Source organism: Phasianus colchicus, chromosome 17, assembly GCF_987193195.1.
Source record: "Phasianus colchicus chromosome 17, bPhaCol1.hap1.1, whole genome shotgun sequence".
NCBI lineage: Eukaryota > Metazoa > Chordata > Aves > Galliformes > Phasianidae > Phasianus > Phasianus colchicus.
In genome coordinates, this window is record NC_143452.1 from 12,803,720 (window position 1) to 12,875,249 (window position 71,530).

The following is a 71,530-nucleotide window of genomic DNA, read 5'->3' on the forward strand; positions in this document are numbered from 1 at the left end:
CCCCTGCTGTTAAGGGTAGAAATGGATGGAGGAGAGCTGTGAATGGCTCAGCCTGTTGTCCCTGGGTGCCCACCAGGGCGAGGTGTGACGCTGCCAGCAGCGATGTCACCACATTCACACCCTATTGCTCCTGGGGTGGGGTGGCAGGGACGGGTCCTCCCCTTGGTCTGGCACACTGTGGCTGTTTTTCCTGTGTGGTGTCCCATTCCCTCCCATTGCTTTTGGCAACTCCGTGTCTTATCGATGCCTGGAATCTGTCCTGAGTGGAGGGATGTGGTTGGGTCTGACTGAGAGGAGTTAGCACGTGTATCCCAGCGCATATGGAACAGGGAGAGGTTGCTATATACAATATATATAGCAATATATTGGCACCTCTGAATCCAATTTTCAGAAGAACTACAAGAATTTAGAAGCACACGCTGCTGTTGCTGTCAAGGGATTTGTGCTAGTAGGTGAGATGTTCAAGAAACTGAAGCAACTTATTATTAGCCAATTGATAAGTATTTTCTTTTTGTTTGTTTAAACGGGGTTATCACACTGCTGAAAGACAGCAGTAATCTTAAAAGTCTTGCTAATGAGTTAGGAAATGCACAGACACCACACCCTGTGCTGGATTTATTTCAATCATACAATAGATCTGCATGTGATGAAGAATGCAGATGGTGTCACATTACAAACCCTTTGTGGCCCTAGCCTGCCCTATGTACATCCAAATGTGAACTTCACCTTCACAAAACACAAACAAAAGGTTTAGTTTGCCATCCCAAAGTCTTCAAAGTACTGTCTCAGCATTTGTATATGCCCTTGGCACGTATGCATCTATATGTGCAGAGCTGGGTATACAGCGTATATCCCATACAGAGCTGCATGTATAGCACCTATCCCATATAGCACGAAACCATTCTCTGGTGTCCTCTGCTGCTGGGCTTCCAAGGTGCCAGCCACAATACTCTGCGTGAGTTTCAGTACTGGTGCAGATTCATTACACCTACATTAATGAATTTCACTATATGCAGTAAAATAGATAAAACCTCACTGGATTTATATGACTGACTGTCATAAACGGATGCAGTCAGTGTGCCAGCAGTGCTTCCCCTGCTCGCTGTCAGGACCCCAGCAGCTGCTGTCCCTTTCTCTATTGACTCTCACCCACTGCTTACACAGTTTTGCTTTCATTGTTCGTTTTTTCTTCTTGCTTCTCAGCAGCAGCATACACACGTGGACATTCTACGCCTTTACCATCGTGTGGGTTTAACTATAGCAGTGCTGGTTGCAGCGGACAGGAGCTGGCCCTGGGACAAGCTCCATCCCCAGCAGGGTGCAGGCTGGCATTTAGAGGCACTGTGTATCCTCACTGCTTATTATCGTGCCGTTTAACTGTGCCTTTTATCTAATGAGCCCAAGCAGTTTATCGGCAGTGAATTATGCTCTCGCAACATCGCTGTGAATCTTGTAAATAACGGAGATAAGATAGTGCAAGAAAATGAGAGGAGCTTTACACGAGCTCTATGTTTTTTAACAAGCTGTGGTAAATTGTTTATCACAGGGTGAAAAAAATACACTGCACAAATGCTGCTGCTTTGCCAGTGTTAAATTTTGTTCATATGATTTTCATTTCAGCTCACTTATTTCTGAAGTCTATTAGACCAATTGTCTTAATCTCACTTACTCTGCAGTGTATTTGCTCTCTGTAATAACAGTATTAATAAAAATCCCTCTATAAACACACACCAGCTGGAGTGAGCACCACGAGAACAGAGAAGGGCGACCCACGTGTACAGCATTACCCATATTCTTTTTATTACAGATAAACACGCTGCCTGGTCCTCCCCAGGAACGCCTTCTCGTGATGCCCAGCTCCCCCACCTCCTGCCCCACAGGCCCAGCAGCTGCAGCAAAGCAGGCAGTTTTCATCATGCTCCCCACCCAGTGGGGAAGTGGAAATTTCTCTTCCCCTCCCCTTTTTTCTCTGTTCAGCCAGAGGTGATAATCCCCTTGGAATGCAGCATTTAGCACTTGTCAGGTATATGGTAATTGCTACATTCCCAGGGGATTAAATCCATGGAATCTAATTACAGTGGACTGAAACATCCCTATAAGTGAGGAGCAGAAATCTACTCCTGGGCACCACGGAGCTGCGGGGTGATGGGCCATACCTTCACCTCCCCATTGAACAGGAGCAATCTGCTGGCTGTTCTGCCCGTCACCTCCCAGCTTCCCATGGAAGGGTGCTGCAGGTGGGCCTGCTGGCTGGAAGCTGCTTTACTTCTCCTCTACACCTACCATGGTCAGACTTACCTCCACACGTTCTCACAGCTACCCTGGATGGTGTTTAACTAAGCTCAAGCTTGATTGTATTCATTTTGTACACGCTCAGCCTTGTATTTACGTTGGGCAGTAGCTCTTAGGCTTGGCCTTGCCAGAGAGCCCTGTTGTTCCTGGAATAATACGGATGCAATGCAAACCTCACTGAAGTCAATAGGAGTTTTACAACTGACTCGTAAGAGCTGATCAAGTGCTGTTTTATTAAATCAGTTTCCTCAAACAAGCACACAACGCATGTGTACATAAGCACATACAGTAGTATTATGGGTAATCTAAAACCTGGTTGCTACTAATGTGCTACCTAGATGAGTTTGTCTCAATTTGAAGCCAACAGAGCATAATGCAGAGGAGGAAAAGAATATTCAAAGGCAGTTAATAGAAATATGCTGGTCTATAAATGATACTAGAGATAATGAAGGAGACAGGAAGAGGTTTTTTATGGAGGAAAATCTCACTCCGTACACCATGATGAGATGGGCTGTGTCAAAACACCAACTCAGAGTCTTGCTCTGTTTTATTCAGACAAAAAAAAAGGAGCAGCTGTGGTGCAAAGTTGTCTGTATAAGCTGTGTTGTTACATTCAGATTTCCAGTGGAAAATAATTACAAAAATTTGGAGAGGGAAAACATACATATAACATTTCTGTATCTTCAACCAAAGCAGTTTTCCACTGTGTGTAAGTCTTCTTCTGAGGGAAGGACCCTGCTTTCATTATCCAGCTGAAGGTTCTGACAGCACGGGTTTCAAGCAGGCACAGTTTTTCTCCTCTTACAACCTACACCTGCTGACTGTAACGGACAAAACACAAGTGGAAACATTGAGCATGCTCCTGCCTAGCTGCCAAGCAGCAGCGTTACACACAGAATCACAGGGCTGACTGCAAGCCTTTGCTTTTAAAGCCGGGGGTCCAGTTTATTTCTGATTTCTGAGACGTTTGGTATTCTCAGTTCATATTTTCAAGCTCTTGTTTTAATTCAGAGAGGGTAAAAGAGAGAGAGAAAAAAAAAAAAAAAAGGAAAGAAAGAAAGAAAGAAAGAAAGAGAGAAAGAGAGAAGAAAGAATAAATGAACTTACGGTTCTCATGGAAACAAAAGAGAACATTTCTGTCCCCCAGAACTGAAATGTAACAAAAAAATCCCACAAAACCAACAGAACAGTATTCCTAGAGCTAGTGACATTGCTGGAGGTGACACAAAGCATCGCTTCTGTTGTCTTTGAATTATTATTTATACAGTAAAGATATGGAATGAAAATATTCAAAAATTTGGGTACAACATAATTGAAATTCTGTGCTGGAAAATTTGCTGTGAGCATCAGGAGACCTGACTGCTCTTATTGACTCAGCGCCCATTCGGAATGACTCAGTCGCATCAGTTCTTCACATCTTCAGTTTCTGCAAATATGAAATTCAATTACAATGCTTAATAAGTGAATCCTTGAAAATGTGCAGTGAAATTCTTGGATAGAGGTCATGTAAGTGTGCTTAATGTTAGTCTGTGTTAGTGGTGCTCTGAGTGAGAAGCACGCAGTTATCCTCTGGGGACACTGCAGGGCAGGAGGTGTGTAGCCTCCTACAGGCATTTCCCCACCAAGGAAGTGGTTCTGAGCCATGCCACTGATTCATGTTCTCATTTGGCTGAATTATAACTGATAATAGATAGAGACAACTAAGTCCTCCTATCCTTTCTGAAATTTATTTATTTTTCTTATTTGGGAAACGTTGAGTGTTTAAGTCCTAGTAGTCAGAGTTAAATACTAGTAACAATAAAATATTCACATGAGAAGTGGACTGATAACATTATTCTTTGCTTTCTTATTCATAAATAACAATAAAACTATTGGCCCTGCCACGCTTATCCGATAAGCAGTGTAAATAATTGTACGTGTATTTACTCCATCCTCTTTTTGCAGTTTTGTTCTCTCTGTCCATTCTGCCTTGCATGCATGTGGAACACTTTGATACCCAGCAGCGGCCATTTGTGGTTTCCTCTTCTATATTTTCTTTTTCGCATTTTCCTGTGGTCTCCCTCCCCATTCATCACAGCACACAGCAGTGCGAGCCGTAGGGCTGTGCCCGGTGCAGGATGCTCGCTCAGCACAGGCAGGGAAGCAGGATCACAGTGCATCCCACTCCCCATTAGTACATAACTGACAAGCTGCACTGTGCTCACCTCACATTTCCTCTGCGCTTGTACGGAGTTTTTGCATGTTATTTATGGGCTGCCTTCTTTGACTCCCGCGGTGGCTGCACTTCCCTCAATGAAAATTTCACGTCTTTGAAAAACTCTTTAGGTTTTGCTCACATTTATCTTATCATGGCTGATTTTGGGTGTAAAAAGCAAGTGAGTGGCAGAGTTAGTCCGGTACCTGCAGAGTGTTGCTTTGCCTTGAAATATGCCTATGTAAAGATGCTGAGAGCTCTCTGGGGCCGTGCCTGACAAGTCACAAAAAGCCACTTGTCCCTGAGAGCTGGCGGGGGCACAGAGAGCTGCTGGTGGCCCCAGGAAGGGCAACCTGGTAAACTCCAGAGGCCAGGGGTGCTGCTGTGTGCCAAGTCCCCACAGCAGGACTTGGGCACTGCCTGTGGCTGTGGAGAGGGTGCAGGGATGGGAATCCAAGGGCACAACCGGGGACATGCACCCAGGAACTGTTTTGTATCACTGCAGCTTTGGCAGCCATAGATTTCAGCTACTGATTTGGGGACCCTCAATATACGGTGAGTCCATCTAATGTTCTCAGTGAAACAGGCACAGAAAAGCACAACGTGGGTGCTGTGCCCTGTCCCAGCTGTCTCTGTGAGGTCAGCTCAGAGCACTGAGCCTTTCTGGTGTTTCCATCAATCTGCGTGGTTTTCACTACATGGGATTTATTGTGGGGAAGATTCATACTTAGTCATGCTTGTGAATTTGTGAATTTATGTATTTATCGAGTAGCTGCACGTGAGCTTTTGGCCAAGGTATCCTGTTTGCTTAGTTCCACTACCTACTATGCTGTAGGATGGCAAGTTTTGCTTTGTTTTTGCGTCTGAATCACAGTGTTTATGCAATAGTGTACATACCAGGCCTACCAGGGAAAAGCCGTAGCACAACTCAGATGGACACTGATTGCAAATGGCCCCTGGTCCTGCTAGCCCACTGCCTCCAGCTGTAGGCCCAAAAAGGCTGCAGTGCTGGGCAAGTAGCCTGCAGTGTGCTGCTTCATCACTGCCTCCGCCGCTGAGCTCAGGACAAAGCTGCTCGATCGGCTTAGCAGGCATTTCTTCCTTATTGTATATTTAAGGAGAAAGAACTCTGTTTCTTAGGGCTGTGATGTTTTAATAGGTGCCATATCGTTTTGTAGTTCTTATTTTTTTATTTTGTCAGAGCGTCAGAATTAACACAAGCAGTAATTTGGTGTCCGATTGCAATTAAGTGGAAAGTATAACCCAAAATCTTAAGCTTGACTGCCAAAGAAATCTGGAGAAACTCTACCTTAGGTGCACACAGTGTCTTTCTTGATGAAACACTGCGAACAGGAAGTGTTTTTCTGATTACTATTGGAAACATGCAGAGATGAAATTGCCAACTGTCTGCACGCACAAAATGAATTTGTTAAGTATGAAATTAGCAGTTTGCTGCTGAGCTCAGGGTTGTTGCAAATTCACGAGGCAAAATACACAGCAAACCTTGTTTTAGTCCTGAAATTCTCATTTACATTAAAAATATGCAGATGCGTGCCTATAGGGAAACACCTTCAGAAGTCGGCAGTTTGGGGCAAATTTGCAATGCAATATGTAATTTCTCTTAGCGAGGCTGTGGGAGTGCTGGTCATCGTAGGTTTAAATCCTGCAGCTGTGTATTGAGTGCCTCCTGCACTCCTCACGCCTGCCACTTTCCATACGTTTTAATGCGGAGATAAGGAAGGCATGTGAGAGAGGCGGTGGGAAGGCCTTGAAGTTGTGCCTGCCACAGCTGTGCGTGTGCAAATGACCATTTTCAGGTTTTTTAAACCCCGATCAGTTGTCAGGGCGATGGGTTTGTACACCGTTGTGTATAGGGCAGATTAAAAGGAATTTTTTCCCCCGATCGTCCCTCAGAGACACACTTGTGTAACTGATTAGAGCTCTGCCTGCACGCAGAACTACTGGGCTTGTAAAGTGAAAGGAAAATAAAATTGGATGAGCAAGTAGCGTACCTGTCCTTATTAGAGGTGCTTAATGAACTTTGCTCACGGTGAGAGCTGTAACGCAGATTCTTGCATGGTTATTTTTGGGAGCATCAAATCGATGTCGCTGTGACACTGCACTTATGGCTTCTTACGCTGCCCTCCCGAAGAGCCAACCAAATCCTTCGGCTCATCAAGGCAAAGCGTGGGGATCACGCGGAAAACGAGAACAAAGGATAAATCATACTCCCCTCCTGCTGATTGATTTCACACTCTTGCCACATTTTAGGGCTTCCTTTTCTATTTTCTCTTCTGAAAACCATATTTGTAAATATCATTTTAATTTAAATTGGAGGATAGGAGAAGAGGGGAAATGGAAGAAAGATTTTATTTGTTGAAACAACCAATACTGTCCATGTGGCAAAAAAAAAGCTCAGCAAATTGGTGGGCACTGGGTATAAAAGTCCATATTTTCTCACATTAAGTTGCAGTTATATAAAGACTAGAAAGCAAAAAAACAAAACAAAACAAAACAAAACACAATTTAATAGATTCTAATAGATTTTTTTCCCCTAAAAAAATGACACTGCCAGTCATTCTTCCACTGTTTCTAAGCACTGTACAGATGATTTGCTAGGAATACATTCCCTCCATTTGCAGACTGTAAACTCGTATTCCTGATGATAAATCTGCTGAGACATTGGCTTAGTTATGAGCAAAGTGCACGGGTAGCTGGATGAGATTTCATGTACTGCTTTATATCTAAATTCAGACAATATGACCCTCCTGTTCTTAATATTGCCAATTCGGAAAATGTTTCACAAATGTTACTGCAATACCTGAAGCTCCAAAGTTCCTGGAAAAAGTAGGGAAACCCTGAAGCTGAACGCGCTCTGATCATGAGATAAAAAGTGTCGTTAGGCGTGCATTGAAGCCCTGCTGCACTTACTCTGGTAGGAAACAATGTCTTCATGGAGTAAGAATTACAAGTCATGTGTTATTATCATTGAAAATATTTTTATTTTCTTAACTGCTCCACGCACTTCTCATGCATTTATTTCCTCCAGTGACAGTGGTGCGGAGCGGTCGGTATTCACAGCTGGAATTAGAGGAGATGAGGCGTCCTGTGCATTACTGAAATCTCGGAGCAGGTAGAGCAGTTAATTAGTCCCCCAGCGCCAAGTTTGCAATCAGGTGTTGAAGCAGTTTCGGTTGCAGTGTTGTGGTGAATCATTTCCTTCTGATGCGTGTGGTGATCAATCATGTGGGGCCCTCTTCTCGATTTCACACCGGCTTTAAGACAAAAGACATTCAGAAAGAAAAACACAATATTATCCATCTGCGTGCCCAGCATGGCGCTCGTGTCACTATTTTTACAAACTTTGTTTATTTTCTAACTACAAGGTTATTCAAACACTCTACCTTTTAAAACTGACTTTTTTACTCTGAAGCAAGCCTCTTCAGGAAACGTTTGCAAATAGTATCTGAATTTAAAACGCAAAACTATATATAGCTGAAATGCTGGCGGGTTTAATTTTGCTTGTTTGTTGTTTTTTAATTGCTGGCTTTCTTTCTGAGCAGCAAAAATATCCTGATTTTCCAGAGGGAGCTTTCAGGCTACATTGCACATCATTATTTTTTTTTCCGGAAAGAAGAGGCAGTACAGGTCTGCACTTGTAGGACCACGCATATTTCATGACATACGCACAAAGCATGTATGAAGAATTTTCACCTGCAGCTATTTTGATTGATTGATTTGGATTCAGGAATGCATCCCTATTTGAGACCACACTTAAGCATGTGGTTAACAACATGCACAAGGTAATACTTAAAGCTGGTCGTGCACTTAAATGTGGTCATGATGAGGGATGGACCTGAGCATGTGCGAAAGTGATTTCTTGGCTTGTGGCCTTTGTCACTGCGATGCAAACAGATGCGTGCGGAGCACCAGCCGCACACTGCAATTATGAAAGCCTAACCTCCTGTCCTCAGCCATGTTTTAATATATAAAATAATGGTGTGATGATGAAGATCTTCAGCTCTCACAGGCCTCGGTGGGAATTAAGGCTCACTGGAGGTGGTGAAACTAACAATATTTGCATAAAAATGCACATGGGAAAAAGAGAGCATCGACTGTATAATCATATTCCAGACCTATTTTCAATGTCCTCTCTATCTTTTCAGCAGACTACTACATTCCTGGTGGATTCTGCTAGAAATATGAATGAACATCCATTTCAAAAGATACATTATTTCTTTTTACAATCACAATAAATTATGAGAAACAATTTTTAACTTTTTCCCACTGTTTCCTCCATTTTGCAGAGCTGTACCCTGGGGTCTAGGAATATTATTAACTGTGGAGATTGCTTGCTTTCCATTGCTACTTATAATTATGAAACGGTTAAATGAATAAAGAATAAGGAACGTGACCTTGTCACCCCAACCCGTGAGTGACTGTCAAGTGAGGTATCCCAATAGGTCAAATACTGAAGTCTTCATTTTTTTTTCATTTTGCCGTGAACTAAAAATGGAAATGCTGATCTCACAACGACTTTTGCACATTCTTACTTCTAAGCATCAGAAACGTAAGGCTTGCGCCTTCAGTGGATGCGCTGCAGAAGTGAGACCTGAGGAAATCGGGAGTCAACCCCATTGACTTCAATAGGGGTTTCACATGAAGGATTGCAGGATCAGATTCCTGGGTAATACAAAGGAAGGTTTACAGAAAGTGCTGGGGGTGGGGAGCTGTTACTGAGGATATAATTAAAGTTGCGACAGCAGTTACTAATGATCACTTCTGATGAAAGAAACAAACTATACGCCAACTAAATTTGAAGGTCTCTTCTCGGTTTGATTTCTAACAATAAAGAGCCTTCCTGCAAGGAAGAGCCCAGTGGGTGCCTGGCTGGGGGATGGGGGTATTTGCATATTCATAAGGGATGGGGGTATCACAGGGGAGAGGAGTACAGAGGGATCATGTGGAGACACTGCCACTTGGATGCTATTGCCCCTGCTCCAGTATTTTTGATAGCTGGATCAATATAACATTGGCTGTCCTTGCAAAACACAACAGGTCAATAAATAAATTTGTCTGCATTTTTCCTAGCTTGCCACGCTGGGAAATAATACAGGTTACTAAAGAATTGTCAACTTTGATTTATAAAACTAATTAAATGTAGGTGCTTTGGTTTGTCTCAAATCATTTAGCAAATTAAAAGATACAGGGAAAGAAAATTCTACAAGTGAACCAGTGGAATGCAGTGCATCTGAGCACTTCTCCGTCTATGGACACAGCTGACCTTGATTAGTATGAGCGCGTTTAACACAGCACTTCAGTGTTGCTTCCTCCTTGTCTATTTACAAGATACAATATTTAAATCAGCATTTAAGATTCTAAGAATTCATTCCAACTTAAGTCTCGGGGCAGTAGATATTTTCCCTAGTGATTCCTGCTATTGCTGCGCAATTTTGCTTATTATTTTTTATTGCTTTGCATTATATTATGCTCATATTAGTTGACTTCATTCATTTAATTTTTTATACAAATGGGCTTTTCTCTTGGATTAAGAAATAATTCAGTTCTATTACGTCCTGCTTTAGTGTTATGAATGAGTGGCTCCTGCAAGCTAAAGGAGCAGTTTCGGGGATTTCTTTTTAATCATGGACTTTTCTTAATCGTCTTTGGCTTGTAAGCAATGAGAGCCCCAGATGAGCATCTCCAGTGTTCCATCTGATTAGGATTCTTCTTTTTCCTTTTTTTTTTTTTTTAATTTTAAATAAAAAACAAAAGCAAGAACAAAACCAAAAAGCTTGGATTGAGATCCTCTGCACCCGACAGCAGAGGCCCAAGCTGAGCTCCTGGTTGGATTTAAAGAGCATCGCAGGATGAAAGGCAGTTTGGATAAATTCTATCCTAAATTCACAGCAGCGAATCAGGGGAAATGAATCTGATTTGTTAAGATTTCTGAGATGGAAATTTCCCATATTGTCCCTTAGGATTTTGTATAACTGTTGTCTCCAAAGCTGAGTCAATATATTCCTCACAGCCAGCAAGTCTCTGACCCACTCAGTCCTTCCCTGACTCTGAAGAGCTAATCTGGGGCTGCTACACTTCTGTCTGGGATATTCTGGACAGGAATACACGCACATGGGCTGTATTTATATATTTGTATTTATATATGTGCATGTAGAATAAACCTGATGTATCCGGGATGCATCAAACTTACTGCACGTGTGTGAATCAACCTTGTATCACGTGCTCAATAAAGGCAACATTTCCAAGAAAAGCAGTACAAGATCTCCACATCCACCGTACAGATCCCTGGAATTGGGGATGTATGAAAACTCATCTGAGGCTACTGAACAGAAATTCCAACTGGGCTGCTCTTTTAGCCAGCAGTGCCAGATGAAGGGCAAAGCCACTCCTTGAATTTTTCAAGAGAAGAAAAAAGGACAAAAAACTATTTTCTTCATTTTTGTTGTGGTGACAAAAAGGTTATGTTTGGAAATACCTAAACACAAGCAGCCTCAGCTGATCTCACTGTATTGCAACTTCCAGTTCTGTTCCTCCTTTGGCTAATTGTTGGGAGTCCATGGTTCTGGTTCATTAAATGTTGTATGGGTATCATATGGTATTCTTTAAAGGATTTATGCACTCAATTCAGTAGCTGTGTCTCAGACTTGTAGTATTTTGGAGAATATAGTGGGCCTCTCCAAGGCCCAGTTTCTCCATTTATAAATGGGTATGGAGATGCCTATTGCTCTGTGTAAAGTACTTGCACCAGTATACATCAGTGCTGTTCTACTGGCCAGCTACAACATTTAATTAATTAATACATACATTTAATGTAGGAAAGATTTGTGCTACCTACGCACATGGGGTTGTGCCTTTGTAAGTCACTCACTCCCACACAAAGCAATTTTTAAAGACCCCGAAATGCTCACATTACTTTTGGCCTGTTCCTGTTTTTAAGTTGCATGACATGAAAGCCTAGGACATTCACATAGTGCACAGCTCTCCCTGCTATTTTCAAATAATATTTTTCCTCCTTTGAAAAATGAACAAGTAGAAACAAAGGCTGCTCAGATTACGAATGTTTCTTACTAAAAATAATTAGAATCAATGAAAATATTTATATAATTAAGTAATAGCTGCCTGGGGTAGTATAGTGAGTCTGTAGACTTTATGTAACTGGTCATTATTATACTAAATACAGGGCACGCTGTTACTACAAATCCATTATCATGCAGTACATGGCTTCTTGTTCAGAGCAGTTAATGCAGTTATGAACCTTTGAAATATCTGCATGAGAGAAAGGATTAGTGACTTCCCTACCTTAGAAAAGAAATTCTTTTCCTTTTATTTTACAAATTGTGATTTTATTTCCAAAGCTGAAACAAAGGAAAGGCTGTACTCTGGCAAGGAGAGGCACTGCTTAAGGCTGACAGCTGGAGTACTGTATATAGGATGGCAGTTCTTGATTTGTCAGCATGTTGCTAGGGGTAGGGAAATCAAGAGTATAGTAAAATGCCTATTGAGATATTTCTGTAACTCATGGCACACGTGCACACTTGCTCTTTCCCTTGTCTATCTATATTCATTGTAACTTCTAAAAAAATTATATATATCCTCTCGACAAAACCAGAAAGACACATCCTGTGTTTCCTTTCTTCTCTGTGCCTTTGTGCACAGGTTGAACAAGTAGCAGAAAAAGGAGCAGCACAGAAATCGAGTCTGAGAGAAGGCGGCACGGTGGGGCCAGAGGAAGGATGCTGCAGGGCTGCAGGAAGGGGCACGGGGCTGACATGGCTGGGCACCTGCAGCTGGGACCCTGTGCTTCAGAGGTGGTTCTGTCTGGGGATCCATTGCAGGGATGGAGCTGCAGGTCGTGCTGGTGTTGGAACATATAGGGAATGAAAAGAGCGTGGATTTGTGATGAGCTCTTCTGATTTCTCCCAGGTGTCTGCACACGTAAAAGGAAAGGCAAATTTTCCCAAGTAGCTGTTTCCATGTACAATTACTTGGTGTGCATACCTGAATTAAAATAATGACATGCCTCAAGCAGACATCCAGCTTCAGGTGCATTTGCAATACTCTGTTGAGTTGCAAATTTCTCTGGAAAAGCCGCCTTCAGTAACAAATGTCTGAAATCACACTGATGCCTAACAAAGCAGAATAGTTTTGCACTCTTCTCACACTTCTAAAATGACCTCATTTACGAATACCCTTCAATATCTGTGAAAAGTATTTATCTGGCTGTGCACACGCAGATTCAGCATTACCACTGGACACCTTTTTCTAAACTTCTGTGTGCTCCTTCAAAGGGTTTAATTCACCACAGATCCCGATAAGGATGCAGTGTCTGAAGCAAACTGGTCTGTGCTGTTCCTGCAGAAGAAGCAGGAAGTGTGCAGCAGGAAGCATTTTTTCACTCTCAGGGTTTATATTGTCTCTAGAAGGCCTTGGTAAAGCTACGGCTGCATCTGCTGGGCTGGGGTTTTGTCAGCACCAAAGCTGGAGTTAGGAGACCTGCAGGGCTCTGCTGCTCTGCAGTTCTGACAGCAGCAGAATTTCTTACTCGCAGAAACTGTATTCTCTCAAACTGTGTTTATGGAAAGTTTGTTACTCTAAGAAGTAAAATCCTTTATCTTCGGAAGAACACTTAGATTAAAAGAAGTCCACATAATTATTTTTCTCCTATGTAATTTGCAGCAATACCATCTCAAATGAATAAACTGGAAGGGATTTACAGCTCAGTTCTGTTTGCCCTTTCATTTCTGATGGTTTAATTTTTGCATTTGCTTCCACAGAACAATTCACCTTCATTCCTGTCTGACCTCAGTCATTGAAGTTTAAAATGTTCCCAGTTGTGCGCGCTGTGTGTGTTACTGTGTGGAGCGCAGGCTTTGTGAGAGGGAAGAAAAAGGCCAGTTATGTTAGTTTACTGAAAAAGAAACAAATAAACAAACAAACAAACATCAGAAGAACTTCATTATTTAGTAATAATCCTTTTGCAGCAGAAAAAATGTCATGCAGGAATTAGTGTAATATTGGCAAAATGGAGCCAAGTACACAGAATAGCATCCTGACACAAATCGCACAGAGCACTTCCAGAGCAGCAAAGCCCAGCGCCAAACTCTGCCCTTCCACACGTGAGCGGGCATCATCTAGCTGAAAGGAAGGCTCGCAGGCGGCAGCCGGCCCTCGGCACCAGAACAGTAACGGGCTGGGAAAGCAAAACCCCCGCCGAGCATCCTGGGGCTGAGCTCCCAGCTGGTGCGGTGACGCGGCTGAAGGCCCGGGCTGCGCTTCTCGGCAGCTTCCCTGGTGTCGCTGTCCGGGGGATGTCAGTGCAATCAGCGTGGTAGAAGTTGGGGAATCTGTGCACAGAGATAGCGCTCGGGGCTTGATTTTGAAAGTGGCTCGAAGGGTTCTTAGCTCTGGGAAGCGTGTTTCTTTTCTCCCTCCCCCTTCGGAGCAAAGCACGGGTGGCAAATGTTCATCACCTGTTCGTCGGCCGCTCCCACCCCGCGCACTGCAGAGGACGGGGAAGCAGAAAAATGAACATCAAACAAACAGCAAATGCGGGGAAAGGGCTGGGGCTACCGGGCAGCGGGGAGAGGGGAAAAAGCTAACGGGGCCTGAAGGAAGGCGATATCTTGCCGTGCTGTGTGAGCAATAATTCTCAAAATGGGGAAGCAGTTGAAGCAGTTTGCTGCCGGTGTTCGGAATATTTGGGGTAACTATCTCTTGCTCAGATCAAGGAATACTTGATCTCATTAACTAGCATTAGAACCCGGTGAGATCTGGCAGCATAGCATGCCTTTGTCAACTGTCATGCTAATACCTCGTTTTAAGCGGGTGCTCGTCCTTTTTTATATACCCTTTCAAATGCGCATTTTTGCCATACCAGCTCGATGGCATTTCTAAACGCTAAGAAGCCTCAGATTTTTTTCCCCTTCATTTCTGATACAAGGAGGAAGCGCGGATGAGGCTGCAAGCGTAGCAAGAAGCAAGTAATGATAACAAAGAGAACAAGCTCACGGAATTCTTTCTGTTATCGGATTAGGAAAAAAAACCGTTGCAGCCCTCCCAGAATGGTAATTCCACTTCAGGAGTGATCAATATTAGCTTTCTATTTATAGAGCACCTTTTATGGGGAGGCCATGCAGTGTTTATAAATTAATAAACACATGTGCAAGAATCCCATCATCCATTATTAACACATCGGCACTTTCAGACTATGAGAGACAATTATTATTTGTAACGCTGAAAGTTTATGACAGAATGACAAAACTACTTTCTGTTTCCCATTCTCTCTGCCATAGCATTCAGCTGTTTAAGTGCTGTAATAGCACTATAGCTGAATGAGAGGACACACTCCAAGGTAAATAGTTTTACAAAAGTCCATAGGTCGCACTGAAAGTAACGCCTCCCATTTATTTCAGCGGAGACTACAGTAGATACAAAGAGCACAATAACACCATTTGATAGAGTAAATTCTCAGCTACTGCTGTGTGTTTTCACCAGTGATGAAAGGAGCCTGCATACCACGCTCATAACAATCTGCACCAGTGACTGTCACTGTCACCACTGCTGAAACACACCACCATGGCCTCACCGTGCCGCTATCCACTGTTTGGTCTCCATAAACTTCAGTGAGTGTCAGTGAATGCCATTTTTTTCCACGTGGAAGAATACAGTTCCATACTTCTGCTCCCTACACACTCCCACATCAGACACCAATCTGCCAATCTCTCCCTGTGCTGCCAGCTGTCACACAGCAACAAAATGTAGTGGCAACATTGGCAGGAAGGTTCAACCCTTACTACCACACCACCAACATCTGCCTCTGACATTGTGGGCCAACATCATAAAATAGGAGGCATTACTTTTGGAGCAGCTCTCTTGTGTGTCCAGAAACTCATTTAACTGATCACAGTGATCTCACAGTGTCTGTGACAATCTGATACCAAACGACCATGAGGTGAATACTTCCTTAACTCTGAATCAATATGCATGAACATCCCCAGTCTCTCTCTGCTACCCACAGGCAGATAATTTTGTTTCCTTGTCTGTGGTTCAGTTCCTGCAGCTCAGCCTTCACATTCAGGTCCCAGCAGCACTGACCACTGCTCCTGAAGGCACTGTGTCTTTGAATGCCACAGTTCCCACAATGGGAGGAATTCACCTGGAGATAGCTCCTTCCTTTAAGGACATCTTGAGATGCTCAGACGGGCTATTTCCATTATTTTGGGAATACACAACGTAGGTTGAAACGCAGTGTAAATAACATTGTTAGCAGGTCTGAAATTTCAGTTCCATTTGTTTAAGAGCAAAACAGAGAAAGCTTTTAATGGAAAGCAAAACAGAAAACAATCCCAAAAGGAGAAGTGAAGAAAAAGGTGGCACTTGAATTCCTTTTACAGCATCATTCAGGTGACAGAATTGAAACACGGCGTCAAAGTCCTTCAGACCTGTGATCTCTGCAAGGTTTGGGATCTTGCTGTAAACCAACTTATTCTGTAGCAAGTGTGAACACGTGGAGGGAAGAATGCTGTGTTATTAAATGCTTAAGCATATAATCTTATCAAAACAATACATTTAGGCCCCAATCTTAGAGCCAGTTCAGTGTGTACCTACATCTCTGCACGTGAAGTCTGCTCAGGGCTGGGCTTTTAATGGGAAAAATTTCTCACTATTTGACAAATAGTGTCAATTGCTAAATAGTCATAGGGGTGGCTGCATTCTTACTTTTGCCATAGCCTAAGAAGTGGAAAGAAGTAGTTTATAAACTGAGAGTGAGAAGGCTGGAAGCCCGAACTAATCAAGGAAGAGAGTGGAATAACAGATCTCTAGATCTGACCCTTGATATTCAGAGTCAAGGCCAGGTGATAGCAGAGTGGACAATCTGGAAAGTTACAACAAAAATTGGAGGCCTCTGCTCCTGGTAGCAGAGCACATTTGGGGCAGAAAGTATGACTCCAGGATCTTCAGTTTATTCATTTTTTTTTTTCCCATAGCTTATATTTCACCCGTGTGTTTCTTTTCATTGCCTGCACAGTACAGTATGTGCATGCTTGGAGTTTGCTTCTGTTTTCAGTCCTGAGGGAAGAGCTGCTGTGCCACTAGCCCTCCTCTTTTCCAGCTGCATCACTCCAATGAAAGACATTACTTCTCCATGCAAATCTTTATTCTCCTTTAGTGACCACAGTAGTGCTCTGCTGCTCTCATTACTAATGTCATATATGCTATCAACCAACTCACGTGTACTTAAATAAAATGACAGTAAGATCCCGAAGACCTTTTACCCATTAGTTATAAGAAAAGAGAACATTCACATCACAGTATGCCCTCATTTTGAAAACGGAAATTCGCAGAACCAAGTACAGGAATAAAACGTTGAGCAAAACGAGCTGGGAGAAAGTGATGCATTTTTGCTGAGAAATCTACATGCTATTGAACAAGCTTCTGTTTACGTCTTCTCCTACACTACATGTGCTTGTGATAAATGAAAAGAAACGGCGTGTCATGCTTCAAGTCTGTTAAAGTTCATACTCAGTGAAAACAAAATCAAGGTCAAATAGAAAATCTTTAATAGCTGTACTGTCAGCGTGCCCCACAGGACTTGAATCTATGTGTTTATACAGACAGGATGTATAAAATACTGGAAGAAAAAAATCTGCAGCTTCTTTCTCATTATAAAAATAAACACTTCTATGTTAGATTTGCTGCTGGTAAAGTTAACTAGACCTACAAATTTTAGTTGTGTGAAAAAACCTTAGGAATACAAATGCATTTTTAAAGAACGCAGTACTTTGGCCTAAAATGCACAGGGGGGTGGGGGAGAACAAAACCACAACCCCCCAAGCTGCTGCTGCTGACAGAGGGAGGCTGGTAACTGAATCTGCACCGAGGAGATAGCTGCTAATGCAAGAGCAGGGCACATTCTTGGGGGGGAGGGAGCCTTGTGCATGGCTGCAGCACAGAGTCGCTCCATGGATTATCTGATGTTGCAAGAACCTGATTGCTTGCAGCTTTCTCATCACTGTCTCATCTGTGTCTTCATTTAGTAAACCTAATCATGTGAGCATGTTAGTCAAATCTGAGACCGTGCCTAACTACCAAACTGCCCCTGCAGCAGGCGTTTCCTGTAAACACACCACTGTGTGCGCTTCTGCAGAGGCAAAAACATGAGAATCATCTGACACGATTGGATTTTCTTTTAGTCGTTGCTGAAATAATGCTGAAAGACGTAATTTGTGTGAAGGGGAAATTCAAAAACAAGCCACAGAACACTGATAAAGCTTTCTCATCAGTCTGTCTCTTTTCTACTCTCAGCTGAATATCTCACAAACAATTTATGAACAGTTTTGTAAGCAAAGAAGTAAAATGATCCCGATTTTACAAATAGAAATTGTGGTGCATAAATGAATACTGTCGAATTTTGTATTCGAACTCACGGCACAAAATCATCTTACAAAACACTTCTGAAATTTGTTCTCTAGCTTTGAGCCATTAAGTTACTCTCTGAGTATGGTTTTGAGCTTATCTCCTTAAAAGCAAAAACACTGCATATTTACTTTATTTATCCATTCATGCCAGCATATGGAGAGTTTCATATAATGGCTTGATTGCTTGAGCAGGGCTTTTTTATTATTATTATTTATTTTATTTTATTTTATTTTATTTTATTTTATTTTATTTTATTTTATTTTATTTTATTTTATTTTAACCTGCCTGCTGTTGTGTGCCTTGTGAGACAACTTGCCCAAGATCACACAGAAAGTCTGTGGCCACATTGGGACAGAGCCCAGATCCCCAAAATCCCGTTTGTGCCCTAACCACACTGCAGTCCGTATTTAATAGCTGCTTACATGTGATTCTAAAATGAGAGAGCCTCTGTGCAAAAGAACGAAGCTTGGCTGATCTCCTGCTCCCAGGTATTGCCTGGATACTTTGCTGTTCAGATCAGTTATTTTAAACAAACACCCATGGTAACTCTCGAAAGACTTAATTTTAGGTAAAGGCTTCCTGTTGCTTGGTCAGCTCTGTTTTCATTCTCTCTGACAGCCAGTGTTTTCTCATGTGCAGTAGAGCAGGGCTTGAACCAGTTTACAAGACTTTTAGCACAATTTTTTTTTAAAGAATGTAAATTTACATAATGTAATTCAAAAGAACATAAATGCAAATTTAAGTACATTAGGAGTTTTGGGACTGAAACTAAACATTTCAACTTTCAGCAATGTTATTTTATTTTTTTCTACTGTTACGGAGGAGATTATCACAATTTTGGACTTGCTGCCTGGTTCCAAAGTCTAGTTTGGAGTCGGGTTTAATATTGCAGACTGTGTAGTAACATACAGTGCAATACAGTAAACACAGGTCTGTCAGCCTTTCCTGTGTGTCTGCTGTCAAATTTTTTACACCATACATAATATACCAAGTGCTGAAGATTCTCCAGAAAAGCAGCAAATGGTCCCCAGCACAAAACAAACTCAGGGATAAAATATAAGATTTATTTTTACAAGTTGGCCCTTGTCTCATATCAAACATCTCCAGTGCCATGAGCATAAATTATGGGGGTCATTGTGGCTAATCTGTAAAAATAAATTGGATGTTTTCAGTTCAGTCATGTGATGTGATGTTATACGATGCATTTTGAGGGGAAAAAAAAAAAAAAAAAGTTTAGAGATATGCTGAGCCTCTCATTTTTTTTTTCCTGAAACAATCCTTTTACCTTCTTATGTTTTCCATGGTGGTATCATATCTCAGTGGATAAAAACCACACGGCTTCTGCGTTCTCTGTTCAATCATGTTTACAGTCACCCAGAGTCCTGGCTCCAGTGGAACACCCCGTGGCTTTAAGGAGGTCAGCATACTTCACCTGGACCAGCAGACTATTTTAAAAAGGGGTGAAAAATGAAAGGGGGGGGGAAAGTAATGAGTGTTAGCATGTCATGAGAACAACAAATACTGTAAAATGTGACTCAGAGAGCTCTGCAGGAGACAGAGTTGGAGGTTAAAAGGAAAGGCAGAAGAGTTTGTTTGTTTGTTTGTTTGTTTGAAGGTTTTGGGCACTGAACTTGTTTCAAGTCTTCGATATAAGGACTTTTAAATGATAAAATCTGCACTTTTAGCAGTCATGACTTTTAGGGAGTCACATGACTCAGAACACCAAGTATAGCAAAACTAGTAACTCACACCCACCCTCACTGAAATTCAGCTTTGTTCTTTCTGCCTTGCTGCCAATGGAAAATAATCGATACTGAAACACACATGCAAGTCCCACTGAAGTTGCTGCTCTTGTGCTTCGCCCTGGGAGTGTTTGTGGAATCAGGTTTGGTTACATAGTACACATTAATGTGCAGCAACTTAGAAAGAAATGTGAAGCTCTTGCAATAAAGTGTAATATTTCGCATGTGTGCACAGACATCTTGTTCAGACCCATCGTTCTGCAAAAATCACACCTAAAAAGATCAATTAAAAATGCTCATTGTGCAACAGCCACTACAACAACTCCCTCCTGTATCAACCAGTGGGAGGGCCAAAACCTAATGCCTCAAACCTGTACAGAAGCAGACTAAGGCAAAGCCCCGGTCTCAGTTTGAACAGCAGATTCACAGAGGTATTTTTTAACCGTCAGGAAACTAGTATAAGGGCACATCATCTCCCTGTATGAGTAATTGAAGGTCACAGACAGAGAAATTCTAAAAGTTTGGCCTTATATGTTGTGGTCTTCTTTTCATTAAAAGAATTCCATTTCAAGTTGGTGTGATGCAAGATTCAAATGTACCAATAAAGATATTTCATCTTCCAGAATAGTGTGGTGAGTATATTGCCACATTCGGAAAGTTCTTTGATTAATCTTTGTATGACATACGAGTGACCTCAATTTCAACCAGAGTAGTGTTGTTCGTTTTAGGCTGGGAGAAGTTGGGGTGGGGGGGAAGATAAAAAAGTAAAACTCCACCTACTTTTAGTTGTATTTCTTTGAGAAGTGTCCTCCATCGGGGCGTGCTGGGTTTGATACCCGTGTGAGCTCACTAACATGAACCAAACCAACTTGAACAGGTCTCGGTGTGCCTCTGGGGGAAAGCAGACACATGGAAACCTCGCCTCCTGCATATCCCACCTTGGAGGAAGGTGCTAACCTCAGGTCTAGCAGGGATTAAGCACTTTGCCAAATAGCATCGTGGGCTGAAGTCATCAAAGCTCTTTGTTTCCAACTGGAATAGCAAAAATGTTGTTATTCTTCGCCAGGTTCACTTAGGCCCAGTTTAGCACCGCACCGTTATAGGAGTAGCAGCGCAGCAGAGCAGCGGAGCAGCGGAGCGCTCGCGTGGGTCAGAAGCAGCACAGAGCACACAGCAGCCCGGCTGTTTGTTCCGCTCAGGGCTCTTTTCCCAGCCGCCCCATCCAGCACAGCAGCGGCACGCCGCCATTTGCTCCTTGTCCCCTCACGACACGCAGCGTCCGCCGCGCGCTGCATACATGTACGTACGGCAGCGTCGTTTATGCCGTGGTATTTATTTGGTTTATTGCCGTGATATTTGGTTTATTGCCGTGATTTGTATTTATCACCACTGAGAGGCTCTTTGGGCCCCCTTGGCCCGCTTCACTTCTGGAGGTCCCACAGCGAGCACAGATGAGGCTCCCGCGGCCTACGGCCGGATTTACACGTGTAAAGCGGCGGCGGCGGCGGCGGCGGCTCCTCCCGGGCCCGCATTCCGCGCCGGTGCCGCCCGGCCTCGCGGCACGCCGCCATCTCCGCCATACAAAGGCCGCCGTGCCCGCGCCGCCCCGCACGCCCCCGGCCCAACGGCCCCGAGCCGCAGCCCGCCCCGCCGGCAGGGGGCGTTCCGGAGCGAGGCGCGGGGCGGGGCTGGCGGCGGCGGCGGCGGGGGGGGCGGGGCGTTCCGCGGGGGCTGCCCGAGCAACAGCTGCGGCGGGAGCGGTTTACAAACAGTGCCCCGAGCGCCAGCGTCGCCGAGTCCGGGCTCCGGCGGCACCGCGGGCGGCCGCCCTCGCTTCCCTCCTCCCTCCTGCCCCACCTCAGGATGCCGGCCGGGGAGGCGGCTCAGGCACAGGTGAGGGAGGTCTGAGGGTCGGCTTCCAGCGGGGCCCCGGCACCCCAACCCCCCCCACCCCCCCCATCCCCCCGCCCCGTTCCTCCTCTTTCCCCTCACGCGGCGGCACCTGAGAGCCGTGCGGCTGACGGGGCCCGCGCGTGTGAGGCTGCGGGCGCCCAGCGGCAGCGCTGTCCCGGCCCCGGGGGGCTGAGGAGGAGGAGGAGGAGGAGGAGGAAGGGCGGGGGGCAGGTGAGCGGCCTCGCCCCTCCCTTGGCGGAGCGGCAGCGGGTAACGAGCCGCTCACCCCGCACGCAGCCCCGCTCCTCCCGGCCCCCCGTGCAGGTGTTCCCCCGTAACCCCGCAGCGAGCCGGGGCTGCGGGGCGCGGGAGGAGCTGAGCTCCTTTGTGAGCCGAGATGTGCCTGGAAGGAGGCTGTGTAGTAAGTGGCTCGTGGGGCGGGGGGGGTGGGGGGGGGAGGGAGAGGGAAGGAAAAGTTTATCGATCCGTTCTGCCAGTTTTTTTGTGTTGTTTGCCTCCCTCCTCTGAAGGCTGAGCCACGTCTTGGCATCGCGCTCCCCCTCCGATTTACCGATCTTCGAGGGGAATCGTGAGTTTAGGGTAGAAATAAATAAGCTCCAACTGACTTCTGGAGCAACAAAAGACGTTGCCAAGCGAGGACAATAAAATTCTGGGATATCTGCGGGTTGGATTTCACTCTGTTCCGTGATACCCACCGGACTTTCTGTTCTGGGTGTGGGGTTTTTGTTTGTTCCCCACGCAGAAACCTGCAGCAGGGTGAGCCCTGGGCTCTAATGAGCCGCCCCCAAACGTGCTGTGACTCCTGTAAGTATCTGAATTGGAGCGTAATAGTTTTGAAGTGGTGGCGAACAAAAATCTGTATGCTGTGTTATTGATCTGCTGATGAAAGGCGTTTGGATTTGAAAAGGGTTTAGTCTGGGGGGTTTTGTGTGCTTCAAGGTTTTTTGTGTTTTTTTTTTTTCCTTCTTCGTCTTTTTTTTTTTTTTTTTTTTTTAAGGCAACAACATTTTTCTGTTGTTGTTTCTGGAATGACCTTGAGAGCTTTAAAACTACCCCAGTTTCCAGCGGTGGGTTTGAGGGGGAGGCAGCAGCAGAAGCACGCAGTGAAAATCGAAAATAGAAATAGGAACCGAAGGAGGTGCAGTGAGATGTTTTCTTATAGAAGTATGTGAAAAAGGAAGTTTTTGTAAGAATGCGTGAAAAAAGAGGAGAGGGAAATAACGCAGTTTCAGATGCGGTTAGAAAGAGAACATATCATTCTTCACATTTTATTAGGCCCTGAAATGCAGCAGTGATATGATCTGGAAGACACAGAACTCAAACGCCTGACTACAAGTTGAATAGCAGGCATTGACTTGCTGACCAGTGCTTCCATGCTCGTGCTGGGGGGGCTGGTTTTGTGTCTGCAAAGGTATCAGAGCTCGGTGCTATGACAATGGCTTGCAAATGCTTAAACGCCATGTTTTATTGCTCTTAAGAGCTCTTATTTACTGTAGGTTTGGGAATACGGCTAAGGCTTTAATTTGTGATGTCCACACGAAGGTTTAAGCGTTTCCTTGGATAATGCAGAAGGACGGTTTTAAATAAGTAGGATAAACTGCATTCTTTGGCAGGGGGAGGGCAGAGGGGAAGGGTGGAGGAGGTGTTTTTTCTTCCCCTTTAACTACTTCTGTAACAGAGTCAATATTTTAAGATCCGTGGCAAGAATGTGCCTTTGTGATCACTAACCTTTCTGTGATGTTTTTTTTTTCTTAAAAAAGAGAAATACTGTAATTCTGTGCGAGGCGTCTGGGTTTTACATCTGAACAGCTCGTGCTCGAGAGCAGCACTGAGTTTGGGAATTCTGCCTTGAAGTTTTTGGAGTGATGAATATGAAAAGAGAATAACTTTAGAAACGTGGTTATTACAGTGATTATTGATTGGCTTGGCCCGCAGCCAAGCAACTCTTCTGCATGCACCAGAGTTGCTGATTTAAATTCTGTAGGTTCCTTTAAAATATGTGGGTCTTCTTGAATCGTTAAACGATATCTGGAGCTATTTAAGAACAGTAGATCAGCTTTTAGTTAAGGTTGTTCAATTATGTCTTCATCGCTTTGGAGTTGGTTGAATGACTTGACATGAGATTAAGCACAACAAAAGAAAAGGCAGGGGAACAACAGCTGCCTTCCAGTACCCGAGCAGCAGCGTTCTCAGAGGCTCAGCGTTTTACCTTCTAGTATTAGGTGGTGTCAGGTTTAAATGTTAATATTTATATGCGTATTTACAAGAACCTCGGGCGTTCTGATAACACATCAGGCACCCGAGTGCTGGCTATTCGTCTTTGGGGGTTGTTTGTCTCTTGCCTTTTTAGGAAAACTATCTTAAGATCTGATAGTGAGGGGTGAATTGATCTCATTAACTTTTCAGACAAAAGTAGCGAACAGTCACCACTAGTTTGTACTTGTTTAGTTACTGTGTGGTAAGAACTTTAAGGTGTGTCCTTAATGGCAGTTGACGATTCTTGCTGCGAAGCCTTGTTTATTTTAGGTAGATGTTTTATACAGAATTTCCAGTGGGACAAATTACTCCACTGCCTGCACTCACCCTTTCTGAAGGCTGGCTGTGAGCAGAAGAGAATAATTCTACCGTGCTGCAATCAGTATGTATTTTTAAATTGAAGTCATTAAGTTTTACTGTGTATTTTGAGGCTTTTCCTACTTCCTTTGTTTAAACATTCTCAAACAGTGCATATCATACATGAATTTGAAGCATTCATATGGCACTATTGAGCTGAATTTAAATTTAAAATGAGTACCTACATTCTCGCTGATCAAAATAGAAAAAGTATTTCTTTAAATAAGTGGATGTTTTCTGGTTTTGACTGTGGTGAGAGGCTATATTTGTATCTTGTAAACAAAGTTTCACATTAAGTAGTCTTTACAGAATGGCTTCCAGGCTTTGGATTAGAGGTGTTTTTTTCCCTTCATTTTAAGGGAATATGTCTTTCTTTGTTTAGGTAGCAGCTGGGGGGGAACTTGATGTAGGGTGGGGGCTAGGAAGAGGAAGCTAATAAACCTTAGCACCTTTGTCAGGCCGTCTTACAAAAGGTTACTTCATTTTGGTTTCCCCTTTCATGAGATCACATTTAAAAATTCCTTTTGAGTACTTCTAACCTTCAGAAAGTATCTTCCCCTCACTGCTGAGCTTCCACTTAGAGCTGCGGTGATAGATCAGTATCACATTTTAAATGAACGGGAACTGTGAGTTTCACTTGACTTTCAAAATGGTGATTACAATAAGCTCTTAATTACAAACTCTCAGATTTTTTTTTCCTCTGTAGCTAAGGAGCTCTGGGGAAATGCTAAGTAAATTTTAACTTCCCTTTGTTCTTTGGGACTCTTTTGTCCCAACTCTTTCAACCTGAATCTTGATATGGAATTCATTGTCCTAGTAAAAGATTCCATGCACTGTATATGTAAATACACTCCCTCTTTCCTGTGTTATGAAATGTGTAACTAGTACTGGCATATGGAAAGAACGGCCCCGGCCCCCCTTCCTTTCCCTAAGGTAAAATGGGCTAAGCTTTCTTTTCTTTGCAAGCAGCTGAAAGAAGAGTTTGACCTTTGAACTCCCCCTCACACTTCCACACTGCTTTCAGGATGATTAAATAACCGAGGATATTTGCCTGTGTCTTATGCTTATTTATCTCACTTAAAATGTTCCAATACTTAACTGTTGAGGTATTGTCTTTAAATATAGCAAGATAGTGCATTTCGGTTGCAGCAGGGCTGCCATTTGCCAGCTCAGCCCTCTTATTTTTGAGACTCTGGATTTAGAACATCAGCATTCCAGTAAGATATTCTTTCCACATCTCATAATTACATTTATTTCAAACTGTTACTGACTTTTAACAGGCTCTGGGTCATTTCTGCTGACCCTTGACCCTCCTTTTTAAGGTAGCTCTAGTAACAAAAAAAGTTGAGAAGAGTTTTTCCTTCTGGAGCGTTAATACGGGCGGGGGATTGTGCTGACTACTGTATGCATGCTTTTAGAGAGATGTGACTCATACCACAGGAGATTTGCAACTGAAGACAAAAGTAAGGAAAAGGATATGACCAAGCTATGTAAGATCCTCATTGCGTTGTATTTTAATTAAAAAACAAACCAAGAAAATGCTTTCCTAAGCTAACTTTGCCTATTTTTTTCATCTACCTCCAAAATTAAGGCTACTCTGACAACGGTTTGATTGTTTTTAACTTTTTCAGGGAAATTCCCAAATAATCTTGTTTTATTGCTTTTATTGTTTTTATTCTTCTGCCAAACAAGAGGAAAATATATTAACTTCTATTGCTATGTTCTGACCACTAAGATTGCAACTCGTAGTTAATAGATTAGTTGCTTTTGCGATTCTTCCTCCTCTTTTGTATTTTTTTTTCTTTCTGGGGCAGGGGAGGGGGACAGGAAAACTATGTGCTGTGACAGGGACAGACATGAAATTACAAAGTAAACCAATGTAGGTGCTGAGGAAAATGAGGTATAAATCAAAAATCTGAGACATACATTGTTTGTGCATACAATGTCTGAGTTCACTGCAGAAGCTTGAATTGTTTATCTGACTGCCTTGAGAATTTCAAAAGAAAGTACAAGAGGAAATGTGGTTAGAATACGCAGGAAAATCTATGTAGTGCTGCCTGACTTAAAGATTTGAGCAGAAACTCGTCCAAGTGAGTAACTGACTGGATAGGGATTTTCTGCACTCTAAAGATTTTATGCAGCTGAAAGTATCAAAGTCTGAATTTGTTTATGTGCAATGAGTGTACTTGCATTTTTCTGTGTAATGGAGTGCAGTGTAGTTTGCCTCTGACATAACTACTGAAGAAGGGATATGAAGTCCCTTGTGCTTACGCTTCATTGCAGTGGTAAATGGGGCTGATGAGGTGAAGTCTTTGGTCAGCTTCGTTCTGCTGGGTAGACAGGAAGAAGCAAACTAGACGTGCTCCAAAGACTACGGTGTGTAATACCATTGGGAGAATGGATATAAAGGTGGTCCAGATAAACCACAGCTTCTGTTTAGCTTTAATGTTTGTTTCTAACCTTTTACTAGCTGCTACAAAAAAAAAAAAAAACCAACATACAAAACTTTTGCCTATTTCCTCTCTTTGGAGAGGTCCATATCTTGTACATGCTGGCTTTGCTTTCTAGGATGATCCTTGAGGTCCCTTCCAACCTGAGTAATTCTATGATTCTATAGTTTGAAGCCATGTGTTGGTCATCACATGCATCCCTTCAGTCTTAATGGAGGATAATTAAGGTAATGCCAGGCAATTAAAACTTTCTGAATCTCCATCAACTGGCACTGGTTTCTGGAAGAGCTCCCACCTGCATGGAAGAAATGTGTATTTCAAGCACATTGCTATTTTTGTATCTTCAGATTTTAGGCCAGGGAAGGGCTTAGTAGAAGTAAATGTCTTTCCACCAGACTGTGTGCATTTTTCCATCTTTCAGGACTGATTTCTGCCAATACGTAATTGTGGGTATGTCTGAAAGTGGCAGCTTCAAAGTCACTGCTCTGCAGAGGTGGGGAGGTAGGGGGGGATAGGAAGCTGCTGCTTTTTCTGCCAGCACACCACTATGTTGGTAAGAGTTGGATTCAGAGTTGAAATCAGGTGAGAAGGCAAGGGAAGATGAATATCCTGAACAAAGTGAACTCTTCTCCTCTCCAATTCAGGAATAGCGAAGAATCTCTTTTCCTGTTATTTCACTTATGCTGCCCAAAGGGATGCAACTTCCCCATAATTGCTACAGAGGAACTCCTGCCTCTTGAGTAATAAGAAATTAAGTTTAATTTGGTAAACTCCAAGTTTACCACTTCTTTGTAGTGGTGGCTGTTGGGGAGATCTAACATCCCTCTGCCAAAAGATGTCAGGGAAGGGGGGGGGAGGAGAGAATAATCTAATTTGCTGTTAAGGTCGCTGAAAATATCCTCTTTCAAATAGAAACCAAGACTAAACATGAGGCAGTTTATGTAAGGTGAAACTGATTCAACAGTAAAAATGTATCACTCACTTCACCAAGAGTCTTTACCTGTTGTGGAGAGAACAATAAACTGTTTTGTAAGGTAAGGGGTCACTGCCAGTTTAAGAGCACGTAACTTCTTGATTTAATGAAGTTGCATCATCTTATAGCAGTGGTGAAACTTGTCCCAGACTTATTTGGAATAGGATTGCTCTTGTCTTTCAGCCTTTCCACAACAGGTGTTGGCTGCTTCTTAGTGTCTACAGTCAGCTTTGGTTTTGTGGTCCCTGAGAAATTCTCTCCTACTCAGAGTGGGGGAGGGGGGAAGGGAGAAATCTGGAAAATCTGTTGGAGCAATGCTTCTGAACTTTAAAAGTCAATACTTACTTGTAGCACTTCCTCCTTTAATGCCAGGAATTAGTCTCTTTTATATTTACTCTTGCTCAGTGGAAGAAAAACATGTGCAAAGTGATGCAAGCTTATATGTTTTCTGCTTTGAAAGGAATAATTACATCTTTTGATAGAAGAGGCATACAGTTCACTGAGGAGACGTGTTCATCTTATCCATCCTCTGCCAAAACAGACACACAGCCTTAAAGAAAAAGGGACTCTGCAGGAAAAGGTTTTTTAGAGAAAGGATATCCTTTGTTTCTATCAGTATAGATGTCTGAAATGGGGGCAGGGAGTTTTCCTAATATTGTTCATTATTAACTGCTAGTTATTTTCCACTGGTAATTAAATTCCTGGAGGAAAGTGATTTGCATATTTGTCTGTCTTATCTGACTACAAAAGAGCTTTAATACAAAATCTTTCTGAAGTGTGTGTGGAGAAGTGCCTGGATAATAACACTCCTGCACTCTGGTGTATGTCTGTTTCTTCAGATCTGTTTTTATGAATTGTCTCAGTTGCACTGCGTTGGAAAACTCTGTAGCTGCATTGCAAGGATCTTTAATGGAGGAGAAACAAAATAGCCTCTCTTCTAGAGGATAAAAAGAAACTCTGACAACCTCTCTAAGAATCGAGGTTTAGAATAACTTTGAAAACTTCAGGCCTGAAAGATGAAGACTAACAAGGGGCCTTGAGGATGTGCAGCATTTAGGGAGTGGAAATTCCAATTTGGGGTCATCTTTTATGTTCTCTTTTCAACCTGAACATCTTTGTTTTGATCTTTTCCTGCAACTGAAACAAACCAACTCTCTTCCTCCCCTTCCTCCCCCTAGATCTCCATTTCCTTTATAAGTTCTCATGCTAGTTCTTTATCTGAATGAACTATTAACAAACTTCTATTTAAAATTTTTTCTATTTCAACACATAGCAGAAAAAATATGTGGATGAGAAGCTACATTAGGTGCACTCATGGTACTCTGTTAACACAGAAACAAACTGGGAAGTTGTTAAATCATTTACAGTCCAAAAGTTGAAGGGAGTTGCTCTTCCCTTCCCTAGAAGGCAACAGGACTCACAGTAATGAAGAGTCAGTTACTGGCTTCCTATAGAGTTATGAAGAAAAGCTGACTACTGCCATTCTGCAAAATGAAGCTTTCTATGCCTGTGTTATAGCTTCCCAGTGCTCAGCTCAAGTCACTTGCAGGTGGACACTGGTGCATTTCAGAAATAAGGTCTCAATTCATTGAGCAAGTAATGTGTTCCCTAGGTTCAGGGGCTGCAGTTCCTTAAATTGGGACAGGAAGACACCTTAATGTGTGAGATGTGACGTGTGCCTTTCTTAGAAAACACCTAAAGGAGATTGTGTGTTAGACATGTATAAATCCAGAGACACATATAAATCCAGAATCAAGCTTGAAATTTCATGTTCTGGGTATCTGATAATTTGACTGATGTTTTGAAGCAATGGGTGGATTAGAACCTCACAACGTCGTCTTGCTTTGCGTTCTGACTGAACGTGGGAGATGTGAACACATGGCACAGCAGTGCTGTTAACACAGAGCTGTTGTCACTGCTGGGTTCTGTGAATGCTGTACACAACCTTAGGACTCTGTAGGCTCTATCTTGAGAGTCTGCAGCTCCTGAATATTATTAGTAGCCACTTGGGGATGGTAATTCTACCTAGTATCCTCTGTGCATGCCAGGTGTGGTAGAACTGCCTTAACTTTGTGCACTGAGAGAGGGGGGGAAGTGCTAAATAAAATAACCGAGTCTGAACTTATTTTTTCCTTTAAAAAGAAATAATCTGATGCATTTATACATGAGCTATTCCATGATCAGTATTGCCCCTGGATGTAGCTGTGCCCAGCTGAAATAAATAAGCCCTATAAGTTGTTTTTGATTTGCAGGCAAAGTGAGGATGTCTCAATAAGGAAAAAGTGATGTTAATTACTCTGTATATGTTCACAAGGCAGAATGGGAGCAACTATTCTGCAAAAGCAAAACCTGTAGGTAGAAATACAAAAAGTGCTTCAGTAAGTTGGCAGTGGTTTCCCATTAACCAGCAGCAGAGTGAGATCTTTCATTAGCAGTGTTGAAGAGGAGGAACCTATTCTGAGTACAAACGCACTGAGAGGCAAACGTTTGAGGCTGAGTATCTTTATCCTCCTGAAACATCCTGAAATGTGGGGAAGAACTGAAGGAATATGTTGAAAATAAGTGGAGAAAGAAACGTGGTTACAGAAACAAACAAAGGCAGCTAAACTGCAGCAACTGGCTCCCTGAGATTTTGGGATGGAAATACGTTCCTGACGGTGGGCTATGTGGGTCTGTGGAGCTTCCATGGGGCACTGAAAGAAACTCTGAAAGAAACCACTGGGAACCAGTGCAACATGACAGCTTGCTGCTGGCCTTGGGTTAGGGTTCTGTTATGGGGTGGCTGTCTGAGTGCATCTTGTGCAGGATGTACAAAAGTAACTTATCACTTAGTTGTAACTCTCTTCTAGTTTTCTCACTTCTGTTTTTAAGAAACTGTTGCAGGAACTAGGTGAACTTCTGTAATTGTTCCAGTTAGCTTTTTACAGTTGAACAACTGTTATTTCTGCCAGCACACAGCTAGTGAGGTGTAGTTGTTTTTCCTGCTCCCAGCTATGCAGCTCTCAGTCCCAGTGCTCCGTGGTGTCTGAAATGAGAAGTTCAGTGGCTGGACTTTGCTATTCTCAGAAAGGTGTGTCTAGAATTTTTATTACATATTCATGGAAATTTTGAAATGCAGGAAGTAGAAATGCAATAAAATTACTACTGATAGGTCATTTCCCAAAGAAATCTTTGAGACTGCAACATGTAGTTTTCAGTTGTGTAATTTAATGAAAGTAAATTAAACTTCTCTACAGGCACTTAATTAAAACTTAGTCTGTTCTAATAATCTATTTATATGCAACAGCTTTTTGGTGTGGTTATCAGGTTGTACGGCAAGCATGATGAAAACAAGATGTTCTCACTGTTGAGTTCAAATTTTTTATATATGTTTTGTGGTGTTCGTAAATATAATGGATATTGCTGTGAACACATTGAAGTATTTGATTAAAGACCACATGGTCAAATATGACTTTTGTGAACTGAAGCTTGCGAGGCACTCTGGGCTGCCAGAAGGATGGAGTTCAGGCAGTGTTGTTAGTTGAGAAGAGATGTCACTTCTGGCAGTGACCCCACAGGAGGTGTCTGCAGGATCCCCGTGCTCACTGCTGGGGATGCCTGTTGTTGTCCACAAATGGTGAAGAGGGAAGTCGGAAGGCTGAATGTGAACTCACCGAAATGTGGAGAATCATCCTCTATTTTCAACTTTAAGGTTAATCTGTGGCAAACTTACAGCTTTCTCTTCAGATGTTGGAAGGAAGTGTTTCCTGTTTTAGTCTGCTGTTTTGCTCAAGGTCTCTGGCTGTCTATTACTGGTGTTGTCCTGTTCTTCTTTTCATCCCTCCCTTTTTGTCTCCTGAAAGTGAAAGATGCCAGAAGCTGCCCCAGGTACTGTGTGTTTGTTTGTGGGTTTTTTGCCAGTATATAGACTTTAAGGCACAGGTAGTTACAGTGCTCTTCCAAACTACAGGTTATCTGCTTTCCCAAGTAAGCAATAATACAAAATTATAGCAACTGTCGCTGTTTTACTGTTACCTACAGTGTTTTGAAGAACAGGAATGTAATTAATCAGCACTTCTGGTCCTCAGGTCCAAAGTATAATATTATCTTCACTAGGAAAAAGGTTGTTTTCTCTTTAAACAATGGATAAAATCCTAGTGCAGATACTTTGTTTAGACTAGCTAATATATGCTTAAACTATAAACTGTAAGTGTAAAATCATGCCCCACTTTAGAAAGCTGTTTGTCTAATCACAGTGAAGTATGAAATAAGACTGCAGTTTTCCAGCTTGTTTTCTGACATTAATAGTAGTATCTAAATGCATTCGCAGTTTTCTTCAGGAATTCTACCTGCAAGATTTCCTTTTTAAATCCGTAGATGCTATCTCTTGTACAGAATAACATTTCCAAGAAAAATAATTGCCTGAATTGCAGATAGGCCTTCTAGGTTCCAAGCCAGGAATATTTTGCTCTGCTTTGCAGTGCTACCTAGAGGGTGAGCTGTGACCAGTCCTTCACAACTGCTGAGACCCTCCTATTAAAAACAGCAAAAGCCTGAAAAATATTCAGCAGCCAGCACAGGTTGGTGGGTGTGTACTCAGCTTTGGAGTGCTGTGGGAGGATACTCCAAAGGATTAATTAAAATCTATTGATACCCAATAAATTCAGACTATTACGATTTACAATTGTGTAAAACTCTTCTCACAGTCCATGTGCAAGCTATATGCTGGGTATTTAAACATGCAGTTGTAGGGTCAGGTTTGGTTTTTTTTTTTAGACAGTTAAGTAATTTTTCTACTTTGATGCATTGAAATGAGGTGATGTTGAAGTAGACCAACTTCTCCCCTCATCTCAGGATGCTGAAATATTGGTCCTCATAGGGTGGGAGATGGTGTGGATTTCTGATGTTCTTCATCTGTGTTTTCTCCACAATGACATCTCTTCTGTTGCTCTGTTTATGTCACAATGCTGCAGGGTGGGGAGTGTAGCAGGGTGGCAATTGCTGTGTTCTTGGGCAGGAGTGAGGATATAACTGATGGATCTCAGCAGTTCAGTGCGTGGGACTGGGGGCACTTCCTTCCCAGCAGTGCCTGTGACCTTTGTGGGGTTTGGTTCTTATCTACTACTGCAGAGTATTTACCTGTGTAGGCAAAAGTAAATATGTTAAACTCTGTAAGCTCATTTCTAATATTTTGCTTAGGTACTCCTTAGAGGCATTTAGAAATCTTTCAAAGTAGCTGTTCATTTTAGTTTGCAAATAATTTATTTTCAGGCATATAGCCACCATTTAGGCACATGAGCTGTGCTGCAGCATGTTATCCTGCTGTGCAAAAATACCTCTTAAAACTACAGCAGAAATGGAACAAAACAGCAAGTTGAAACACGAAGTAAAACATGCTAAGCAGTACCCTTTGATATGTTTTTCCTTATGCTTTACGAAAAAGGAAAGCTTTTTGAGTACTTCAGCTTCAAACTTCTGTTATAGCTTCCCCACCTGCCTATTTAGGGGTGCGTGAAAGCCAGAAAGCCAAAACCGACTGAAAGGATAGGGCAAGAACAAAGGCTGCAGCAGAAGCAATTCAGAGGTGTCACACCACAGGCTGAATCTGCCTGCTACAAAAGATTCGAGTCATTATGAAAGGAGGAAGTGTTAATCATGACAGTGATTAAAGAAACAACAACAACAAAAAAAAATGGGAATAAAGGCCCAAGTTAGTGAAGAGATGTTTTGGCTGCAGCAAATTCAGGTTCTGCTGTCACCTTCCTATCAGCCAGTGACTTGGTCCCTCATCCACTCCCTACCCTTCCACCCAATTTCCCTCTGTTCTTCCTGTTGACTTGTGACGTGAGCCTTTGGCATAGTCTTTGAGTTTTAAGAAGCCAGAAGGGACCACTCTGGCTTCCTGGTACTCAGATGAATTGTTTCTAGCCCTTGCTTAGGTGACTGGACAACATGAATACTAAGTTCTGGTGTTGCGGGGAAAAGATGAATACAAGCAGCTGGCAACTGTATTGGCAGTTTTTTTTTTTTTAAATCATCTTTATTATAGGCTCCAGGATTTTCTTTTGTTAGTATAATGGTAGGAAAAGAAGCTGACTTTCAGTTTGAAACTAGAGAATATTCCTAGGACCCAAGCATAGAGCAGTGAGAGGATAAGTGTTTGAGCTGTTCTATCTACTACTCCTGGCAATGTTTTGCTGTGCTTCCTTAAATTGAAGTGATTTTGAGATTTCATAACTGAAGGCTACCCTGCTGTCTGAATAGGAGAGCTGTCAGGAAAAGCAGGTAACCTCAGCTGGGACCACAGCAGTGTAGTGTCTTTGCCTGCTCCAACTGCTTGTTGTGAACATGTTTATAGCCTGATCTATTACAGGATTTGTTTGGAATGGTTATCCTTTCTCTGGATGAAATAAAGTGAAATGTTTCCATTTTCCCTTAAATAAGAGCAAGGTAAAAGGGAAGAGGAATTCTAAAAACATACTTTGCTCATACTGTCTTCTATTATGTGAGCCATAGAGCAAATTGTGTTGTGAGACTTGTTAATTCAAGTGACATGGATCACTGGGCAGCTTCTCTTATGGAATAATTTGTGAAAGTCTGAGGCTGGAGTCGAATTCTGAATGCATTCTTCTGATTAGATATTTGTGTTTGGGCAGGTTTCGTCTGGGGATGTTTTCCATTCAGTTTATGTGAGCATGTGCTACTCTGGTAAATCTTTCCCTTACCCCAGCATTTGATTAAGTGGGATCTTGAACTCCAAAACTATTAATTTCTCTGTCCTAAGAGAGTTATTAATTAATTAATTGCTGCTAGTGGGCTTTTTGATTCTTATGAGTTTAAAAAATTGAGTGGAACTTGTAATTAACTATATCATAGCCCCTTTAAAACTTACGGAACTTTAAACCTTCATTTTGGAGTATAATCAAACACACATTTGGCGTTGCATGCAGTTTGAAATGGGAAGCATTTCCTTTGCAAGTGTAGTAGTTGGCCTCTTGGATGATTTTTAAATATTAAACTACTTTTCAAGAAGCAGTATCATTTGACTGTTGAAACTTCGAGATGATCTAATTGTGGCAGGGGTTGTAAATCTGTGGATATTAACAGCTCAGAGCAGTGGTATTAACAAAGTTCTTAATACAAGGATTTGTACTTAATGCTCATTTTGTACTAGAACTGTGAGTGCTAATTCCAAGCTCTCTAGTCTTGGGTGGGAGAAAGAAGGGATTTTGCTCAACAGCCATTACTGAACAAACAAAGTTTTACTGTGGCTCTAAATTCTGGTTTCACAAGTTTTTGGAAGGTTACTTTGGCTCGCTTCATTTGCTTGTTAGGAGTTCAGTTGATGTACGTATTAAAATATGGTTTAAGCAGTTTTATGCAGCTGGGTAAGAGCAGGTTTAGAGCAGTTATTGAAGTATTGCTATTATATAGCAGTCTTAGAACAGTAGCCTAACTAATGGAATAGAGGAATGTTAAAGACAGCTGTTTATTTCTACTCCGGTATGTAGAAAATCACTGGAGTGTCTTTTAGTTGTCCCTCATTGATGCTTAGTAATGTACGCCTTCTGTGCTCAAAAGCATTCAACAGTTTTCTCTATTTGGGAGATATCTTCCTTTTTTTTTTTTGCGAAGTCTTACAGATTGCTTTCTCTCTTTTCAGGTGCTGGAGTTCTTTGTGGCACTGAACTTGCCCTCGAGTACATTTTGCCCAATGCAACTATCTTAAGTTTTTTACAGAAAAACGAAGTGTGACTGACTGTTTCTGCAGACTTGAAAAATCAGAAGAAATAGTTCAAGAAACCTCATTCGTGTCGCTGAGAGAAGCAGTGGATGCACTTTCAGTGATGTGTTAACGCAGGTAAAAATGGAAAAGAAATAATCTTTTGCTGCTGGAAAAAAGTCTTTTTCTTGGCAGAAGATTTGAACTTAGCAGACTTGCAAGCACATGTTGGAGAACTTTACAAGTGTCCTTATCGTGATCAGTGAACATCCCCCAAAGAACTGAAACCTTCCATTAAAACACGTAATAGGGAACAGAACGTAGGAAACATGCCAACTCAGCCTCTCTTGGCATACATGGATGGACTGGATGGAATAGCCAGTACTGTTGGTGCACAGATGGAGAATAATGATGCCTCAATGACAATAAAAGGAACAAATACCATTTCTTACAAAAGCTTGCAAGAAAAATTTCTTACGCAAGCTGAAGGATGTATGCCTCTGGACTGCATGTTTTGTGATGAGACTTTTAAGCATCCTGAAGAACTTGGAAAGCATGTTTTAACTCAGCATAGGCCTACTCTTTGTGAACCAGCTGTCCTGCGTGTTGAAGCAGAGTATCTTAGTCCTCTAGATAAATGTCAAGTAAGAACTAACTTGCCTTCACCAAACAATGACAAGGACAGTGAAGAACTTAGTTGTGAAGTTTGTGGACAAACGTTTGATGAGGCTTTTGATGTTGAAGCACATATGAAAAAGCATAAAGATTCTTTCACATATTGGTGTAATGTATGTGGAAGAAGATTTAAAGAGCCATGGTTCCTCAAAAATCACATGAGAACACATACTGGGAAGCCTGGTTCTAGAAACAAGCTTCAACAAGGTTCTGAAAGCCCCATCACAATAAATGAGGTGGTGCAGGAGCATATAACTGAAAATGTAACATCGCCTTACAAAATTTGTATGGTTTGTGGCTTCCTATTTCTCAATAAAGAGACTCTACTTGAGCACAGTAAAGTGCACACCAAAGAATCAGTACCCAATGGCGAAAGCCCCCAGGTGACTGATGATCCTGATCTAGAAGAAACATCTCACAGAGAAGAGTTTTTGCGATTTTTGAAATTAAGACCAAAAGTGGTTCTGGAAAATGACAAATCACAAAAACCTGTGAAATGGATTGCTGAGCTGGATCCGTTCAACACATATCAAGCATGGCAGCTGGCTACCAAAGGTAAAGTTGCAATTGGCCATGGCCAAACTAAAGAATCAGGACAAGAAGGAAGTACAGACAATGATGATTCATGTTCTGATAAAGAAGAACTTGGTGAAATTTGGAATGCAAATAAAGGTAGCCAGACTGAAACTACAGGGAAGTCAAAAGTAAACAAAAACAGCAGTTATACAGGGAATAGTAACTTATACCGACACAAATTGAAACATCCCAACAGTGAAGTGCCTTCTATGGAGATGGATTCTAAATTGTCCCAGAACAAAGAGAAACCAACACACTGTTCAGAGTGTGGCAAAGCCTTCAGAACATACCACCAGCTAGTCCTTCATTCTAGAGTGCATAAGAGAGACAGGAGGACAGATGGGGAGACTTCAGCTGCTTCAAGGTCGTGCTGTACTGATATAATTGCAAGCCTAGATGAAAATGGAACAGTAGAGCGAGTGGAAGGAGGATCTGAAGATGGGTCCGAAGATGGGCTTCCAGAAACACTGAATTTAGGTGAGCAGCATTTAGAGGCGTGAGATTGAAATAACTGTTATTGTTTGGGAGCTGTTTAAAGCCAAAAATGCATCATCTCTCTTAACGTCCTTTTCCAAAACTTACACTGGAAATATGAAATAGTATGGTGGGGAAAGGGGAGAGGAGAGGAAGAATAGGAAAAGGAAAGAAATGTTCTGACTCGAGTATTTCCAGATCTTTGAAGTTGTGTTGGGCCTTCTGGCAGTGGTGATTTGGGTTTCTGGAATTACTGAAATACTTTCAATAACAATCTGTCTGGAAAAATTGTATTCCCCCCACCAAGACACATACTTCTACCTGATAGAAGTACATATTCATTGCATTCTTGTACAGCACATGTTTTTACAGGTAGTATTTCTGAACAAGTCATTGTATGTTTCCCACTTGAGCCTGCATCTTGTAAGAAAGGGCAGAAAAATATCCAATGCTCAAAATCAGTGGTTATTAGGATCTCAAGAAGTAAACAATAATTCCAAGGTTTTTCTACTCATCTATAGGAAGTGTTTCTTTTGAATGGTATCTAACTGGACAGGTCAAGTGTCAGGACCAGCAGCTTTTAAATTAGATGGTTAAGGATGTGCATATGGACTATTAATGTGTGTATGCAAGAGGAATATACTTAACTCCTCTTCTTTGATAGAACAGGTAAACCGTATGTTACCCAGGGTTAATGCTGATCCTCACTCTGCCTTAGAAAAATGTGCTACCAGTGCTGAATGATTCCTTAACTGAAAAAGTTTGCGTGTCTGTGGACAAAACGGAATAGCAAAAGGCATGTAGCTAAACTAGCACTGCTGTGTGTGACATACTTCAAGTCTGCATTTAAAGAGCAGACACTTGCATAATAGCTAGAAAAGACAACGTACAGAATGTCCTGGCACACAAGAACCGAGTTTTCTGTTTCTGGTAATGTGCTGCCCTTAATGTTGCCTCCAATAACAAAGGAAAAAAAATATTACCTAATGTTAGCTTGCTTGTTTTGTTTCACAGCGCCTTATCCAAAACGAGAACAGCTTTCATTGTGAGATGCTGAGTCATGCTTATTGAGACATTATCTGTTTGTTTAAAACAGCTCTGGCTGCTCTTGGCCGCAGTTTAGCCACGCTTAGCATTTCCAGTATGGAAACTTTCCAATGCATAGTAACTTTGGAAAATCATTTTAAGCTGTCTATCATGTTTCAAACGTCTTAGTTAAGCAAAACGTTTCCTTCTTTATTTTCCCACTTTCTAGATTTCTAGTTAGCTTTGATTTGGATATTTTACTTAAGTTGACTTATTTGGCAGTTTGAGTTGTAAAAGCATCAAGACGTTGACTTGAATGGTGTTTTGTGTGTGAGCTTTCTCCCCTTGTTAGACATTGTGCTGTGCATGCCGCCCTCCAGTGGTAATCGCTATTGCTTCAGTTTATCTGAATTGGGAAGCACGTGCTCCACAGAACTAGCAGCTCCTGCCACGTTCCTGTTTGTTAGAGCTTAAGCATTCACAGTTCTAGTGAAAGATTACTTGTTGAAGCCAAGCTGGTGGTTCTGGGCATGACACTTCACTGATTGCAGATTTAATATTACAGTAAAGGAAAAAAATCAGGTGTCTTCTCCACCTTCCTTCTGCAGACAACATCCTGTGCTGTCGTGGTGTTCCAGGCAGGTTTACAGTCCAAATAACCACGCTACTCAAGCACTCCCCTTTATGACAAGAATACAGGTTTTAGCAGATATGGCTTTCATTTAGGCCATTCTCCAACGATTTCTTGTTGGTTATTACAGAATTAAATATTCTTTTCTTTGAGACCTAGTTTTACATCTTGTTTATTCTGTGGGGCTGCTTCATTTCAGACACTAACCACAGTGGTACTTGACACAGCTGGAAACCTTTTAAGCCGTTTTGCTTTCTAAGTGTACATCAGTACAGAACCAAAGATGCTTGCAGATCGCAGGAGTTGGCAACAGTTCTTCCTTTTGTGCTTTTTCCTTACTAAAGACAGCTAAGATAGTTATTTATGGTTTTGAAAGGGACTACAGACTTGCATTTGCTCTTCATAATGTAGCTATATTTTCTCTCAAAGATAAAAATGAAGATGTTTTGGAAAGAGCAAAAGTTAAAAATCTTGGAGCCTCCAGAGAATGCAGCTATTGTGGAAAGTATTTTCGCTCAAATTATTACCTCAATATTCATCTCAGAACTCATACAGGTAAATGGGCTTCAGCTTTATGGGAGGGGAAGGAAGTGATGAATCCAATTGGATGGGATGTCTGGTTTTGGTTAAGTAAAACAAAAGTTGCCTTCAAAGTTGTTGATCCTGAAAATAAAGATTACTCTTAATGCTGGGAAGAAGATCTGATTTTAATTTCTTGAAAGGAATTCATTATATACCTAAGTGTAAATCTCTTTGGGGCCAATTATACTGTACTCTTAACAATACTCATTTCAGACCTTAAAATTCTTTCTGCCTTTCACGGTGTAGGAAGAACACAGAAATACTTCCAAGCATGAAGTTTGTCTGTTAGTTGCTGCTACCTGGGGAAAGAGCTGTGTATTCTTCAGTTAAACTTGTCTGTAGCCAAGCAAACTCATTCTATTTCTGCTAATGTATGGCCATGTTTCTTTTGAAACAGCTCTATTTATAGAACTCAACATTTGTGTTGTTGAGTAGCATACCCGCAATATGATCGAGGGTTATGTATGCATTTTTGGAGCTGACCCACAGCTGTGCTTGCTTATTTCTGCCAAACAGAGCTACCACTCTGCATAGGGAACTATCTTCTTCATAACCAGAAGATGTCACTGTAGTTAGCAAAAGCAGTAACACAGTTTTACGTGATTTAGAGTCTGGGGTTTATGAAAGGGGGAAGAAAAATCTATCTTATTGTTCTAAAGTCTAGATTATTTCCTTGTTTTTAATTGTACTCAAGACTTCAAATTGTATCAAACTTACTGATAAAACTGTGTTTCAGGTGAAAAACCATACAAATGTGAATTCTGTGAGTATGCAGCAGCACAGAAAACTTCACTGAGGTATCATTTAGAGAGGCATCACAAGGACAAGCAAGCTGATAGTGCAGCAGATGTGAAAGGTGACAGCAAAGCTTCATTGCAGAGTCAGGAGACGGAGCTGTTTCTGGTTGCTGATGGTGCTCAAGAAACCAAAAATTTGAAGAGGCTTTTTGATGGTGCCAAAGATGCTGAGGGCTGCCCACCCACAAAGCAGCAAAAGGAAATCCTGGCCTTGAATAATGCAACAGGCAGCACAGTCCTTGTAAGAATGAAAAATGATTCTAGGGAATCGATCAAACGTTCAGTTTGTAACAATTTGAATCAAATGCATGAGAATGTGTCCACTCCTTACTTGGAAAAACTAAAGTCTGAGAAGGAAACAAAGGAAGTTCAGCCCAGTGCTTCGCATAAAAGAGAGAGAGAGGCTTCTGTGGAATCAGAGGGAGATGATGTCCAGTATGTTTGTGCTTTTAAGGATGGAAAAAATACAACTGATGTACGAGAGTGCTGTGAGAACTCCAAACACAAACATATGGTGGATGCTCAAGAAATGCCCTTGAACTTATCTATTGGGACTTCACAAGAATGTTCAGTGATTTCAACTACTAGAGGCCTAGTACCCAGCACCTGCCCATTTTGTACTTACAGAACATTCTACCCAGAAGTCCTAATGATGCACCAGAGGCTGATGCACAAATATAACCCTGACACCGTTAACAAAAACGGCTATAGAAACAAGGCTCTAGCTAAAGCCAGACGCACTGGATGCCCTCCCGCTCTGCTTGGTAAAGATGTGCTTCCTCTGTCTTTTAATCCTAATAAAAGTAAGGCCTCCCCATCTATTCCACAAAAACTGTTGCAAACGGGGAAATCCAAGCAGTGTCACCCTCCCCAGAACAAAGTCTCTCTTTTTGCAATGGCTGATTCAAGCAGCACAGCCCCGAGTAACCTCAAGTTTCATAAACAGCAAAGTAGTATTGGAGCTCAGGCAAATAATTATAGACAACCTCAGCAAGAAATGCACTCCAGTTCCAGTGGCTCTCCAGTACTGGACAGAGTAAAAAGAGCTGAATCTAAAATGAAAGCTCTGAATGTCACAATGTCTCAGTCTGGTGTAGTGAGCAGCAGTATGAATGGGGCTCTTGACTCTCACCTAAACGAATCTGCCTGGTCTTGTCATCGAGGAAGAGACTATCTTTGTAGTAAATCTGTGGGCAATGCAAATCTAGAATTCGGTGAAACATCATCTAAAAGAATGAAACATAGTGTGGTAGTTATTGAACAAAGTGACTGTGCAGTGGCTAATTACAGAAGATATGAAACGAGCAGATTTCGTGTTGCAAACAGATATGCAAATCTGCTACCTCAGGAATGTTCTCGCACCAAACCTGCATCCTCTGTTTTGCCAACCAAACAAGGGCTTCTGAATTCGGATGATGCTGATCCTCCTAAAGTACTGACTGTTCTCAAACCTTATGAGCCATATAGCTCTGGATCACTTTACAGTTCTTGTGGATCTAGCAATGGCCAAGTCACCAGCTCAACAGTAGAAGGTACTGTATCTTCTCCATCCTAGTTCAGTTAGATGTCTTTAAACTTTATGAAGAAAGGTGTATGAAACAATAAATGCACAGCTACAATAAAATAATAAAGTCAACTGCTGTTAACATTTCATGAAGTACAGTCAGTGCCTAGATTTTAAATGTAAAATCCAGGTTCAGCAAACTCCTGTCTTGGAGAATTAGGCATGTAAAGTATGAATTTTAAAGAGAGGTTTAAAATTGAAGTTCCACTTCCCTGCCTACAGTCTCTAACATCAAGCATGTACTGTTTGCTCGTTAGAGCGCTCAAGACATGCTAACCAATCCAGGATATGGAACAGGCCTTTCTGCTTAAATTACAAGAAGTTTTGGACCATCTGGAATATTAATAGAAATTTAAAGAAAAAAAAAGCTGTCATAGATAATTGTTTCATTCAATTACAGAAAAAGATGTATTAAAACCATAAACTGTGACATAAATCTCATATTTCTGTTGCTCAGTGGGTTTTTATAATGCTTAGGAACAGAATACTTAAGACAAAGTTCTGCTATTCTATTATGGCATCATTGCACTGAGTAGTAAGACTTAACTGTGGAAAACTCTTAATCTAGCAAACACTTTGTGATGTATTTGGAAAAACTTTGTGCTTTGTTTCTTAGTCAACATTTTCAAAAGTTTGTAGGAGGCCAAGATTAAAAGATACTAGGTGATGTTTAAGCAGTTGTCTGACTTTCTAGAAGACTATTTATGAATTCCAGCTGAGGACCAATATGGATTTAGTCTTAAATATAGGAATTTGAATTTTGAAACAAAGATCCTGTTTTAGTAATGAACCCATTCTCTAGAAACAGCAAGGTCACTTCTGAGATAACAAGCAGAGTTCTGTTACCTTAGGTCAGAGCAAAATGAAAGACACTAAACCTGTGTTTTGTTATGTGGGGAAAAGTCTATTCACCAACTCTGTTCTGGTTTTTGTATATGAAGGTTGTGGGCTTACTAGTGAGTTATGGAAAAATGAAGGCAAGTGTTAAAGCTCTGCTTCCAGGCTGGGTCTGGAAATGACATAGGCAAAGCTAGCATCACATTTGGACTTACTGAAACAGTTGTGAAAGTATTAACTCCTAGTTTCATCAGGTGTCATCTGTGTCAGATGACCTGTGCCATTAATTGCCTTGAGGAATGTGCAATGAGCACTGGGTTACACATAGAATACACAGGGACAGCCCCAAGGACAAATGTTATTGCTGCCTCTTGATATTCCTAGTGATCTGCAGGATGAAATACTTTTTCTTATCTGGGTGCAGAAGTGGTTCAGAAATCATTCATGCAGTTGTGGAATATATAAATAACCATTGATTTAAAAAGCCTGGCAGAATGTTGCTTTCTGCTAAGAATTTAACGTGTGATCTCATAATGTGGAGTCCTTAAGGACTAAATAGAATGCTAGTTTGCATACAAGTCAACTGACTGAGGACTTGTGCTTTGTGACATGGCTACCTGATGAGCAGAGGACACTCAGGATTTTTAGAGAATTCTTTTGATACTGTATAAAGACATGTTAATTTGAGTTTAAAATAAGAAGGGGAGAATTAAAACTTGTAGCTTCAGCTGTCTTGATAAGTCTGTAGCTTCAAGCACTGGACATGATGGGTCAGTATTTCGCTTCTCTCCAGCGTTATCTTGAGAATAGAAAAATTTCTTCTCAAGCCAGCACTCTTAGAGAGGTCAGCCTGTGGAACTGGCAATTGCTGCAATACCATTTTTAAACAGTGACTTCACTGGAATCCACCTTGTTCTTCTTCTGAAAGCTACACCTGTCAACCAGAAAAAAATCTGTGGTAGACTCTTCTTCCTCTTTTATGGTACGAGCTTGGAAGCAGCAGCTTGTAGCCAAAATTATAGTCGTTGTTGCTTGTGATTTAGAGCACTCGAAGCTATACCTACAATCATTAGACAGTATAATTGTCATAGAAATAAAGATTTCATTGCTGGTTATGCAGAGCCATCTCAAGGCAACTTTTCATGGCTGTTACTGCTGTTGGGAAGACTTGTGAAACAAGACCCTTTTGATGGGGGCTTTCTTAAAAACTTCGAGAAATGCCCTGTGCAATAAAACATAGGCTTTTAAGTCTAATTGCCTAGCTTTCCAACTATTCTGTCCAGAAGTACATGAATGAAACCAGACCTTGATGATTTTGAAAAGGTTAATGCAAGGAAACTTCTCAGCATTAGACTTCTAATATGGTTGGAGACAGTAAAGAGTTTCTGCAAATTCTTATTTCTTCAGTTTAACAAAAAAGAAATACAACTTGGGTACAACTGTTTGCCTAAAAGTTGCAATTCCATGGAGGTGCTTGGTATTATATGCAATTTACTACATGTTTCTATAGTCTTAATCGACCCTGGTGATACTGTAAGAGCATGTCAAAAATCTTTCTCTAAGGATCTGTGTGCTTATGGCAACATTATTTAGGTCCTATGAACATGTTATGTTGCATGTTAAATGCTGGATCAAGTTGTCATGAGAATATGTTCCACTTGGCAAGCTTGATTAAAGCATGATGCCTTCTATTACTGCTTGTAAGCTGTGCCACTCTGTATTGCCCTGAAGAGACAGAAACATTCTGAAACCACTCAGTTTGTGTTATTTTCAAATTACTTGCCTTTGCAATGGCAACATGTTATCAAGGATAACCTGTTGGCTGATTGATCTGGCAGAGACTGCAAATTAAAGACAATTGCTCATGACACACTCCAATGGCTTTGTAGATTCTGTTGAAATATTAATTTAGCTTTGCCATTTTAATTTAATTAAAGCTTGCTAGGTTTTTTCAATGCTGCATTTAAAGCTCTCATGGAATATGGATGGCAGTTGGGCTTTTTGTATCCTGGGAGGGAAAATGATCCTTGACTTTTCCTTCATTTTATGAAGTACTTTTTGACTGCTTACTTAAGCTACAAAGACTTGGTTTGGAGCAGGCATTGATTTCACGTATATAAAGCTGAATGAATGATTGTGGATAAATATAAAATTACCAGTCTACTACACTGAAAACTGCTTAACAAAGTTATTCATGTTATGTCGTGTTATCTATGTTAACTAAGGTAATAATGTAGCATACCTGTCTTCCATTTCATGTTCTATTTGCAAACAAATGCGGAAAATGAATACATAGGTATCATATAGTATGAGGTATTCACTTCTTAAAGTGGACCCTACTGTATGATGAATTGAGCACAGATATCCTTTGCAAATTATACCAGCAAAACCTGGCGTGATATGTGCATGCAAACAGCTTAGAACAAGGTTCTTAAATTACAGCTTTTCTCCTTGTTCTAGTTTTGGGTACTGTATTTCCCACAGCTAATAGGAGGACAAGGAATAGCTATCCACCTTGAGCCTTGCTTGTGAGTTGTGTTCTGGCAACTTGTTGTGTCCTGGGTGCTGACATAGGCCTGCTTCCAGCTGAATGTCTGACCAACTAGATTATCAGGAAATAACTCGTCTAAATTTGTTTTTGTCAGGAAAAAGATCAGTGTCATACCAACACTTATCTAGCAGTGTGCTGCAAAAGCGAAGTTATGAGAGTTTCATTGGCAATGCACGCTTTCGACCAAGTGACAAGAAGACTTGATGGTTTACTTCAGGAAACGGTAAACAAACCTTTTGAACTAATTGTTACTTAAATATTGCATTATGTACTCATAACATCAAACGTTGCTGCGTAAGTGTGATGAGAGGTTATGAAAGTCTGAACCAGAACATCTGAAAATGCAAACTCTCCCTTTTAGAAAGTGAAGCAAATATTCATGTAGCATTAGTTATTTTGAGTATCTGTAATGGCATACCTTGTGTGTTTTAAAAAAATAATGCTTAGATGCTTCCTTCCTAAAAGAAATCGAGGTTCTAAAAAAGATAAATGTATTAATTGGATACAGTGCTAGTGGGAAGTGTTCACCAGAGGAATTTCCCCTTGTGTCAGTATACGGGGGTGGGGGAACAATGTGGGGAACTAGAAATGAGAGGACCTGCCTGTTATCGTAGCTTGTGAATCCTCTGCTAGTTCTTGAGCGGTTGTGTTGGTCAGTTCTTCCTGAAAATGGAGGCATTATTCACTTTACAACTTCTGAAAGTACTGTGGGCTGCCTCTAACAAGACTGCTGCTGGATTATTTCATAGAGAAGTAAGGGTTTCCTGATAGCTCCTTGACAGTTTATTCTTGTGTGCCAGTGAGGTTGTTCCAAATAGCTTTTCCTTTGTTTGGCTGAGGGATGGGTGTAGCCTCTTAGGGGAAACAAGTCAAGTGAAAAGAATTAGCCTGGTGTGCTGAATTCCTGTGCTTCATCTCTTCAGTTTGTAGCTGAATCTCAGAACTTCACAATTCCATTGTGTTCACAACATTCTTAGCTGCTAAGGAGATAAGCATGAATAAGTCTATAAATAAATATATCCGTATGCTCTTTCTAAGCTGGAGCCACGGATCATTTTCCTCGTTGAAACTTAAGCAGATACCTCTTGAATGCAACAGCACCTGGACCAGTGTGCAGTCTTTTCTAAAAAGATATTTACATTCTCGGGGAGCAGAGCTGTCTGACCTCTAGCTGACAGCTTTTAAAATACTTTGCTGTATTTCTTGATAGTCTTCTAATCTTACTGCTTCTATTGTCCCCACTAAGCATTTTTTTGCCTGGTTCTGCTTTTTTTCTTAAAAAAAGCTAACTCAATTTCCTGCCTGTATTCATGCTTGGAGTTTGAGTGTTCAAAAGGAGACATGATTGCCAGTTTTAATTTGTAATGAAATATAGGATAGGCTGTACATGCAATAATAATTTCTAAATACATTTATGCAAGGGTGAAGATTATCTTCTCTTTTGTTTTAAGGATGCCTTCTCCCAAACAAAACGTGTTATGCTATTTTCTAGTTCTATACAAAACCCTATTTTTGATTTGTTCCAGGTCTTAAGGACACAAGTGCATGTTCTATGGAGTTATACCTGCAGTTCATCCCTTGAGGAAAATGAATGGTGAAAGCTACTGAACTAAGCTGTGATTGTACTGTATATAAAAACACTACAGTTCTATAATATTGGTTCTGTTAACATTTAATACCAAATAGCCATAAAAGGTAGTCTAAACAATTGGGTTATGAAGGTGTGTGGGGAATGTACGTCTTGACATTGACTTGGAGTATTTTTCATTAGAATTAATTGACCAAATATTAGGTAGGAATTATATTTTTACATACTTGAGCGCTGCTGAAAAGAGTTTCTTTGAAAGAATATATAGTCCTTGCACCTCAGGTAAACTGTAAATACAGAAGTTGAAATCCTGTTGGTTTAATGCTCCTTTTTCATAAAGGTGAAAGTTTCTCATATGTTGTTTTTCCTGTTTAACTATGTTAGTTTCTCAAAACAACTTCCAAATAAACTGTCTGAAACTGTCCAGTTCATAAATGTTGTGAACATCAAAGCAGTGGTGCTGACATCATGCTGATCTGCCTTGTATATGCTAAGATCATACTGTGTACTTCCAGAAGAAGTACAGGGATCTGTTCTTCTGGAGTTGTTTCCAGCTTTTTTCAAAAGCATGGATGAGGTGATACTTGACATTTGAGTCTGTCAGTGTGGTGTTCCTAAAATATGGTTGGATTCTTGGTTTGGCATTGGTTGCTGTTGTTCAGAGAAGTTTCTTAAATGAGCCTCTATAGCAGAAAATACTTAGGACTTGCATGAGACACGATACTAATCAAATTTCTCAAATGTTTAGTTTTCTACTAAACTGCATTTAGAGGAAAACTACTTTGCACCTTTGTCCAAACTATACAGTCAGAAACAGGCTTGCAATATGAATACAGGATCCACAGACTTCAAAAAGGGATGTGGCTATGTTGTGGCCTGCTTGACTCTGCTTGAAAGCTTCTTAATGTTGGTTTTTAGCATCTGCTGGATGTTTAAACAGAGTAAGGAATAAACTGTTAATGGGAGAATATCTCCTTTTATTTTTTTGTGAAGACAACAAGAGTTTTTTCTAATGCACATGCAGTTTATTTTTTGTAAAGGGAAGATGGCCAGTTACCAGCCAGTAAAGCAGAACTGTTGTGTATTTTGACCTTCATTCCTAGTTACTTCTCATAAAGCCTGTAGTAAAGAGTTAATTTCTTCTGTATCTGGCTTTGACTTCCATATATTTTTACTAAAACAAACAAACAAAAAAAAAAAGAATTTGCACTGCTTGTTTTGCTCTCTTCCCTCAAATAGCAAAATGTAAAATAGCAAAACCTAGAAACTCTTGTCTTTTCATTATGCAACTTGAGATGTTCCAGTTGTATGTCTTAGTTCCTGAATATGGGACCTTATTTTAACGTCTCTGTAAACTGGCAATGTAATGAAGTGCTGTGTATCAGGAAATTGTACACTATTTACCTTTCTTCTGTTCATAAGCTGAGCCATATGTACATAATCTAGATTTGTTTTCCTAGTTTTGCACTTTTATAGCCTATTTTTTGAAGACTGATTCACTTGGAAAATGGTTAATCTATTTTTTTGCGTGATCTTTCCAATGAGTCTTATAGAATGCATGCTGTAACTATCATCTATGTACCTTACAAGGTTCTGTGGTTAAAACACGTACAGGGCTGTATTAAGATGTCTAAGTAAAAAGACCTAAGATGTTTTTAATCTCTCTTTATGCTGGTACAGTTTTCTTCAAGATTTTTTTGGTAGAGATCTTGAGGGTTAAATGGAAAAATGACCATGAAGACTTATTTCATGGCAGCACAGCCCTGTACTTCAGAATACACTTTGCCCATCAGTATTAACTATTGGGATACTACTGGTTTTGTATGATTCTTTGGAGGTAACAGTGCATATATAGAGGTACAAATTGTTGATTTTTTTTTTCTTTCTATGTATTTATTTCATTCCATTTTGTTTTAATTGTTGAAACCGGAAGTTGTCAAGCAGTAGGAACACATTACTCATTTAATTTATAATGTATTTCACTTTAGTTGAGTATATTATTACATGTGGATGTAAATATAGACTTGGTGTTTTGCAAAACTGGTTTCTGTGTCTTGCTTTTAAAAGTTGAAACTAGCTGGCTGGAATTTCATATTCCTTTGACTTTTCCATCATATTCAGACCCCCATGGGAGGGGGAGAAGGAGGACCTGCCAGTAACCAAACCCAAACTCCTGTCCGTTCAGTTGCTCTCATGAAAATACTGAGTCACTTCCCAGAAAATCTGGCTGCAGCATAGAGAACTCTTAAAATAATGAAGAAACCTTTTGTTTCTTCCCTTTGAAGGAAAACAACGAAAGAGAAGAAATGGAGTTTTTGTATGCATTCATTATAGTAATAAGTGGTGAGGGCATTAAAATTTCTTAAGCAATTTTTTTTTAAGCTTTAGAATTTGTAAGGGCTTAAGTGTTCTGGAAAGAAATAATTCTGGGTCTGACGTGTTCTTGGAAGCTGAGTAAGATGTCATACCTCAGTAACACTGCTGACAACATCTGAAAACCAGATTGAACTTGGGGGTGAGACAGCTGGAAAACGCTTGTCAAAGGCAATTTGTCCTGAAGAGAGCTCATCAGATAGGCTCCCCTTTATAAACAAACTTCATTTGAGGGCACGTATCTGTCTGACCAGTGCCTTGCTGGCCTCACAGTTGGAGCTTTTGAGTCTTGTGTTGGAACTGGCACTTGTGGCTGTGGTCAAGTTTGTAGAGAGAGCCTAGACTAATTCCTTGACTTGGTGAAAGCATTGCTGGTGGGCAGAACAAGAACTTCAAAGTGTGTTCCTAACAAAACTGTCATCTGTGGATTGCTTTGAAAATGGTGAGTTCTGTCTGTGGTGTACAAAAGAGGACTCGTGGAGTCTGGCTTTTAACGGCGTTCAACTGGGCTTAGGGTAACACTGCTGCTGAGAAATTTCTGAGCAGTGCTGAAGGAAGTGTGGTGGAGGGGGGAGTGCAAGCACAGATTACCATTAACTGGTTTTCCTTTGGCGTTCCAAGTATGCCTTCGTTCCCTGTTAGGTTCAGGTAAGCTTTTAGGTATCAGATGCCTACCATTTTGTGAGCTACCCCAGATGCCAAATAGAAAGTAAAACTTGAGAGCAAATCTCACTTCTTGCCTGAGCAGGGGATCTCTTAAAGATATGGAACTGATACAAGGATAGAAGATTCAGCACTCATTTTTGCTTCAAGTCTGTTTCATCTTCAAGTGGTGAGGGATTTTGGAGACTTTTCCAGTGTTACTATGCTTCATTTGTTTATGACAAGTGAACAACTTCAGTGCTGCTAAAACATTTCCTCATTCCTTTGAGATGTTACTCCCAGTGTAAGTTGGATTAATTGAAAGATTGAGACTCTTTTTGGGGGAGCGAAGGCCAAAACAGTCAAAAAAGAGATGGTGAGTAAATCCAGAGAGTATTCTCACTACTGGTGTTGATTAAAGCTGCTCTAGTTGAGGGGCTGCAGAGTAGTGCTTCTGATTGAATGGTCTGCTCTCATTTCTGTCCTTGTGCCATGGAAAATCTCATGGTAGCTGGTTTGTATGTTAACCTGCTTAGTGCTCTGGTTTTCTCCAAGCAGAGTTACTAGAGGACTTTAGCTACTGTCTAAAATGCTTAACTGAGAAATGGTGTTTTTCTTCAGTATAACCTGTCCAGATTGGCTGGGTGGTAGCTCTAATTATAAATGTATGAGGGACTTTCCTTCTCTACTTTTAACGAGTTAACAGTAAAAATACACTCAGACAACTAAATGTCTTGAAACAGAGGAAACAACATTAATCTTTTCATACAAGGAAGATCTAATATTAAATCACAAGACAGTTCCTTGTTCCCCTTTTTAGTAAAAGAGAAAAATATGCAAGTGTGTTACTGAGCAGATTTCTCTGTTCATTTGCACGCACTTAAGAAAAGTGCATTTAATTAGGATTAGCAAGTCTCTAAATTGCAGATGGTTCTCAGGGGAAAAAATAGTTATGAGTGTGTTCATGACATTAAAATCAGTACATTTAATTCAATTTCATCTTAATATTAATTCATAACATCTAAAGTAGTAGCTCCTACAGAAGATGTTCATGTGATTTTAGGATTAGTAGAGAAAATGAGATCTAGCATTTCCAAACATGTAACAGCATGATTACTGTGTGTAATTATGCAGATTGAGTAACTACATGCCAATTACGAGAGCACCCATCTTGACATGCACTGTTATCTGTGACAAGGGCCTGTTCCATGAAATGTGGCTTTCTTAGTTAGGGGTTCATTACCAATAGATAATCTGAGTCCAAGACTGGGACGTATAAAGTACTGCAGAAATCAGTAGTTAATAGGAACTGTTGGTGTGTAGCTCCAGAGAGAGCTCTGATGGCTTGGGGATAGTATTACAAAACAAGATATTTTGTCTCTAATGCTTTTTAGACTGCCGTATTGATCTTGTTCTGATCACAGACTCAAAAGTACAGCATCTCTTCATTTAAAGAGAGAAATGTAAGCCTGTGGTATCTTCCCTTACAACTTGTTCTCAGTTTTATTACTGTACCTACTATAAGCGAGCTGTATCTTTAGGACAGGTACGTCAGCTTCACATTTGTTCTGCATGTGTTGGATGTGAAAGCAAAGTATCATATTTCTGCTTGGCCCAGAACTGAAGTATGGAACCGGAAAATCCTGGATTTAGATAATACTGCTTCCTCTTAAGATTTCCTCCCTCTGTTTCTGTGGAGGTTATCTGTGGTTTGTAATACTCAGTACTGTGACCCAGGCTTAGCTGGGTTCTGTGGCCTCGGAACTCTTCACAAGCCTTGAAACTGGTGATGAAATGTCTGCGGAGGCCCCATCTCAAGCCAAAAGTCTGGGCCTGCTTTGGCATGGATGGTCAACTTTTTGCTCAAGAAGGAAGTTTTTACTGTGATAAAGTTCTGGGCCTCTCCAAGGAGGATGTACTTTCCAGGGCCTTCACTCTTCAAAATCCCCAGCTCTTTAATGTGTCATCAGGGCTCAGTGCAAATGAATGAGTTAACTCCTTGCTCTTCTCTCAGTCTCAAAGCTGCATCTCCCTTCCATTAGAGGAAGAGGCCTTGCACCTTCTGTGAGAGGTGGAAAGGCTGTTGCCTTCACTCTGGGTGGGTTCTCCTAGAAATATTCATTTTTACTCCACTGGCTTGTTCTTATTAACAATGGTAGGGGCTCTAGAATGGACGAAGGGATGGCTTTCAGCAGCATTTTGACTAATAGGTAACATGATGTGTAAAAGAGAATCTTGTTTCCTCCTCAGGAGAGCTCAGTGTTTGAGCGTTAGATGGCAGTGTTAGCAAAGAGGAGACACTGAAATGAGCTTAACGAGGAGAGCTCAGGCAGCAGACAGACAAACCAGCTACAATAGAAGTGTTACATATCTTAAGGCCAAGCTTACTTTGGATTCCTAAATTAATTAGCAGTTACACAAAAGTAGGTGGAAATAAAACAAATGGAGATGCCCTGAAAAATACCACGCACTCAGGAAGATGCTGACCTATTTAAATAGTTGATGTAGCACGAGTCTGTGTAACCTGCACACCTCACCAACGAGTGAGATGAGCCAAAGAAAAGCTGCAGATGTGCAAGTGTTGTCTCTGGCTTCCTCTTCTCACCCTATCAATATTTATTGAAATGTGTTGCTACAGAGCAGATCTAGAGCACAGTTTAGCTGCTGGCTACCATTATTTTTGACTGCTTTTATAATTAAATGATGCATTTTATAACACGGTACACATCACTGAGACGTTTGTCTGGGTGAATCTTTAATATAGAAATATTTTCATGAGCAAATCTGGTCTAATAATTGTGCAATACTTTGGCATTTAAAGCTAATTTTACACATATGAAATGTCTTCATTCATCCTCTATGAATGCAATGACCTAATGCAATTACTAATTTTTCATCCTGTGAATAATCGCTTGCAAGGAACCTTGTGTGACTTCATTCCTGTGACTGGAGAAGTGGTGGCAGGAGGAGCCTTACCTGCATGGCCACAGGGCCTGGGCTGCCTGCTGTCCTGGCAGCTCTGGAAAACCAGGAGATGGTTTTGGTGTGGCAAAAAGTGCCCTTCAAGTTGTAAAAAGAGTTTTCATTTTGTCATGAGTGATGACATTTCAGTTTAGAGTTCTGATCTATATATATGCATATATCTTTGCTCAAAAAGTTAATTAAAAACATTTCTAAATAAAGCAATTTTTAGCAAACTCAGTGACATTTTAATGTCAGAGTTGAGCATAAATTGTTCAGGAAAATAGAAGGTCAGAGCAACTAAATGAAATTAGAATTAATTCAGAATAACATTTTCAAAGTCAGATTTTTTTTCCTCCTGTGTTCTTTCCATAACTGCTCACAGAACTTCCATGCAGTCCCAAAACATTTCAGCCAGCAGAGAGAGTTACTTTCACGTCTGTTTTGCTTTCTGTTAAATGAGGAGAAATGGCTCTGCTCTTCGGTTGTCTTTATTGTATAAATAACATGTTTTCCAGCCTCAATTTTTTGGTAAACATTAGAGCAAATCACCCTCTAACTGATCTAACTGAGGCACTGTCACAGTGCCCTTGTGCTGCTAAGGTTGTTTGCTTGCTCTGGGCCTCAAACAAAAGTGGACTCAATAAGATTTCAAGTTTCTTCACTTCTGTTTTTTTTGATCTACATTTATTGCTGTGTTTATGTTTACATTTCTTTTCTCCCTTCCTCTGCAGCTGATACTTGAAGTTAAAAGGTAATTGAACTCAACGTTTCTATTCAAATTGGATCTTGTAAAACTCTTTTAGCAGAAACTAAATGTGGGGCTTGGACGTTTTGACAGAGTTTATTTTCAGATTGAAACATTTCTTTCCCAACAAGAACTGTTGTTTTCCTATTCAACTCCAAAAGCCTATGCTGACCATCTTTAAAGCATTAGTACAATTGTTTACAGATGGACTTGTATATCAAACGTTGGCTTTTCCCTTTCCCTAACCCCACAGTCCTGCTGTTTGTCTGAGCTCAGGGGCTGCTTGTTTTCCTTATTTACCCACAGTGAATTCTGGGATGAGTGTATCCAGACCTATCGATATTTCATTAGTTACTGCAGAGAAACAAGCCAACGAACTTCTTCAGCACTTGTAATGCTGTTCAGTTCTTGTTAACTAAATGGAAGTACTTGAATGTCCTGTTACAAATAAGGCTTGGGTTGTGTTTTTTTTAAATAGCAAGTGATTTTTGGCTCTGCAGTTATAAAGCTCAGTTTTGGGACGCAGCAATGATTACACTGCACTGCTGAACTCGCACTGCAAAAGCCAGATTCAGGAACTGGGTGAGTGCTTTGAAAATGAAGATCAGTGACAGTCAACCGCCCCAAAGTGCTGTGTCCTCTGCCCATTAAATCCTGCTCATAACTCACCCTGTGTCACACAACCTGGGCTGGCTCAGGAATGTGGACCATCAGCAATAGTTGTAGCACTGGAAGGGCTCTGGGCCTGGTGGCCCTGCTGGCGTGCACTGCTCAGTGCCTGGACTCCACTGCCAGCCCATCTTTACACTATAAAGCAATCAGGAGGGGGAGATGGGATGAAATTTATTCCTGAATTGTTGAATAATGTAATATACATGTTGTACATAAAAGGATCACAAACCACCTCACCTGATTCTCCTATGAAAACGTTTAACTTTTATTAAATCAAAACAGTTTTAAGGAGTGGCAGAAATGAAAGCAAAAACAGCAACTGAAACAGCTTTCAAAGTTGCCCTGTAGCCAAAAGAGCCACCTGAGAAGCGGGAGGGTTGAGTTTGTTTGTTTGTTCTGTTGGAGTGTATCACCAATAATTAAAAAAAGATCCAAGTTCAAACCCTCAGAGTAACTCAGAGCTGTCTCTGTGCATACAGAGCCCTGCCCTGCTCAGGGGATCCAGCCCTCAGGATGGACAAGGTCTGGCCCCTGGTTGCCCATGGGCTCACCCTGCAGCCAGGTGCCGTGCAGGAGCTGGGGCACATTCCAGCAGGGCTGGTGCCTCATGGAGATGTAAACATAGTCGCAGTCAGTGCGCCGTGCAGGTGAGACTCCCCTCAGGCAAGGAGTTGGCCCCAAACCTATCAAAGATGCCTAAAGCATTAACTGTGCTACTTGGGAAAGCAAGTGGCAGAGGACCCTGAGTGCTGGAGTTAAGTCAGAAAGGCGAGACAAAGCCCCGGGGAGCGGTCTGCAGGGAACAAACCTGTATTGGCAGACAGCAAGATAAATTGGATGATCTAATAGTCCTTTTCCATCTCTAAGTTTTATGATTCATTTGTTATTTTAGCCATCTATATATATATTTTATTTTACCCTAGAGGGGGTTCTTGAGATGTGTGCAATATATTCCTTTAAAAAAATAAAAATCACTTAAAACAACAACAACAACCCATACTGCAGAATCTGAGGCGCTGGCTCCTAACTGCACTTGCTAATGACTGACCCAGAGTGCAGGAGTGGGAGAGCGGCCCTCGTCCTTTGGTCCCTGGGTGCAGGGTGGGCCTTGGGGCTGCGGATGGAACGTGGTGGGGCAGCAGTATTTGGCTCTGAGCGCTGGGCAGGAAGGGAAGGACGGTGCTGGCTGGATATCCCTGAGCAGAGCTTGGGAACAGGAGCGGTGCCCGGGGCTCTGCGCTGCCTCCGCACAGCTGGCTCCAGGTCGTCTCCTGTTTTATCACCCCAAGGAGGAGCGATGGCAATTACATGCAGCCAACAGGTGATACTGTGCCCATCAAAATTTAATGCGTGCGAGTCTCGGGAATCTCTGCCGCGGCTGGCCTGGCCTCATCTGCAGTAAATAACCAGAGATGGCTCGTGCGGCATCGGCGCGAGCTGCTGAGCTCCGGCGTGAGGCATCGCCCGCGTCAGAGGGAGCGTTACGGGGAGCAAGGGAGTGCTTAGGGAAACTAAGTGTTAAACAGAGCCATCCGTCTGAGGTGGAGCAGTTGAGAGAAGGGTATTTGGTATCTCAATCATGCCTGCTTTATGGCTAGCGAGCCCTGGATTTGTGTGACAGCGGCCCAATGCCTCGCTGTAGATTACATCATAAATAACCCAGGCATGGAGTGGTCAGAGGAGCCAGATGAGGGAAGGAGAAGGATGTGCAGAAACAAACTCGGGATGGTGTCGCTAGATTTTCTTTTTTTTTTTTTTTCTTATTTAAGATTATTATCTAAGGGAAGGGAGACTGCTCTGAACCATTTGTGAGTTTCACTAAAGCGGGCACATTCCTGTGGTTTTCACTCCCACTGCCTCTCCAGGTCAGTCCTTTTCTTCTCCGCACAGAAAGAAAGGAGGGGGGAAAGAAAGAGAGAAAAGAAAAACCCACACAAAAATCAATCCATCAAATGTCATTACAGATTTATTAAGCCTGATGTAGAAAGACTTTTAACAGTAACATCTTCAGAAAGCATAAAAAGAGCACTTCTGTTCAGTCTTGTGCTTTGAAAATCTAAATATATTTTTATCATATAAATAATTCTTTTCATGTTTTAAGTGCATCTGTTTTTTTCCTTTTCAAATTTCCATTTTACAATTGGCCAAAACTGAAGTCTGCATCGACTGAAATGAAGCCATTTGCAAAGCTAATGATGTTGTGAAGCATGTCTATGGTGAACCGTATCAGCTAGATTTCAGAAAGGTAGTTCAATGAGTGCAGCATTAAAATGAGGGACAGCCTCCAGCAAAATCATAATTGAACACACCCAAGTCCTTAATGTCTGCAGTTGGGTTTCCTGATGCAAATTATGATAACATTTCAGATGTGAGCAGTCGCTTTCCAATAGCTGCAGTGGAAAAGAGACATTTTATGCCACAAAGGAAAGAATTACCATGTTTAAAAATGTAAATAATATATGTATAGAAACCTTTTTTATGGAAATGAGGCATTCAGGATTATGTGAACAGTTTGGGCTATTTTTTTTTTTTCCTTTTAAACACAACAGATAAAGATGTGTGATCTATTATTCAGGGCTTTAATTACAGTTCTAAAACTGCAGTGATTTTATTTAAAAAAATAAAAATAAAAATCCCTGGGCATAAAAAGTAATGTTTTCTGTGGTAAAGTTGAGGGATTTTTTTTTTTTAACAACCATTTGCCACGATAAAAATACAGGACACGAAATCACTACTGGGAGATTTCGGTGCTTTGGAATCATCCACAGAAATACTTCTTACAAGCGCTGGAATCCAGGCGTCCTGCACATCAGCAAAGGCCTTCGATAAATAGGTTTGACCTGATTTAAATTTAATGAGATACGTAGTCCTGATTGTTAATAATTGGTTTGGGGGAACCCAAAACAATAAAAGCGGTAATCTCCTCTAGTATAAATTATACAAATTTATCGAGCAATCAACCGAATATATATATATATATATTAAAAAAAAAAAAAAAAAAGTCATTAACATTTTCAATTTGCTTCGTTTACGTCAGTGGTAATAAGCAAAGAATTGGAAGCAGCGCTGCCAGCAGGCCGGGCGCTGTGCTGCGCAGCACCGCTAGGTGGGATGCTCCTCCAGCACAGCGGCTCCGCGCCGCCGACCGCTGGTAGCATCGGAACGGAGTGAAACATGGTTTTGATTAAAGCAGCCTGTTGGCTCAATAATCTTAGTCATTTTAAAAACATCCTTAATGTGGAAGAGGAACGCTGCGATGTCAGAAACGGCCTTGGGGCCCATTATAAACAGCAACAAAATAAATAAGGGGGAGAAATGAGAGGTCATGAAAACGAAATTAAGCTAATGTTTCAAATTTTGACAATTATGAATAGTTCCTCCAAGAAGACATTAAAAAAAAAAAAAATATTCAGGCACTATTAGATAAAATACAAAGAGAATAATTGTACGTGTATGAGTTTTCCCATGGGACAAAGCATGCTTTAAAAGCAAAACTTGAGTGAGCTTTCCCCTCTCCCCCCACCCCCTGGTACAGCCAGCAGTTGGGCAGCTCTCATGCAAACACAGCCTTGCTTCTCTCAGTTCCTCCAAAAACCCATCCCTAATTCCTGTATGAGCCATTAAAGGTGACGACCGAGAAGAGAAACAAACAAAAATTACAAGCATATTTTCTAGAGAAAAAAAAATAAAAATAAAAATCCCCTGTTATGGACCAATTTTTGTAGGAAACAGAAACAAGCAGATATAACAAAATCTGTGTTCAGAACATGGCAATATAGTTAATATATACAAGTATGTACAGTATAAAAATGCATCGAAGGCGTAACTTTCCATCCCAACAAGCTGCAGTGCACCACGAAGAGCAGCTCGCCCCTCCGCCCAGGTGCACAGGCAATGATTTCTGTACAGCATGCGCTCGTTACAAAATCAGTGCAGCAGCACTGCAAGATTCTACACAGAAGTCCCCGTCAGTCCTCTTTGAAAGGAATCCCGTTTGCGTTGTTAATATAAAAAATGCCTTTAATCTTTCATTTTGCGATTTGTAATATATACATTTTTTTTTTTTTAAAGAGAAATAAGTTTTTGATTCATTTTATTAATTATTATTATTATTTTAAACAAAATGCTAAAACTAACACCACGGGTCATGTATGTAACCTGAAGATGCTGCCAATAGGGAACGTACCACACACCGCAAGCACTGGGGCACAGCAAACCTGACAGGTTTACCATGATGGCCAGCTATGCTCTGATTTAAAATGGGGTTGGATCTCTTACGGTTTGTGCTGACGTATTCAAGATAATAAAAAAAAAATAAAAAAATAATAAAAAAAAACCAAATGCACCAGGAAAAAAAAAATACCAAAAAAACCCCAAGAAAGGAAAGGACAAATAAGCAGTGCCTGAGCACCGGGCAGGAGGGCATCTCGTACCAGAGACATATGACAGTTAAGTACCCTGAGCCAAATAAGAACTGTTTAGCTTGTCAGCCTTTGCAACCTGTATTGCACATTCCAGCATTTGCTGTGTTCTAAAGCCAAAACGCTGCTTTATATATCCTGAAGAGATCTGCAGCTTCGCTGGGTGCTGAGTGCAGATGGGCACAGCTATGGAGGGACCCGGCGGGGAGGAACGCCATGGCTGTGCTGCGATGTGGCTGCACTCAGCAAGGTTTTATTTCTATTTTCGTTTTAAAACGTCCATCTTTATTTCCTGCTTTCTCATCTGAGATGTCTGTGGAAAGAATTTGTTGTCTTTACTCGCATCCAAAAAAGTAACAGAGGAAAGCTAGATGGTGTGACCTCAGCAGAGCCGCCCGACCTGCCTGGGGTGAGCGTGGAAAGTCCAACAGGGCTTTCTACAAAAGCCTGAAGCTGTTTCATGAGCTGTGAGTGAGGACAAGCTGGAGGTTGATGACTGCGGTTGGGCCCAGTGGTGCTGCTACTTTAATCTTGAAAATACTCTCCAAGAAAATATTGTACAGACACTATGGTACCAAAAACAGCAGCGCCAGCTTAAACTTTATCTACTCTTAATATTTTTGCCAAAAAACACCAAGCTGCCAAAGCGCAGGCTGAAGTGTACTGGGATAGAAGTGCTTCTACTGATGTAACAGTGGTCCAGCAATGCTCACGGGCTGTCCTGCTGTGAGGGCCTTCTAGTGGTACAACTGGCTTTACGCTGGGACTCCTACCAGCGCAGTCACCTCGACAAGAAGGTTTTGCAGTCACTTCCCTGACATAACTGTACAACTTTTGAAGCACAGGCTGTGCCTTAGATTTAATCTGCACCAACCTGGAGACTGTTTGCTGAAGCTGTTTTCAAAACCCTCTAAACGTGAGGAAGCCGAGGTTAGGAATACGGACTGACTCGGGTCTGTGAGAATAAACTGAACCCAAAGGAAGCAGTTACTCTGGGTTTACACCACGCAGCTGCATTCAGAATGTGACCATGGCTCCTGGCACACGGTCGCTTGCGAAGGTCTGTCTGCAGCTTCTGCTGTCCCTGCTTTTGTATCCCCTCGTTTTCCTTCCAAAGAGATTTGGAGAACAAAACCCTGCGCTCTGTGTACTTGTTGTGAGCTGCCATTACTGCAGGAAACTGCTTTAAGAAAAGAAGGAAAAGGAAACTGCAGGCAGCATTTCTTTCTGCAGTGGGTATTCATTCAGTGCCATCAACAGAAAGGAGTGTGTTGGTTTCAGGTGCTGATGAAGCAGCTCCTTAATCTGGTGACACATGACTTGAAATCTACCGTTAGACGTGTGTAGTTTTATCCCTTATAAGATTCACAATGTTTCTGTCCGTGGCCCAGAGTATCGTACATAAAAAAGAGTCAGTTTGTACCTCCTGGTGTCCAACTCAAGCTGTTCAGCAATGTTCCTGAAGAGTTATTTGTTTTAGAGAAATTCAGTAACGTCTGGAGGATCATTTCCTACAGCAGACAGGGTGGGAAGAAGGAAAGAGGCAATGGGTGGCTCACGTGTGAGGGCAGCAGGAAAAGCAGCCAGCAGAGGTGCCATGGACTCCATAGTGGCTTTGTAGCCCAAAGAGAAGCCGTCCCCTGTCACCCCGTGTGGGGCAGGCAAGAGGAATTACAGCTACGGAGCTCCCAAACACCTCTTCCTGGGAGCAAAAATGATGCATCGGGCTGTGCAGGAGGATGGGCACGCAGCGGTAGTGGTTTTTCAAAAAATATAGAGGTGGTTATATCAGTTCTTTTGCCTGGGGACAGATGGCCCTTAAAGCCTGTTGTAATTGCAATGTATTGATTGGGAATCTGTGATCAATACTGTCTTTATGGAGAGAATTTTAAATATAAATTGCATCGTATATCTGTTTGAGAAGACAAAAGCTCTGCGTGACAGGGAGCCACCTCCACCTCGCAGGAACACTTGGACCAGCTGGAGTTACAGCGGGGATGGGGACATGGCCTCAGCCCAGCCTGTCCCCAAGCACTGAGCAGAGCCCCACTGTGCTGGGAAGAAATGTCCATGGAAACCTCTGTCTGCCACCTCTGGCCAGCTATTTGCTCAGTGGGTTTGGCTGCAGTGTCTTCTTCCTGCAGGACTCATCCCAGGGCCAGCTGGCACCGGGGACAGACTGCAGGCTGGGTCAGGCTGTTGGTAATTAGCAGGGAGAAGCACCCTAACAGCAAATCCCTCTGGGCAGCACTTAACCCAGGGGCTGCCCCAAACCCCATTGTTTTTCATGCTTTTTCTGTACTCAGCCCTTCTATCACAGATTGCTGTTTGTTTTCTGTGCAAAGCCCATCTGTGCCTGCACACCTCCCCACATGTGGGGAGCTGCCCCATGGGCACAAAGGCTTGGATCAGTGGCAAATAGGGCGCTCTGTCAGCATATGAGTGAGGAAAGAACTGAGGCTAAAACTTAGGAAAACAGTAATTGCCCTGCAGAAGTGTGAGCTGGCACCACAGCCTGCAAAGCTGGCTTGGAAGGCCTCAACCCCTATTGTGTTAATATATAATTATTGATTTTAAACATGACTTCCTATATCCTCCATGATCTCTACAAAAGCTCGGGAGGTCAGTCCTGTAAATACTTTCACAAGTAGGTAATAAAAATCATGATGAAGTTGCACTGACAAGTAATTACTAGGTAGGTTTGTTAGTGGATTCTCAAAGATTTTTTTAAACCGACAATTATTATTGCACTAATGACAGCCATTTTTAAAGTTAAGTGTCCTCCTTCTCAACTGAAATAATAAAGGCCTGGAAAAACACCTGAGACTGACATACTGGAATTCTTATATACTATGTTCCAAAAAGATGCTAATTTTGTCTCCCCCTTTTAAAATAAAGCATATATTTTTAAGGTGATATGGCTTTTTTTGATATGTATGGGGGCAGGGAGGGAGTTCTGGTTTCTGAATAAATCTCTCAAAGCAGTGTACACAGGTAACAATTCTTGCTGCTTTATTGCAGTGCAAGAGCATAAACAGCTTGGATACGTGGTGTATCAATATGCCACATGTTAATAAGCAAGGACGTGAATCATAAATATTCGGCTGTTTGATCACCAGGCTTTTAATTAATGTTTTGATGATCTCCAATAAGAATAAAAGTCAGAGCGATAGATATTGAGTAGATACGACAGAGAAAAGATGCAATGATTTTCTATGTTACCTGATTTATATGACAGATAAACTATCAACTCTTCCAGTTTCATACAGAGAAAGAGAGAGGAGCGACGTACATTTTCTTTTTTTATATCTTATTGTAAAAAAAAAAAAAAATCACTTAATTCAAATGTGTATATAAAATGTTCCCAGAGGACAGCGATGCAGGCAAAATAATCAAGGTTTAGCACTGTGTAATAAAGGTTTGTGGCCAGATTTTAAATGAAGTAGTGTTTCTGAACTTGCCTGTGCCAGAGCAAAGCTTCTTGAGCAAAGCAAGGCGTGGGGTGAGCCAGCCCTCCCTCAATGGGATCAGCCCCAAACCCATGGTGCTTCCAGCCTTGACAGCCAGAGAGCCCTCACAAATGAGGCGGTGATGGATGCTGGCCTCACTCCTCACCACGAGCACAAACACAGCCTGCTGCGGGCACAGGAACGCCTCTCTTCTGCCACAGGTGAGCAGCAGCAGCCCTGCAGAGCCCAGATGCTTGGGCTGGGGCTGCCCCTCCTGCAGGCTCCGGGTCACATTTCTGCCACGGCAGACTGCAGAAGACCCACCAGTGGGCGCAGGAGTTGGTGGGAATGTCATCCATCGAGGGCCAGAAGGAGCCCGGTCGTGTTCTAACACCTACAGAAGCTCAGGAAAGGAGCAGGGATGGAGCCATGCTGGCAGTTTCTCCCAAGTGGCGTTTTGTTGCGGCGCTGCCTTTGGGTCTGTGCTGCGGGCCCTCACCTTGTGTAACTTCACTTAATAACTCTGAACTGGGCTGTGCAATTTAACAGCTTCTGCGGAGCTCGATGCTAATGCATTGATTTTGCTTTAATAGAATTTTGTTGTCAATGGACGGCACTCAGCACGGCGCAGGCTTCAATCTTAACCCATCTGAAGGCTCTGCTCGTTTCCAGTTGAGCTCCGTTCATTTCCAGTTGAATAGGTTAAGCAAAGACAGACCTCACTGTTCTCAATTCACTTTATGATCCTCCCATCATAAAAAATAATATCAGCACCTTGCTTTTCATGTCAGAACTACATTTGAGCTGCTATTCCCTATGCCCATGAGTAAATCCCATAAAAGCCGCCCCGTTGTACTGTCGCTATTTTTCCTTGTGGATGATTGATTGATGGATGAGTGCTGACACTTCAATGAAGCTATTTCGACTGCCATCTCAATCCGATGATGTGAGGGGTATATTTTCTGTCCATGCCTCATTACTTCAGAATGACATTCCTGGAACTTCATTTACTTTTTCCCTCCTTCCCTCAAGCGCCATATTTTTTCCCATCTAGGTTATGCATGCCATAAAAAAAGCAATTTGCTATTATATGTGGCATAAGGGCAACTCTTTCCCTAGGAGGTAAATAAGAAGGGCCTTTTTTTTCTCCTCCATGTCGAATTTAGGGATCATGTCAAAATTTCCCAAACATCTCCAAAGGAGGCCAATGCACAAAAGCAAGGGGGGATACAGTAAACACATTCAGTCCGATGTTGTGAATGCTGCACGTCAATTTTATCCTTGAACGTCTAAAATATAATAGCAAAAGACACCCCAAAGCCCTCTCTCTTGCATGAGAAAAATCCAATTCTCAAATTGTGCCTAGCGTACTTTGAATATTTCATTTGCAATGGAGTAACGGTTTGCAACTGGATCCAGACATATCTTGCCTTTGAGACTCAGGAAAGTTCATCGTTAAATGCAGAGATGGATTTGTCTGCTGCAGGTTGCTCCAGTTGCCAGGAAGTGCTCAGCTGGAGCAGGCAGGGCTCTGCAGGCAGTGCGCTGGGTCAGGCGGGGCTGGTGGCATCAGCACGCCCAGCAAGCTTTTGTGAGTTGACTCGGGACCCGATTTTAATCTGTGTGATACAGTATTCCCGTTAATAATAATGTATAATTAAGACATCCGTTAAAAATCCATAACGTTAATTTAATGGAGAAAATCTAATACAGTTCTATTGGAATTTTTACGTTAAATTAACTTTAACGGGCTTTTAATGGATGTCTTAATTAGATCTCATTATTAACGTGAATATTCCACAAATTAAAACTGGGAGCTCAAAGTTTTAATGAAAAAAGTCAGGAGCACTGATTTGGAGTTGCCATCCCCAGCCCTTCCCCCGGGCCGGGCCAACACCACGGCAGCAGCCCTGACCCCACACCGGGCCACGAACCCAAAGGGACTCCATTGGCTCCGACTGAGAGATCCGGATTTACACGCACCTAACCGAGAAAGGATTTGTACTGTATCATCTTATATCTATATATAGATATTTATATAGTGATATTTATATATAGATATACCTATATTCATATAGCGTTCAATAATCTAACAATAGTACTTTTGTCTAAAAATCACTCCATCGCGTGTCCCGTCGTAAACCGTCACGGAGATTTAAATATATATATATATCTGAGGAATAAAACAAACTGAAAATAATCCATTTCAAACAAATCTTTGGCAGCAACATGGTTAAGCATAACTATTTGAACAACTTGCACAGAAGATTAACATTGTTCAGAGGTTTTTTGGCTCAGAATCTGTTTTAACTTAATAATTCTTGTACTTACTGTGATGTATTGATCCCTAGTGCAATGACTGGATTGGGCAACCCAGGTGCAACAGTAATAGCTGCACTGAATAGAAACATTTCCTTTAGACAAACTATCCCAAAGGGGTTATAAATAGGAAATGGACATTACCATGAAAAGTAAAGCTTCCAATGTGACTGCATCTTGTGTAGAACAGTTGGACATTAAACTATGAAGAATTTTTTTTTCCTGTCAAGTGTTACAAATTGACGAAATAAGTACATCAATGTTCTCAGTCATTATCTTACTTCAGTGGCACTTTGTTTTAGTGACAGCAAAAAGGGACAGTGGAGACCAGACAGCCCCAGTGCAGTTTATCAATGAAAATCTAATATCGTCCATAAGCAGGAGAGTGGAAATCAATACTTCATTACCAAATTGTTAGTGAGGATGAAGAAGAATAGCTGGAGATTTTTTGGCAGTCTTCTCGGTCCGGGTTGCTGTGAGTTCAATGTCAGGATTGGGGTGATGCGCAGAGACGGGCTGGGTGTGGGAGCCTGGGCTGGAGAGCTGGAGCTAAGGCATTCGTCCTGCAAGCAGAGCAAGAGGAACCAGCGTTACCAAGATTTTGACCACATGCCCAGATTTTATCGAATGTGGATTTTATTCGGTGAAATTGTAGAACTGAGTCAGCTTCGCTTTATGCCATGCACCCCTAGGCTCACAAAAAGGCAAGGACACAGAGGTCACGCGGCTCCGAGCACCCAACTGAGCTGCACATGTCCCCGTTCACTGCAGGGGAGTTGGACCAGATGACCCTTAGAGGTCCCCTTCAACTCAAACGATTCTGATTCTCTTCTGCAACCCACAAGACCTCGAGTCAGCGTCTCAGCTCTGCCAGGTGCTCTGAGCACATCGCTCTCTGCTGCTCTCTCATGTTAGTTTAACTTGGCTCAACATGAAGAGTTTCATCTTACAGCTGGTCAAGATCATGCTCTAAAATCCTCACGGTGACCCGGACACCGTGGTGTCCACCTTGTGCTTAAATTACTGGGCTATTCCCGAGCTGTTTCTGCTTGTGCACCTCCCCTCCCCAGCATCACAAGCTGCTTCTCCACGTGGACCTTTCCTGTTCTGCATTGCTTATAAGTGCTAAGTGGCTCTCCTTGGGAAGTTACTTCCATGTGGAGATGGAGGAGGCTTGCTTTACTTAATCCAAGATGTGGGTTTAAAAGTTCAGCTCATGGCTGAGTTCTGTTTTGCTCATAACCTGGGAGAAGAATACTGAGAAAAGCAGTAGGGAAAAAAAAAAAAGAAGGAAAAATAGGGTGAGAAATGAGGCAAGCAATAAGTGGAGTGAAAGTCAATCTGGAGAGAGAGAACAGGAAAGAAAAAAACAGACCAGCAGCGGGCAAAGAGAAATATGTCACTGAAAAATATATCTGTTCAAGGGCGTGCACACTTCAGCAGACACAACTCAAATCCTGAGGTGCGTTCCGTGTATTCCAGCTAAATCAACTGGAAATTCAGTAGCAGCTTTTATGTAAGTAAAACAAACTGAGCTTTACAAAAAAATTCCAGATGAAAACGAAAAAAGTCCAGTGAGTCCATGCTAATTAGTTTGTAATTTGGTTTGTCTCACAATATCCTTACACCTTCAGTTCTCATAGAGATGCTGTTTTGCATTGGCAACCCAGATCTTCAGTGGAGAAGCTGGAAGGAAAGAAGAGGCATTGGCAGCTAAATCTGAGATTTTGGGCACCTGAGAATTCAAGGAAGCTGTGGTGAATACCTCAGATCATTACTCCCTCTTAAAACATACTAAAAGCAATCCATGCTGCCACTTTAAAATGCTGTCATTAGGTTTCAGAGGTAACGCTCCAGAGTGGTTCACACTTAGCAAAGTTACGATTTTCACTGCGCAGAGGCTCTGAGTGCAGCCCGCAGAAGTGCTACGTTTGACTTTTTACCTTTCCAAGTGGGTTTTGCAGCCCATGGCAGGAAGGAACACTGCCCACAACATGGTGCCCAGCTCCTGCCCAGGGCTGCAGCACAAACTGTGGGCTGGTCCTGCACAGTGATGTGAGGGCTGTGCTGAACCAGTGCTGTGTGCAAGCAGTAACTCCTGGTTAATTCTGTTCTGCCTCTGGAACGTCGTTAGGACAATTAAGCAGCATGTAGTAATAGTGAAAGTGCTCGTGTGGGAAGGAGACTTGGTTTGAAGCAAAGTAACTGCAGCACGCTGGCTCCCTGCCAGTAGGAAATATTTATCAAGAGCTTCGATTGGAAAATTGAACAGAATTGAACAGCCTGCCTCCTGCTGCCTCTGCTCTTCAGTTTGGCCAGAGAAAAGTCCTGAGGCTCTGAGGTCAAACCAGCTGTACAACCAGCTCGGTCACACTGCTGCTGCTCGCAGCAACAGTGCAGGGCTCACTGAATCCCAGTGCAGGGCTGGGATGGCACAGCCCATGGATGGGGCATGCAGAGCATCCTGCAGTCCAAGAGCTAACACAGGGCAGTGTGTACTGCCTGCACACGGGCTGCTGTGCCTCAGTGCTGCTCTCACAGCCCCCTGCAGCTGTTGTGGGAACTTGGTGGCTTCTATACACCTGACTGATGGTAATGTCCATGTGTGACTAAAATTGATTGGGAGTGGGCACTGATTTCAATGGTCTTTTGCCCAACCGAAGTCACCATCCTTGGTTTTGTTTCTTTTTTCTTTTTTCTTTTTTTTTTTTTTTTTTTTTTTTGCATTGCTATCACTGCAGGCTGGGATGGGACTTTGGGAAATTAATTAGTGTGAGGCCCAATCGATAAGGGTCATAGTTTATGTATTTCATTATCAAGTGTCTCAGAGATTCAGGGAGTATGTGGAGAGTTTGTCACCCACACTCTGGGGCACAGGGGGCTGGTGCTCAAACAGCACTCAATGCACAAAGTTTGTTGCTTCCTGGGCATTTTATGTAATTCAGTTCAACACCATAAGAAATCTCTATCACTGAAATTACATTGTGAAAATGTGATAGAGGGACTTCATTGTACCATTCTTGTGCAGCACAGGCAAAATATCAGATGCAGATATTGAAGTTTAGCTTTTTTTTTAATACTAATTACCAAGCCATCAACACATAAATATTTTATTATTTTTAAATTTCCAGATCTTTGCTAATATCATCTTATAATCCTCTATTAGTTTAGAGGGATATATGAAGTGACAACGTGTGTATAAATAATCTGTGATCCACCCACCGAAGGCCATGGGAGCCTATGGCTCAAACCCTTTTCCTGCTGCAGCTGTCCCAGCAGTAATAAACTGCAGGACTCCTAAAAGGCCAAAGAGAAAGACACAGACAGTCCCTTTGTGGTTACCAAACACGTTATCTCTGGATGTCATTTCTGACCTACTTTTGCTAGATTTTTACAGCAGTAGAAAATCTATTCCTTAAAGAATCATCCTCACATTCACAATAACAAGAAAGGGAGAAAAAGTGAATCTGGGTATATTTGATTTCATTTAGGACCTCTCCCACCATGAATTACAATATTACAGGCTCTAAATGCTTTCTCGTTACCCATAATTATAACTAAAATTATATCAGTCTAAACAGTAACTACGCAAATGATTCATCCTGATTGTAAAGAGCATGCTCTCTAAGTTGTGCCTGCCCATCCATTTTAAAGCCTTGCGGCAGGAACAGCTTTCCAGAAGGTCATTTAACAGCACATTAAATAAATAAATAGAACATATTCATTTCAGCAAACACATTCTATTCGGAAAGGAGAGCGTTCTGGGAGAGGTAAGGATAACCCTTGTGAATCCTAATCCTGGTGGTTCTTTGTTCTCACAGGGTGCAGAGCCCAGGTGCTGCCAGCATGGAGCAGCTGCCCCTGTGCTGTGCAAGGAGGAGCAGCCAGCTGCCAGCACAGCCCATGGTGCTCATTGCAGGGCCCTGGGCACTCCTGTCCCTGCACGGTGCACTGCTATACACTGTGATTCTGGGCCCTGAGCTAAGCTTGTGAGAATGCAGGATAAGATAGTGGGAAAGCAATGCTGGCTGCAGCTCAGATGTTCCCGGGGTGTGTCTGCAGAGTACAGAACAACACCAGGTGGTGGGGGTTACAGACTGCCTGGGATGGTGGAAAATGCATTTAATAAAAACCAGAGGCCACTGAGCTGTATTTGTCTCAGAAAACTCTTTGCTGAAGGTACTTTGCTAAGAGCTGAATGCCAGAAAAAGACCTCCAGAGTTCAGTAGCCCTGAGATGTTCAGAGCTCCTATGTGCAGCTGTTGCAGAGCACCTCCCTGCAGGATGCCAGAGAAGCAGTGTGACCCAACCAGCTGGGCTGGCCCAGCAGTGTGGGGGTGAGAGCCAAATCTCACTGAATTCTGACAAAAGAAAACCCTGGCATTTTCCAAGGTTTTTCACTTCAGAAGTTTCTGATGTCTGTGCAGGTAGCTTTGTACGCCTTCAGTTCCCCAGCTGTGACCCAGGTTGAGGAAAACTGTTAAGCATGTGGCAATGTGCAGGGTGCACAGTGCAGCGAGTGCAGTAATAGGGACCCACCCTGCAAGCACTGCATGGGGCTCAGAAATGCTGGCATTTGGGGCTGTGTGCGCACGCGAACCAGTGATAACACCTGGGACCTCAGAGAGATGTGCAAATTCCTCTGCATATACATTATGTTCTATGTAGTAATATAAAAGGATATGCTTTGAAATGGGAGAGTGTATACATATCTCCAGACAAGAAGGAGCACAGTTGGAGCCACAGAGTGCGCAGCAACGCCTGGGGTTTGCAGACATCCCTGAGCAAATACAGCCAGATCCTCTAAATCCACCTGAACAGCACTGGGAGTGCTGACATCTGTCAGCCTGAGCCCTCCCAGGTGGGCAGGCTCTGCAAAGTGCCGGGAGAGGATCTGGGAGTCTCAATGAGATGCATCCCCCAAAAGCTCCCCATGTCTTCACAGATGTGCAGGGAAACCCTGGCCTTGGGGAAAGAGCGAGACTTTTGCTACTTGTGCTGAGAGAGAGCAGGGTTGCACCCTGAGCTCACCTCAGTCCTCCAGATGACATGAGATACACACGTGTTCAGCAGCAAAGAGGAGCGCACGGGAATTGGATGGGTACAGAGCAGCACCCTGACATGGAACTAACTCCTGTGCACACAGACCGACCCCGTATGGGGGTACCAGGAAGACCACGGCCTTGGGAAGGGAAAACAGAGAGAGAACATTTATGTTTTTGTTTTCTGCTTTCCTATAAATAAAATACAGTCATCAAATCACAATGTAGTTGAGAGCACATGTTATTGACAGCCTATTCTTGGAGGGGAAAAAATGTGGATTTTTTGGCAAAGTTTCTCTATTTGCTAAAGATTAAATTGTTCATTGTACAGGGCACCATCTGCCCTTGGAGAGAAATTTAGTTGATGGCAGCTGCAACCAAAGTGTGGAAGATAGAGCTGAATTTCTGGTTTCTTTTCAACTAGCAACTGTCATTACAGGTCACATGCAAACTGTGTCATTTTCTGTGACAAGCAGGTTCTGCAGACTAGGGTGCTCGCTACATTTTAAAACGCCACCTGTATGGATCCCAGAAGAGAAATAGCTTTTGTAATGCACCTTAAGAAAGGCGGATTTACAGCAGATGAGACAAAGCAGGTACGGCTCTGCCGGCCGCGTGCCTGCAGTGGGGTGCATGGCAGCACCGCCCGGGGCTGCGTGGGGCCGGCCGGTGTCAGGCTGTGCTGATGGGTGGCAGGGAGGCTGCCCCAGCTGGTCTGGGACGGACAGATGCTCAGCTGCCTCTTCAGCTCTAAAGAGAATTTCTCAATGATCGAACTGGGGGCAATTGTGGGTGGCCCCAAGCATTGAGCTGTGCCATTCTCGTTTCTAGATTCAGTTCACAAGTAAGGGGAGCTGGGAGATGCTGAGTTCCCATCTTTGCTCTCAGAACTGTTTCGATACATCCCCAAGCTTGGTGCCGTGGGAAGGAGCTGATAGCCCAGCCCCCCTAACACCGTACCTGTTCTGCAGGAGACCTGTGTTCCCTTTCTGCCCTGAACAGAATGGGAGGGGAGAAGTTAGGAGCGCACCGCTATGTTTTATTAGGACAAAGAAACAAAGCAAAACACAAAAGCAAACTCAAACCTCTTTCCTTTCATCCTTGCCTAGCTATGAAAGTGCCTTCACATTTCCAGGCTTGCTGACAATATCTCAGAATGGTACATCACACACAGCCTCCTCTGGAACAGCAGACATTGTCAGCGCTGCGAGACAACTGCTCTCTGGAATGTACTTCACAAAGATTCTCTATAAAGCACTTCTATAGAAAAAAAGATATGTGAAATTTCTGAGTCTCAGCCTTTCAGACAAGGATGAGTTCTGGTTAATTTTCTTCTGATGACTTCCACATTTTCTGCAAGAAAAACAACAGCTACTATTGCCTTAAGACAGACTGAACCAGTTGAAACATGCCGAGATAGAAGAAAAAGATTTCATGCGAAAGAATTTGCAGGACATAAATTCGTTCTCATGTTTATTCTGTTCAAGTTTAACTTTTGGTCTTCTAGAACATTTTGTCATGGTAGAACAGGATTGTGTTTTGAAGCAGAAACTGATAGTGCTGGCAAATCTTTAGTACGTCTGGTCTGATTACATCGACATTTTTGGATGGGAGGACAGTTTTTAATGGGAAGACGGGTCGCCTTTCCAGCAAAACACTGAGCTGCTGGTGCACCTGCCCAATGCAGCCCTCCTTCCTTGGAGGGCCCCGCTCTGCGCCTCGCTCCCACAGAGCAGCACTGCAGGCTCCAGGCCGGCTGCAGGCAGCTGCTCCCCTCACACCAGAGCTTTGGCTGAGCACTTTTGGGATCAAGGCCTTTCGGCAAACACTGAGAAAAAAAAAAACCAGAGACTCTGCCTGTTTTGGTGATGTTCTGCAGAGAGCACGGATGGGTAGGAGAGGAGGGCAGCTTATGTGGATCAGCGCACAGTGTGCTGGCCTCCTCTTTCTGTGTGAGGAACCATTTACAACACAAATCCCACCTGAAAACCCAGAGCAGTGTGCTTGCTGCCCTATGTGTAAATCTCGGGTGCGGTGCCGGAGCCGCACGTGCTCTTCTGTCACTGATTTATCCACAGAATCTCACACACCAGTTACTTGAGTTGGCATCACGGGGAGATGGGAACCATTAGAGAGTCGCAGGAACTCCAAAGCATAAAGAAAACTTCTCTGTTTGTCTCCTCGTGATGGCTGTTCTATTTCCCCTTCATGCACTGACAGCACTGATGAAGCAATGGATGCTCTAATCCGAAGCAATTGCTTTTGGGGGCAGCATCATTAGG

At 42.1% G+C, this 71,530-nt stretch overlaps 2 protein-coding genes and 1 long non-coding RNA gene across 13 annotated transcripts in view; 1 reads left to right on the plus strand and 2 right to left on the minus strand.

The window, feature by feature from the left end:
* Positions 1-7,491: 7,491 nt before the first annotated feature.
* On the minus strand, positions 7,492-21,259 carry LOC149915647 (uncharacterized). The gene is made up of 3 exons (XR_016471930.1): positions 20,449-21,259; positions 19,212-19,371; positions 7,492-7,761 (listed from the first exon to the last, which is right to left on the minus strand). It is a non-coding gene; the product is annotated as an uncharacterized LOC149915647 (long non-coding RNA).
* A 140-nt stretch (positions 21,260-21,399) lies between these two features.
* ZNF217 (zinc finger protein 217) lies at positions 21,400-59,036 on the plus strand. 10 transcript variants are annotated; one of them, XR_016471886.1, is made up of 7 exons: positions 21,999-32,768; positions 35,261-37,048; positions 39,114-39,257; positions 40,021-41,613; positions 45,128-45,256; positions 46,560-54,617; positions 54,653-59,036. XR_016471886.1 is itself a non-coding variant. In XM_090152062.1 (6 exons), the coding sequence occupies exons 2-5, from the start codon at positions 35,650-35,652 to the stop codon at positions 45,235-45,237; spliced, it is 3,246 nt and encodes a 1,081-aa protein (XP_090008188.1). In that variant the 5' UTR covers positions 21,400-21,561; positions 35,261-35,649; the 3' UTR covers positions 45,238-45,256; positions 46,560-59,036. The 10 variants fall into 10 exon arrangements, 9 of the variants coding, with proteins under 9 accessions (XP_090008188.1, XP_090008193.1, XP_090008187.1 ...); XM_090152062.1 differs by lacking the exon at positions 21,999-32,768 and adding an exon at positions 21,400-21,561 and having other exon boundaries at positions 46,560-59,036; XM_090152067.1 differs by lacking the exon at positions 21,999-32,768 and adding an exon at positions 21,624-21,982 and having other exon boundaries at positions 46,560-59,036.
* Positions 59,037-63,212: 4,176 nt separating this feature from the next.
* Positions 63,213-71,530, minus strand: part of TSHZ2 (teashirt zinc finger homeobox 2) — a 205,937-nt gene continuing 197,619 nt past the window's right edge. For both annotated transcript variants that reach the window (XM_090152070.1, XM_031616145.2), the window contains exon 3: positions 63,213-64,769. In XM_090152070.1, the coding sequence (XP_090008196.1) occupies positions 64,768-64,769 (2 nt within the window). In that variant the 3' untranslated portion in view covers positions 63,213-64,767. The remainder of the gene's footprint in view (positions 64,770-71,530) is intronic.

Coding starts and splice junctions, on each gene's coding strand:
- ZNF217 (XM_090152062.1), top strand. CDS start 35,650: ATGCCAACTCAGCCTCTCTTGGCATACATGGATGGACTGGATGGAATA. Junction 37,049..39,113: donor TCCAGAAACACTGAATTTAG/GTGAGCAGCATT, acceptor TTCATAATGTAG/CTATATTTTCTCTCAAAGAT. Junction 41,614..45,127: donor CACCAGCTCAACAGTAGAAG/GTACTGTATCTT, acceptor TGTTTTTGTCAG/GAAAAAGATCAGTGTCATAC.